Source organism: Musa acuminata, chromosome BXJ3-1, assembly GCF_036884655.1.
Source record: "Musa acuminata AAA Group cultivar baxijiao chromosome BXJ3-1, Cavendish_Baxijiao_AAA, whole genome shotgun sequence".
NCBI lineage: Eukaryota > Viridiplantae > Streptophyta > Magnoliopsida > Zingiberales > Musaceae > Musa > Musa acuminata.
Genome location: NC_088349.1, coordinates 14350693 through 14422781, shown reverse-complemented (window position 1 = coordinate 14422781; position 72089 = coordinate 14350693). Strand labels below are relative to the sequence as shown.

At 36.3% G+C, this 72089-nt stretch overlaps 5 protein-coding genes across 7 annotated transcripts in view; all 5 read left to right on the top strand.

Annotated features, from left to right (window-relative positions):
• The first annotated feature begins 3658 nt into the window (after positions 1–3658).
• On the top strand, positions 3659–10127 carry LOC103995691 (uncharacterized). Its single transcript, XM_009416344.3, has 8 exons — positions 3659–3875; positions 3961–4085; positions 4173–4210; positions 4869–4979; positions 7262–7341; positions 8121–8157; positions 8778–8819; positions 9700–10127. Exons 1-8 carry the CDS (start codon positions 3699–3701, stop codon positions 9768–9770), a joined length of 681 nt encoding a protein of 226 aa, XP_009414619.2. The 5' UTR covers positions 3659–3698; the 3' UTR covers positions 9771–10127.
• A 3157-nt stretch (positions 10128–13284) lies between these two features.
• LOC135628773 (tetraspanin-8-like) lies at positions 13285–16626 on the top strand. Its single transcript, XM_065135678.1, has 2 exons — positions 13285–13977; positions 16071–16626. Exons 1-2 carry the CDS (start codon positions 13477–13479, stop codon positions 16380–16382), a joined length of 813 nt encoding a protein of 270 aa, XP_064991750.1. The 5' UTR covers positions 13285–13476; the 3' UTR covers positions 16383–16626.
• A 7830-nt stretch (positions 16627–24456) lies between these two features.
• On the top strand, positions 24457–29027 carry LOC135629445 (protein SMAX1-like). Its single transcript, XM_065136807.1, has 3 exons — positions 24457–26392; positions 26801–27083; positions 27177–29027. Exons 1-3 carry the CDS (start codon positions 25086–25088, stop codon positions 28791–28793), a joined length of 3207 nt encoding a protein of 1068 aa, XP_064992879.1. The 5' UTR covers positions 24457–25085; the 3' UTR covers positions 28794–29027.
• Positions 29028–33183: 4156 nt separating this feature from the next.
• On the top strand, positions 33184–53003 carry LOC108951256 (diacylglycerol kinase 4-like). Its single transcript, XM_018818385.2, has 13 exons — positions 33184–33732; positions 34091–34213; positions 34505–34642; positions 34725–34810; positions 43124–43211; positions 44289–44364; positions 44829–44911; positions 47634–47704; positions 49683–49760; positions 49966–50053; positions 51360–51476; positions 52093–52273; positions 52708–53003. Exons 1-12 carry the CDS (start codon positions 33241–33243, stop codon positions 52249–52251), a joined length of 1599 nt encoding a protein of 532 aa, XP_018673930.2. The 5' UTR covers positions 33184–33240; the 3' UTR covers positions 52252–52273; positions 52708–53003.
• Positions 53004–59112: 6109 nt separating this feature from the next.
• Positions 59113–72089, top strand: part of LOC135628406 (histidine kinase 5-like) — an 18235-nt gene continuing 5258 nt past the window's right edge. Inside the window, exons 1-10 of one of the 3 annotated variants that reach the window (XM_065135040.1) lie at positions 59113–59151; positions 60124–61046; positions 63114–63170; positions 64188–64415; positions 65804–65897; positions 65990–66196; positions 67966–68096; positions 68685–68734; positions 69965–70299; positions 70471–70574. In XM_065135040.1, coding sequence (XP_064991112.1) covers positions 60339–61046; positions 63114–63170; positions 64188–64415; positions 65804–65897; positions 65990–66196; positions 67966–68096; positions 68685–68734; positions 69965–70299; positions 70471–70574 — 1914 coding nt within the window. In that variant the 5' untranslated portion in view covers positions 59113–59151; positions 60124–60338. The other 2 variants (XM_065135038.1, XM_065135039.1) reach the window with 2 other exon arrangements.

Here is a 72089-nt window from a genome sequence, read left to right as displayed (position 1 = left end):
CTACCTACCATTGATAGGGAAATAACATTATCTCATACTAGTCATGTTTATATCAAGATGAAATATCACATTAAAATATTTTTTAAATATCATTAATATCAAATAATATCAATTAACTCTCAATTGAAATGAACCCTAGTTCAATCGATCTAATTAAACTCGATTTAACTAAAATATGCCTAAACTAATTTCTAATTCTTATTTAACTAATTTAGAATCACTTTAGACTAATATAATTTGGACTAGATTGGGTTTAATTTAGGTTAACCAAACTTAAATAAGAAAGATAATAAAACATACCTCTCCTCATTAGGATGTAACTTCTTATTCCTCTTATTACTGTGCTTGGTTTAGTGAGGAACGGAGTAAGGAATCCCTCTCCTAAAATAGGAGGAAGTAAACCTTCCGTATAAGGAATTTTATAATTTTTATATTTATTTATTATTTAATTTTATTAACAAAAATGATATTGTCCTACTTGAAATGTTAAATATTTATTTTCTAAATTTCCTTAACAAGAAAGAAATAAAAAAATCATGCTTAAATTTGGGATTTGGTTATATTTCTCCAATCCTAAAGGAAATTTGATCCTTAAATATAACTTATCTCAAGAAAATAGGTAAGGATAATACTCTATCTCATCTTTTTCTCTTTCCAAATGGTATTATTGTCAATGGATCTTTACTAAAGGTATAATTTTATTCTTTAAAATATATTTTTTCTTTCCAAGATATTAATTTGTTGCTTAAAAAGGTGACATTGTTTCTTATTTATAAAGGTTGATAAGATATGATATGAGATGAATCCTCGATATATATCCAGAGTATAGAGATATGAATACATCATGGATGCCAACCAAAACAGGGGGTAATGACCATATGTAAGCCACATGTTCAACCTTCTATAAGATTTCAAATGGGTAATGAATCTAGGGGCTAACTTTTCCCGTTGGTCAAATCTCATGGCTCTCATGATTGGTGACACATTCAAGAAGACATAATCACTAACTTTGAACTTCATATCTCTTCATCTTTGTATAATTTTTTTTGGGCTATTAATAATATCTAACATATAGTTCGAATATTATCATCATCTATTTGAATCGATTAAGGTCTCAAAAGCTTACGTTCGCCCACCTTATCCTAGTACATAGGTGATCTACACTTTCTTCCGTAAAGAGCTTCAAAATAGGGCCATTTGTATATTATAGTGATAATTATTATCGTAAGCAAACTCAATTAGGGGCAAGTGTATATCCTAACTTCCACCAAAGTAAGGCATAAGCTCTTAAGAAATCTTTAAGAGTTTGTATTGTTTTCTTAGATTGACCATGGGTGAAAGACTTTATTAAATTTTAATTGTTTGCCTAAAAAGTTTTGTAGGCTTCTTCAAAACTTAGAGATAAACCCTGGATAGATCTGCTAGTCATAGGTGCCATGCAATATAATCACGTGAATAATGACATGTGACATGACATATAGTCTTTTTACTTATTATTATTATTATGATATTTTCTTACTTTATATTGTTTGATGCATAAATATATTATGATGTCTATAGATATGTGGAATGTAAATCAAATCGTGATGAGATCATGATAATGAGAACGATTTACCTTTAAACATAAACCCTAAATAATCCTGGTCATAAGTTACTCGAGAGGGACATCGAGATAATCGAACAGACTGATTGTTGTATACTCGTTCATATGATTGAGACGGCTGGTCTCATAATTGTTCATGTGAGGACACTAGGGCTACAGTGTAGGTGCTTATTGGAGAATGAGTTCACTGATTGATCCGCTTACGAAATGCTGGATGATTGATAATGCCTCATTATCATACAACGATTCCGTCATCCCAGTGATATATCTGGTCCTTAGACTTGAAACACCAAGAATGTCCTGTATGAGTACTCCACTCTTTGATACCAGACTTATATGTTTAAAAGTTCCAAATCTAATACAATAAGTTATTGGGAGCTACAGCCAACCTTATAATGACTATTAAGTGTTGATAGAGAATCATCTGCTCTCAGTGTCATGAGAGGAATACCTCATGTATTCTTGCTTAGACAAATCTCTAGCTAGAGTCATTCGGATTGAAAGAGAAAAGTTCTTCGGGAGAATCCGATTAGAGCAAGGCTCGAGTAAAAACTGTATGGGCCCGACAGCACCATACCCGGTATACAGTCTTTGAGATTTTAGATGGATGAGAGACTATAGATACATGGTAACTGAGGACAAATATGTCCAAAAGATTGGATTCCCTAGTATAATTTGGGGACTGCAGCATAGTGGCATAGTATGTCCGTAGTCGATGAGTCGAATGAATAATTACGAAGATAATAATTCACTAAGCCAGAATGAGTTAAGTTGACAATAAGGAAAGAACCAAATCGTCATGAGCTAGACTTTTTGACTGCTAAAGTTTTGGGCAATGGTTCGAGGAACGTTGAAAGACATTATCATGATGTTAATGTTTTGTTATCAGAGAGATTTAGTAAGAAATTAACTCCATTGAGATTGGTCATTCATCGTATGATGACTTATCAGTTTGCAGTAAGGCTATAGTTAAAGATACTTATTCTTTCTACAAACAGAATAATTGTGTTCTAGATTCCAATGGATACGATTGTCATACTTTATGAAAACTTTTTATTGGTCCTAAAATCTACAACTATTCCACAAACGGTTGCTATAAACCCCATCAATTACAATTGCAACTCATCAAACCTACCTATTATGTCGTAATACTCTTGAAACCATATCACGCTTGTTCTTTTAAGTGTGGGATTGCTTGACTCAAATTCTCCTAACCTAAGACGATGGCTTCGAGTTCATAATTTATGATCAAAATGACATATTGAAAACAAATCACTTATCCATTATGAAGCATTGACACTTAAGCTACCATGCATTTGGACAACGATGAATGACATAAAACCCTTTTTATCTTAACTGACATCATTCATAATTTTATATTATTTTTATCAATGTAATCAGGTAATCCATTTGTAGATAAATCTATCTTTTTATGATTAGATATCTTGAACTAACATGAATTTAGATAAATCACTTTCATGATTAGATAAATCTATCTTTTCTTTTGAATACAAAAAAATGACAAACATGAATTTAGATAAATCACTTTCATGATTAGATAAATCTATCTTTTCTTTTGAATACAAAAAAATGACAAACATGAATTTAGTAAACCGTCAAATGGAGGAATTAAAATTGGTGAATTTAGTAATTATCAAGTAGAAAAATAATGAAAGTGATCCACTAAAAGTTGATCATAGGAGTCACCTTAAGTCTCCACAGTATCGTCCAACCAATCAATTGATCTAATAGGTGCAATCTTTGTAGTGACAGTACCAATAGGCTACATGAGGATACTAAACCTTGTCATTTCGATAATATTAATAAAAATATATTATTTTTATTAGAAAATAGTAACATATATTCTCAATATTAATTTATATATTCTCCCAATAACATATATAAAATCACATCTCAATGATTTAGTAAACCTTAAGGAAAAGACATCAAATAATTAATTGGGGAGGGAAAGAAATATATAGTAAAATGTGAAATGGAAATAAAAATGATAATATAATTGAACTAAAGATAAATGGCGGCTTCCGCGATGCATGCGCGCTTATCTAAAGCCTAAAGAGGGAAGGTTGGAAAGGAAATGGGTGGGAGAGGCGCCGTCTGCGCTAAGTCGCTGCTCCCTGTGCTCTCCACCGGTCTCAGTCCCCTCCGTCGGATCTCCCATCTCGCGGTCCGCATGGCCTCGCCCGATCCCCCCGCCCCTCCCCCCTCCTCCTCCTCCGCCGTCGATTTCCTCTCCCTCTGCCACCGCCTCAAGGTGAGCTCCCCTCTCGGACACTCCTTTCTTTCTTGAACATGGCGTTCGCTTAATGCTTTGGGGGTCTCGGCCCGGTGCTCCTCAGACCACGAAGAGAGCCGGATGGGTGCGGCGCGGCGTGCGAGAGCCGGAGTCGGTGGCCGACCACATGTACCGGATGGGCATCATGTCCCTCGTGTTCCAGGACATTCCCGGGGTCGATCGAGATAGGTTAGGGTTTCCGCGATCCGAGAGCCGCCCGCGGGTCATGTTTCCATGGATTCTCTAACACTTTACGTGGCTCTTCTTGTTGATTAGGTGTGTGAAGATGGCGCTCGTGCATGATATCGCCGAGGGTAAGACGGTAGATCTTTGGTTTTGGATAATCCCTTTCTTGTGTTGTCATTTTTGTGCCATTTGATTTTTATTCGCCTGCTCAGATCCACCAATTAGTAACTTAGGCGAGCCCCAAAAGTCTGCAACTACATTGATTTAAAGATTATGAACTTTTCTTTCTTGTATACTTTCTAAGTGGTGTAATCTAGTATTTGGGACCTTATGATTTGTTATTATTGTTGGTATGCTTAGAATCATGGCACTCTTAAATCATGGCTTGGTTCATTTTCCTTTAGTTATATGTTTGTACTTATTCTATTGGAGGATATGCTATACTATGAACAATCTTACTTGATAAAAGATTTTTAGGTTGGTAGTATTTAAACAATCTGTAAAAAGTGAAAAGGAAACTAGCAAAATATAGACCACAAATACCAAGGTTTTTTTGCTTGATGCTTTTAATGATACAATGTTGCCTTGTATATATATTTATCTTGTCAAATTGGTAGATACTAGTCTTTTAGAGGTCAAATTGATGATTTTGAAAATAACAATGCTAGGATCTTTATTAAGACAGCATTTTGTTTTATTGACCTCCACTGGTCCTACCTTCAAAAACATATTACTTTCTTTTTTGCTTTATTTGATTTCTGTTGTTTTGATCAACTTTTCCATTAGCTATTGTTGGCGACATAACTCCAACTGATGGTGTACCAAAGTTGGAAAAGAGTCGAAGGGAGCGCGAAGCCTTGGACTACATGTGCAAATTACTTGGTGGGGGATCTAGAGGTATATGAAGGTCTTTTCCCTTGTTACATATAGAGATCTAAACTGAAGCTATGTTTCCAAGTCACTATTTTCTTTGTGTCTTCTTTCTCAGTGTTGATTCTAATTGAAAATAAAGTGAAGTCAGCTTTGATAAGCATTGCTCACTGATGTATGCACGCAAAATTTGTTGAAGCAGTATCAGAAAGTGTATTCCAGTTTTATTATCCAATATATACAACCACAAGTTCTTATCATATATGTTCTCAGTACTTTATTTTTTTCCAACTTTGGATGGGGTACCCATGCTTTCTAACAACATCGGTTGATCCATATTCTATGTTTGCTTGTTTGGCAAAAACTACCAAAATATCTGGCCTGCAACAAACTCACTGTCCCCGCTGTTAGCATATAATGTTGAATGTCCAAAATGTTACAAAATGGCAAAACATGGTTCACAAGTATGACCAAAGACCACTGTTTAACCTATGCGAAATAGGTAAATGGTGTGCTTGACCAACTCGAACACACATAAAAGCACTGCATTGCCAACACCAAGAGAAGGAGAAAGATTGATGCATGGACTAGTGATGAACATGAATCATAGGACATGTTAAACAAGTCTGAAGAGGAATATCTCCAAGCAAAGCTCTTGTTGACATTCTCTATAGTGAAAGATCTTTTAGTCCTCTATTGCTTTTGGTTGCATGAAACCATGATGCAAGTCCACCATATGATAAACAAACAATACAGATAGTGACTTTGTAAGAGCAAATTGCATCATCCTCTATCTCATTCTTAGCATGTCAATTGCAGGTAAATGTTGGTTTGATATGAATAACGCAAATTGCCTTGTGGTATACTTTTTCATGCACAATGTTGAATGCCTTTTTTCTGTCAGCTGTACAACATAATAACTAGTCTGCTTTTCATATCCCTCTTATTTATTTTAGCACCCATGACTTGGTATTGAGATCAACATTATATGAACGTGTGAATAAGGTTTGTTGTACTGTAATGTACCACTCGGTATAGGCGGTATATATTGGTCCGATAGGAGACTGGTATAGGCGGTACATCGGTATACTCCCATGTATCGTGTGTCGTTATGCTCGGTATGGCTCAATACAGCTCGGTACATATCGTACCGACAATCGGTCGATACACCGGTATGGATCGGTTAGGCAGACCATGCGTGTGAATGCTCATTCATCCTTATATACTTTCTCATCTTGATATTTTCAAGTATATTGTGGAACATACTGTCACGGCCTTAGCTGGAATTGCCTAAGGCGTGAGGCACCCTTGCGGCCAAGACACGAACTTAGCTTGCGTTGCCTAAGTCGCGAGGCACCCTTGCGGCAAAGACGCGAACTTAGCTTGCATTGCCTAAGTCGTGCTTCGCCCTTGCGATATTGCTTCGCAAAGATCAGCCCACTTGTAACCTCTCGCAGGTCCTGAAGGACCTGTAAAAGAGAAATTTGATTAGTTCGAAAGAACGAGCGACGGACAAGTCCCGATGTCTCGCGAAAAGAGGGGAAGCTTTACAAGCAATTTAGCGAGCACCTTGCGTGCATGAGAGAAAAGAGGGAGAGGGGGGAAACAAGGACTTTAGAGGGTTGAACGAATAGCTGCAAGTCCACAAACAGCTGCTCACCGGGTGTCGGGCGTGACAACAAGTTCCCGTCAAAGGTAACGTGCGAACTTGCAAAAGGTTGTTCAACGCCCGACACTATACCGAAGCCCCATCCAGCCCTGTGCCACTCGGGGGGTTCAAAGGGGCTGAGATGGTTGACGTTTTGGTGAGCGGAGGTGGGCTATAGAAAATAGCCCGCGACACACGAAAATGGAGCTGTTTTGGGGTTGTTTTGCTCGGTTCGGTGAGCGGTCGCTTTGTAGCGCTGCAACTTGTTCGAACTTACATTTTTACAAGCAAAATGACTCAAAACCAAGGCAAAACAGGCTGTCAAGTAGCTGTATATGTAGATGAGAGCGACGAACGGTTCGTTGAACGGAGTTGTTGCGGGTGCGCGACGACCATTCGTGACAATACATTGCTGAAGGTCCAGGATTCATTTTTGCTTGGTCTTACAAACAAGTTGAGTGGTAGATCTAATTCCACAAAGAATGTTTTCATTATTTATTTTTTAAATCTAATTTGTTTCAGTGGTATGAACAATATCGGAACAAGTTCTCCCCAGCATAGTGTTCTAAAGAATGTTATCATATTTTTAAGTATGATTTTAACTTGTTGCTTCAGGTTTGCAGCAAGTTCTTGTGTTTACATATTTTCTTATACTTTGCAGCTAAAGAAATAGATGAGTTGTGGATGGAGTATGAAGATAATTCTTCTCCAGAAGCAAAGTTAGTCAAGGATTTTGACAAGGTACATTTCTACATGTTATTATCAAGAGGAGTGCTGTTGTAGGGAAGAGCTGAACTTTGTGCTTTGCTTAGAATTACCTTTCTAATAGAGATAGTTCCAAGTTCAAGAGCTCTCTAGGTAGATATTGTGATTGAACCAGTATATCCAATCTTCTCTGGTGATATCAGTTGTTTTACCATATTTGATTTTGTTAGGTGTCCTTTGTGTTGATATCAGTTATTGTACTGTTCTTAAGTATGTAATATATTTAACTCTTATATGTCAATTTGGAGTCGCCTCTTTTTCCAATTTCTGACTAGACTACATGCTTAACTTCCACAATATCAAATAGGCAACTAAATATATCACCCTCAACTATCATCTTCTTCAGTCTGAAACATTTTAGAACAGTAGCATTTTTTCTGTGTTTTGAGATAGTGAATCAACATTCAGACATCTGTTTTTTTTCTCACCTACATCATTCATTTGTTTATATGATCCCTTGACCTACAACATTGATATACTTTGCTTGTAAATTTTTTTTATTATGGTGTTTTCTGTTCATTGATCTCACTAGTTATTTTTTAGAGTTTGTGTCATCTAAAAGGTTTCAATTAATTTTGCACTCTTAAATTTTGAATTTTTTCCCCCTCAAGGTGTGTATGGTAGCTCTTAAAATTTTCCCCCTAGATAATGATCAAATTATCACCAAAGTAATCTTTAAGTTCATTCTCTCACTACTTTGTGCACTAGTTTATCTGTCAGGCCCTTTGGAACTCAATAATTGCTTTCTTGTACAGGTTGAGATGATTCTTCAAGCTCTAGAATATGAAGATGGTAAGGTTTTGCACATTTGTTCTGGTAATTGAATGACTGTTTGCACTTTCTTGTGGATCACAATATTCATGTACTGAACAATTGATCTGAGAGGAATATGACATGTTAATTATAAAAATGAGGTGTAAGAGGTTGAGGATTTTTGTTAAGCTTAGAACCGATAGGTATGGGGAAACTGTTTGTGACTACAAATTTAATAGGGACTATCTCCAACAATGTTCATTAAACCAGCCCAGTTTGAACTATATGATATTCATATGTTATTTTATTGCAACAAATCATTTTGGACTGGAATGTTGAACTTTGAAGCTGTCATCTTCAAGTCTCTTTCAACTTCAAGACACGCATAAATTTTGTGCATCATGTGAAATTTCAACGACATTGTCAAAGTGACATAAAGCTTAGAAAGGAATTAGCTCTTTCTCCTTGGCTTGCTCACTGGCAGCTTATATGTTGTGCTGCACTTGCTTTTTGTGCAAGTCTATGCAGCTCTTGTATAACTTCTATTTAGTGAAATCACTTATCCGAGTATGTTTTTTTTCATTATAAATAAACAATATTATCTATCCTCTAAATTTGGTTGAACTTTTCTGATTTGTGTTGGATACTAATCAATGCAGAGCAAGGAATTGATCTGGAAGAATTTTTTGAGTCTACTGCAGGTATGAGCTTTGTGCCCACTAGAGAAATTTTAACAGCTAAATACTTTTGTCAAGACCTGTACCATCCATGTTCTTTTCTGGCATTGGACCAATTTATTTTATAATAAAGGCAAACCTTGCCAAAAGAAACCTTTATTCTTCCAAGCTTTTAAGAACAAATCTCTTAGGAGAACTAATAAAATAGAAAAAAACAATAGCAAACCATAAAGTCTAAATTATATGGGTTGGCTAATGGATGTTTTCTGGTGATTGAAAGTTGTTTAGGGCAATATTACCAATCAAACCGAAAAGCAGCCATATGTTTTTTATGGACTCTTATAGATTTTCTTTGGTGTTCTCCTACTTTCTTTGCACAACAAATCTTAATTTAACTCACTCGCTTCGTCTTAATCCGAGAATCTGCATCTCCTCCTTGCATATATCCATACTGTTTAAAATGATTTCTCTTATTTTTATCGTTACTTTAATAATATTATTTGTTATTAAAATTATGCATGATTCATCCAGTTTCAGTCCTTGATATTTTAAAATTGATAGTTTCTAGTGTTTGTTTCATATCTTAAATTTAAGATTAGTCCCAACTTTTATCAATCAGAACACATATTTTATGCAACTATGAAGGCCAAACGACCAAGTCTTTCCGTACCGAATGCATTAGTTTGATCTTAATGTACAGCGCTCAGTTCTTAGTAGTCTTTATGTATAGAAAAGAATATGGGTTGATCTTTCTTAGACCATGGTGTGTATTTTAACCCTCTCACTCCTTTGGGATTTTACATGAGTCGGTTTTTGGAGCTGCAACTCTCCTAAGTAAAAGATGCTTGTTGAAATTGTCCATCCTAAATTTCTCTTCCACACTAAAATGTCATATGCTTTGCAGGTAAATTTCAGACTGATATAGGCAAAGCCTGGGCATCAGAAATCGCATCAAGAAGGAAAAGAGGAAAATAATGAGGGGGATGATATGGTATCAGCTCGTCTTCCCCTGTTTTCCATTGATATGTGCAATCCTCTGACGTCGTGGTATTCTGGCCGATTAAGCCGCTCCTGTAAAGACAGCTGAACTGAGGAATTTGACGGCAAATCGCATTGGATCCCATCTACTCTATGTACGCTATTTCTTCTGTCTCGTCACATATTCTGAACTCCTACATCACCTAAACCACAAGCAAAAGAAAATGATGACTTATTCTACATCATGGAGCTTAGAGATAACCATCTAAACATCTACATTGAATTCTACATCAGAATTCCCTCTCCTGACTTTAATTGTCTTGAATTATTATCTGTGGAAGTCGCTTTTGTTCATCTTTCAAGTTTTGACTTGTAGAAAATGCAACCAAGTGTACTTGGATGAAGTGGGAGCACATGCCTCTCCATGTGCATTTGAATGGACCTAGTCATCGTGTGTTATGGCGTTTGGGAGAGCCTTTTTTGCTCCTCAAAGTATGTGTTGTTTTTAGGTTTGCAGCGTAGTTGAACAGTATTTGAACACTTTTTATCTTTTGCCAAGTCTCAACTTGATGTTAGGCCTCAAGATTCTTGACTAAAATAATTATTTTTAGTTTATATAAATTAACAAATAGAATAAGATTCTCTACATATGATATTGTGATAAAACAAGCCTATCTATGCTGCATTGTTTTTCTCTGTGTCATCGTGAATATGAAGCATGAGGATCCATGACATTGATGTTATCACCAAACTAAATCATGCTTAATCCTTCATTTAAAGTCGAACATCTCTATCTCTATCTCTATCGCACCAAAGTCAAGACGGTGTTTGTTGCCGGCTGTCAGTTTTCATCAACTTGGATGAAAAGATCATGATATTTATTAAATGAAGCATTGATTAAGTCGTCGCTCTTTTAATTTATTTTTGTAAGTAAACCCATTTCATTAATCTTGAGATACAAGTCTTAACTTGGATACAGACCAAGTCAATTAAATCCAATTACGTCGGCTATACTTTAGCTTAATCATTTTTGTCGGTTTTCCCGTATCATTTCTTCTTTTTTATGGCAATTTACAGACTCTGATATCCTCGTCACCCCTATTTAGTCAACTACTCGTTATAGCGTGAAAGCGGAGAAAGCAACCTACTGACGTCTTCCAAAGCGCGCGGTCAACGCCATCTCATCTGACCCAAATCCATGAATAAACAAATCACTGTACAATAATGGCAAGCCTTCTGACGTAGATAACGGGAGCTTGGTGGAGCTTTACGCATCCGGGTGGATCCAACGGTTGAATTAGCATCCCGTTCTTTACCCTTTAAAAAGTTATATAAGGATTTCTATACTTAAGCAAGTGAAATATTTAATCCATTTTTTTTTCACGTCAACAATTCTATTCTACTAATGCAATATACCGCAAGGAGATTAAAAGGTAATTTTACTATGCTAAAAAGGATATTAAAAGGTAATTTTACTACTAATGCAAGGTAATTCTATTCTACTATGCTAAAAAGGAGATTAAAAGGTAATTTTACGATCGCCATTTCGTCATCCCCTCCCATTTCGCTATCCTCCTGAACTATTTACTGCAAGGAGAAAGCTTCGATTAAATCTCAAAAACTTGTTCATCAGAATAAGATCATTGAGGGTGGTTGTCATCTTGCCGATGCTACTTGGAAGGTAGCCATGGATCTTGTTGCTGCCAATGATGACGATGAAAGCTTTGGAGTTAACGAAGTTGTCAGGTATCTAAAAACTAAAACAGTTATCATTCAAGAATATAGTGTCGAGCTCCTTGTCGAAGAATGCCGACGGCAACGCTCCCTCAAAGTCGTTGAATTGAAAGTCGAGATACTTAAGTGGCGACAAGTGAATGGCAACGTCTCAAAACGGGTTGACAAAACGATTATTGCTAGCGTCAAGGTGATGGAGGAGTTTGAGATGGGAGATATTTTGAAGGATGATATCACAAAAGTAATTAGAGTTGATACAGAGGAGGGTGACATCGGTCGAGAGGCCAAGCTCCATGAGGAGGTACATAGCAATATCGACACTGTTAAGGTCAATGTCAACGATGATGTTTACACAGGGGTCACCAAGCACAACGATGCAAAAGATATCGTGATAATCACACACGTTGGGGCTGACCTAGTTGTCAGTGAAGGTGTGGGGGTCGAACTATATGGCCTTCTTCCATGCCTTCAGAGCAACGTTGGTGGGGATTGCCGATGGTAACGTTGTTCTTGACACTGAACTCAAAATCATCGAAGATATCTCCCTTCTTCGAGATGGCTAAGAGTCGATGGTGCACGATAGAGAGGTAGCCTCAACGTTGAAAGATAAATAAAGAAAAACTCGAGAAAGAAAAGAAGTAGAGTAGGATAACAAAACCAAATGGGAGGACGAAATCAAAGAAAAATAATGAATGATACTCTTAATGTGAAATTAATATCTTTAGACGATAAGAATAGCAAATGTAAAATTATTATTTTTATTTCTTTTAATTTTATTTTCTGTACGTGATAATATGTGATATTTTTTATCAGTAAAATCGATGATACAAGAAAAAATATGATTAAATATTTTATTTTCATAAGTATAGAGATTTCATTATAACTTTTTAAAGTATAATAAGGAATGAGACATTAAACATAATTAACTATACGAGGTAATGTATAATTAACCTGGTAAGATTCCCTAATAATAAGCTGATGTGTGCTTAATTGGATTGGGTAAGACTAATTCTTTGTTCACTTTTTATCTATCATCACCTCAACACTACATTAGCGGTCGTACTAGATACATCCAATCAAAACATTTGGTTAACATTATATCATAACATATTGGAATGCCTCGTCTCATTACATTACAAGGATTGAAATGATAAGAATGTAGAGATATTTAATAATTTATTTTCATTTTCATGGCACTTTCCATCAAGAAGAAAGAAAAAGGAAAGTTCACAGAATAAGAACTCAAATCTTTAATCCAATGATAATAATAATATCATAAATCTCAATTATATATTATATATTTAATATTTATAAAATTATGATTAGAACTCTCAAACTAAGTTGATAGCCTTTTCTTCTATATTTTAGATACCTAACGATTACTCCTTTTCAGATGTGATGGTAATCGAAACATAAATGCGGTCGAATCAATCTCACCAAATCAAATTGATGATCAAATTTGACGAAATCAAAATATTATATAAAATTTATTAATAAAAAAGAACCGAATTTATATACTTAATTTAGATGGATGACTCGATCTCGAGGCACGTGCCTCCCAAGAAAAGTCCGGATGGCGTCGTCAGCCGGGAGAAAGAACAAGAGGGCAGCGGGGTCACGTGACATGACACACTAGGAGGGTCCACACTGGGGCCCGATGGATCGACCAATACGAGCCTCTCTGCTCTCCGCTCCGCGTAAATTTACGACCTCCTCCTCCTCCTCCTTCCACTTTCTTACCTGCACGCACCAACCGTTGCCGCAGCTTTCTTCGCTATCCATCGCACAGTATTCGAACTCTGAAACCTCTCTCTCTCTCTCTCTCTCTCTCTCTCTCTCTCTCACAGTATATATATATATATATAGACTCCCTCTCTTCCAACGCCCCATCCTGAACTGATCGCCTCTCTCTCTCTCTGTCTCTCCGACGCTTCTTCGTCCCCCTTGGTTAGAGTAAGAGAGGGGAGAGATGGTTCGCTTCAGCAACAACCTGATCGGGGTGCTCAACATCATCACGTTCGTCCTGTCGATCCCGATCCTGAGCGCCGGCATATGGCTGGCCCGGCGGGCCACCACCGACTGCGAGAAGTTCCTGCAGTGGCCCGTCATCGCCCTCGGCGTCTTCCTTCTCCTCGTCTCCCTCGCCGGCGTTGTCGGCGCCTGTTGCCGCAACTCCTGCCTCCTCTGGTTCTACCTCCTCGTCATGTTCATCCTCATCATCCTCCTCTTCTGCTTCACCGTCTTCGCCTTCGTCGTCACCAACAAGGGCGCCGGCGAGGCCGTCTCCGGCCGCGGGTTCAAGGAGTACCGCCTCGGCGACTACTCCAACTGGCTCCAGAAGCGGGTCGACAGCGACAAGAACTGGAGGCGGATCAAGAGCTGCCTCCAGGACGGTAAGGTCTGCCGCAGCCTTCAGGAGAAGAACCAGACCTGGGATCAGTTCGTCAACTACAACCTCTCCCCCATTCAGGTCTCCCCCTAAAACTCTCGTCTATGATTTTCTTACGATTAGGAAATCTCGATTCATGCCGATCGCCATGTTCTTACTGTTGTCGATCTCCATTCTTTATACCCTTTTCCCAAGAATCTATGATTCCACCATGAAAACTCACCCTGTTCTCTCTCTTTTTCCTCAGAAAATGGGATCTTCTAATATGCTATCTCTCTTCTTGCTTGCTGATTACATCTCAATATTGCTCTGAGATCACTAACAAACTCTGAAAATTTGCTAAAGAAAGAGCAAAAAAAAAAAGTAGAAAGCATGGAACTCGTCGCTTATTTGATTTTTAGTTCCATTTATTATGGCTTCGATTTCTGTTCATTGAAATTGGCGTTTTCTGAAGACAGGGTTCTGTTTTCTTGCTTCGTTAATTGTTCAGTTACTAGTGTGGTTTAATTTGATTAATTGAATTCGCTTTTTTATGCTGTTTCTTTCCTTGTAATACTATTCTTTTCCATGATATTTTCCTTACCATGTCATTTATTATTTCTGATGCATCCTCATATTCCCCTTTTTTTTTATCCTTTTATATGTATTATTCTTGCTCATTTGTCTATTTTGTAATGAAAATTTCTCTTTTTTCTTTATCTTATATGAGTGGGTACGATTAATTTGGTAAATCTAAATCAATCTACAATATTTAAGTATGTCAAAGCCAAAAGTGCACTTATAAATCAATTCAATTCTCTTTATACTTCTGACATAAATTAAATTGAAGATGTGCTCTTATTCTATGATTATGATACCTAGGATCAAAATTGCAACTTTCAATTGTGTTTTCAACAAAAATGATATGCAGGGCAACTTAGATTAATCTGTCATAAAAGACAGTCTTGCTATTGTATCGTTTAAAGGAAATCTAAAATAATGAAAACCTTATTGCTTCTTCAACTTTGGTACCTAATGTCATTAGCTTTAATTTTTGCGACAATTATTTGGATGCACATGTTAATGTTGTTTCCATGTTATTGTATTCTCGACCTTTACTGTTATAGTTCTCCAAGTATACAAATAATTCGAACATTGCTTTCAATTTTTTGATATGCTTGGCCCTTCTTGTCATAAATGTTTGTAGTACCGAATATAATGTCCTTTACACTCGTTCAGGTCATTTTGGCTCTACCTGCGTGTTGTCATCAAGATTTAGGTCTGGAATAGAGATAGGGTCTTCTCTTTTGACAATGGAGATAGAGGGATTTTTTTTTTTTTTTTTGCATGGAAGTAGTTGCATATTGACTAAAGTATTTTGGATTATTTTCGGGAAGGAGTTACATATTAAGTTAATGTGTTAGTTATTATTGGACTAAACTAAGTTGTGAAAACTTAGTTAGGATGTGAAAATGTGAATGCTACGGTTAATTATATATTACTCTTTATAGTTAGATCTTTCTAATATCTTAGTCTTAGACTTAAAAATATTATATTGAGCTTTTTATATTTATATCTCTTTATATCCCAATATCTAGATTTCAAAAATTTATGTTAAAATTTCTATAGTTATAAAAATGAAACATTTTATCTCATTTATCTAAAAGCCAATGATTTTACCGACGAAAGATATAACACGTGATAACACATAGACAAAAGATGATGAGCAAAAAGATAATTTTAACTCTATTTATATCTTTAATCGCTAAAATTTATGATAAATAAGGTTAAATATTTTATTTTTATAATTATATAATTTTTTTTAAGTCTAGAGATTGAAATACTAAAGAGGTCTAACCATAGGGATTTCAATATAAATTGTTTAAGTCTAAAAACTGTTATACTAAAGAGGTCTAACTATACGAAATAATTTATAATTAGTCGTATATATTATGTTAATATGTTATTAGAGTTGCTCACATGATACCTATCTTGCCAAGTTAATGAGTAAGGAATTTCTTCAAATCTAATTATGACATAATCAGATGTTAGAAATTACGGCAGGAGAAGATAAAATAGACAAAATGAGATGTTAGTCTATACATCAATTGTATCATATTCTTTGCACTAAATGAAATGGGATCTCTTGTCGTAGTCATACTCACATGGTGTGTTGTGTTGTCCTGTTCGAACAGTCTGGGTGCTGCAAGCCTCCTACAGCTTGCAACTTCAGCTACGTGAATGAGACTTCCTGGACCAAGCCCGTAGGCTACAATACATCCGTTCCAGACTGCAACGCATGGCAGAACGATCAATCGGTCCTCTGCTACGACTGCCAGTCCTGCAAGGCCGGCGTCCTCGCCAACATCAAGAGCGACTGGAAGAAGGTCGCCATCGTCAACGTCGTCTTCCTCGTCTTCCTCATCGTCGTCTACTCCATCGGATGCTGCGCCTTCAGGAACAACAGGCGGGACAACGCGTACACGGGATTAAAGACATACCCTTAGAGAATCTAATCTGCCTTTGGACCTCTCCAATTTTCTCTTTTGGATATCATTCCAGGAGAGTGAGTGTTAGGATGATACATTTGCATACTTGGTTGCTTGGTTTTCATGTACATCATTCCAGGAGAGTGTTAGGACACATTCAGATTTGACTTTGCAATGATCTTCTTCTCCTCGCATACTTCAACCATGATCTTTGTAAACTAAAAAATATGTATACAAGATTTATGCAGTTCAGTATTGCCTACTTATGTTCGCGTTGAAAATTAAACTTCTTAACATACAAAAAAAAAAGAAGTAGAGATTAATTTTATTTTATAAAATATATGTTTTTTAATACTTAGATTCCTAATCCTTTGGTAATTATTAGTGACCCATAATAATTATCAAACACATCATAACTTTAGAAATTAATCTCAACATAGGTTGTGTGATTAGGTGATAGCTTCTTATTTGAGGAAGCAAGCGTGAGGTGGTTGGATCAACAAAATATGTGTAAATAAGTTTCTTCCATCACATCGTGTAATAGTACATTTTAGCAATTTAAACCCTATAATTGCTATAGCAATTTATACCTACATCATGCAAATAATCTCTTCAACTGTACATATTGTAACCATTGGCATAGTTACATCAACATGTTTCCTTCAAAAAAAAAAAAAAACCAGATCAAACTTTTGTGTTTTTTTTTTCCTTAATGTTCAAACACTTGCAAGTTTGTGTTGGGTACACCAAAGAATAGATCACTAGTGAGCTGCCAGGCCAGAGTTTGGGCCTCCTTTCCTCATGTCTCCTTTGCACAAGACAGAGGTATAGATTATATCTTTTCTTCTTATTATTATTTCTTCACTCTTAATATTTATTCTTATTATTTCTGATGAGGAATTATCATCCATTTTAGATGTATACATATGATTTTACCTACCTTTCGGGATAAGTCTCTCAAAAATTATCTATCTCTAAAAATAAGAGTAGTACTAAATGTTTATAAGTATTTAGTTCTTCTATTTCTCAATCAATAAAGATTAAATATTTGATCTTATATTATTTGAAAAAAGTAGGAATCACTTTTATCCCTCGTTCGATATATCTTTTGGACTGACTCAAAAAAAAAAAAAACACACACAAAATATTCACTTATCAACAATTATTATAATATTTAGTCTTTACGACGACACTTTAATTATCCATAATACTTGTAAAATGCAGCAGAAGAAGTGTGTTGCCTAGTTTTTCATGCAATGGGTAATGCATAAATACAGGTTATTATTGTCATTCTGTCGGCCACCACAAACATATAATGCACCAATTTCTCTCTTCGTCCGTCTGCCACACACATTAAAAAGAGGAAAAGAACCCTCAATGCTCCATTTAATTTGGTCGGTTACAGTTATCAGCCACTTAAATGACATTATGGTTGGGTTAACTGTTTGGGCTGCTGAAACTTCAATGCGCTGATGATTTTGCTATTAATAATGCAAAGGGATTTCATAGATAATAATTTTATTCGATAAAAACTTATTACATACACTGATATGATATGATAGTATATCAAACATAGACCTCATCTAATTAATTTTATAAAAATTATTAATTAACTTAGTCGATAAAAATATTTACGATTAATAGTAAGAACCTCGTCAAGACAAACATAAAAGATATTCAAGAATATAGAATCGGTATAACATGAGATCAAATCTGATCTTTCTGACATGGCTAAGATGCTGATCAGAGTCAAATAAAATTTTGATCCTTTATTTTCAAAAAATACTTAGATATCCGTAGATATCAGATCGTTAAATGTTTGGTTTTGTCATTTGAACTCAGACTAATAATCTCGATCCTTTCCTCGACCACAGGTTTAGTAATAATTCAAATTATTTTTCAATGAATTTATAATTTTTTAGGTACCAATTCAAAGCATTATAATTTTGTTTCAAAATACAAAAAACAGAACTCCTAATAGTTCAAATCCTAACATACTTAATTATTAACCTTATTATAGATTATAAGGTTTCATAAAATGATTTGTGTGAGTGTTGTGGTCATGGAGAGAGAGAGAGACTGTGTGTGTGTACTATCTATCTATTATTATATTACACATCCAAGAGAGAGAGAGAGTGAGTCCTATCTATCTATTATTATATTACACATCCAATGGGGCATGTCCATCACATCTGCAAGTGAGTGAGTGGATGTCCGGGAACAATGTTCTTCACCTTTGATGTCGGACCAGTACAAGGGATTAAAGGTGGACGGTCACCCTCCCCCATCCCTTGCAGTCACGTTTCCCCCCATGAAACAATGCCCGAAAGGCAGCATTACGAGAGGAGCGGCTCATTGATTCCTCTCCACCACCGTACGAGTGTGTCTCCCCCACCCCCCCCCAAAGCGTTTCACCTTTCTTTCTTTCTTTCTTTCTTTCTTTCACAAGCTAACGCATGGGATAAGATGCATCGAATCCCCTTCTTCTCTTTCTTTCTTTCTTTCTTTCTTTCTTTTGCACCATCCACCATCCACCGCTCTCATTCAATTCGGCATCACCATCACCGTTTGCTTTATTTTGATTTATAGTCTCTTTTATCTATATATTCTTGAGTTATCTCATTCGACATAAATTTTCTTTCGTGTCTCGAAGAATTTACATTTACAGAAAAATCTAAGAGTACCAAAAGTATTTATCACGTTTTACTTTCTCCCATCAAAATTTAAAGATATATATGATATTTATAGAAGAATTAAATCTTGATTAGCAAAGTATTCTTTCGCCAAGATGTCTTCTTTTCGTACTATGATTCTTTATACTATAGGGACACTGGTTATAGAAATTCTAAAATACTTATTAATCCCAACACAATATAATCTTAAATAATATAAGATTGAAAAAATAATTGATTAAAATAATATTTCTTTAACAACTTATTACATGATCAAGAATTTACTAGAATCTCTTTTTCCATATGGGTTTAGAGTTTAAAAGGCTCATACGAAAAATTAAAATATAATATCTCATTTGGACATTGGTTATAGAAATCCCAAAATACTTATTAACACAATATAATCTATCTTCTAATATCAAATAATATAAGATTGAAAAAAATAATTGATTAAAATAAACATGATTTGAGATTTTCTACACGTCTTCTATATTGTGGCAACACCAATATTGGACAACAAAATAACGTGAACACACCTTAATATCGTACGTTGAAAAATAAATGAGAATTTACTATAATCTCTTTTTGCATATGGGTTTAGAGCTTATTATAAGACTCATAAGAAAAACTAAGCAAATAAAAAAAAATAAAAAAAGAAAAGCTAAAGGTTGACCACAACCAAGTAATAAAAATGGATTAATCACCCTTATTAATAAGAGAAAGATGATTAAGACATATATGAAGATAGGGAGATGCTAAATGAAGATTTATGCTAAGAGTATAAATGATGTACATTGACCGATTGGATGCATGTTAATCTTAACTAGTTTGACTTGGATAGATGATCCAAAGGGTGCTCTTCTCGAAGAAAAGGGATCATCTTCTCCTCGAAAGCTTCACTTTACACATGAGGTAGCCATGGTGACGGAGTTGCATCCAAGTAGTCTTCTTCTTGAAGAGGCAGGCAGCTTCGAGCTGCAACATCAGCTGGCATTAAGAGATGACAGTTGGAGTTTTCGATCGATTCGGTCCCCTAAGCTATTGGGGTAGAATGAGTTCTTCCTCCTATTTGGCAGTTCATTTTTCGAGAATATGCTCCATTGTTGACGAGCATCGAAAGAAAGATGCCATCTTGATGGAATCCAGTTGAAGTGGAGCTTCTCACCACTTCAAGTGGGTCTAAATTGATCGATGCGGATGCTGAAGTGTTCTTACTTATTTCTACGTAAATAGATGGAGCTTTTGTGTGGAGTATCGGTAAGGGCGATTATTTCTTAATTATTTCTTAGTTATTTCTTAATTATTTCTACGTAAATAGTTATTTAAGTTGTGCGTATGATTCTCATAATACGAAGGACTTATTTTGGGAATTTTTTTTTAATTTTGATGACACAATGATCTTTTAAGAAGTGGACTCGACTTTGTGATGTGAATCTCGACAATTAATTTTGATATTAATAATTTATGATTTTGACTTCGACAAAAATAAAATCATAAATCTTAACTATTTAGAATCGACACTATGCATTTTTTTATTATTATCATTGAGATCTTTTAACACCAACAATTATTTTAATAAAATTTATAAAATACTTACCTAACATTTGCTGGGACTATATCAATTAATTATTTATGTTAATTTATATTTAATACATCACTCAAAATTATATCAATGGATCATGAAAACAAATTTATTAGCTGATAACTTTTGAAAAAAAAATGCATTGTTCCTTTTATCAGTAATATGTATTCATTATTGAACATTTATATTACCCAAAACATATATTATATTTTTTTTTTCTATTTTCCTTGTTCACCATAAAAAAAAAAAAGGAGAAAGGAAAAAAGCAGTTTTAGAATACCACATACCAAACTATAATATAGTTGGGAATCAATCTACCTTTTAGATTTCTCTTGCAAGATGGTGAAACTTTAGGAGGAAGGAAAAGTTAGCTTTTTGGACAACTTTAGAGCACTTTTGCATTTGCAAGACCTGACTGCAAGAAAGGTGGCATGCTTGGCTTTGAGTTGGACTTCATCCACTCTACTTTTGTTCATTCTGGGCACTGAGAAAGGATGGATAGAAGTTATAGGCAACTTTTGGAAGACTCCAACATGCTTCATGAGGTGCAATTCTTCCATGCATGATTAGGTTTTAAGTTTTTGGTCTCAGTCAGTGGTAGAAAATGATTCCATCTGCACTTTGTAGGATAAGCCTTTTCCTTTGCACTTTCCAGTTGAGAGCTTTCTTTCCCTTTTGTTGCTGACAAGCTTTTAAGGATAAGATTTATATTATTATTATTATTATTATTATTTCAGAGGCTATATGATGAAGACAAGATTTAATCTCAGAGTTTTGCTATAAACAGTTACTTAAGGTGTTTATTATTATCTAAGATAGGTGACATCTTCAAAATTTATAGATATAAAATTCAAAGTTAGGATAATAAATCATCATACTAATTTTTTTTTTTACATATTTTGTATAGGTTCAAACGAAAGAAAAATCAAATTATAAAGGTTTTGAATCAACAAAGTTGGTATAGTTAGCAAAATGTACTTGAAATTTTTGCATGTTTTTATATAAATTAAAGTAGAAAATAAATAAATTGATAACGAATTACAATAAAGGTCAAAATTCAAGCATAGATCCTAATACTTCTCTCCATAAAAAGAAGAAGAGGAAGAGAAGAGTTCATGGTCTTTTCACCAAAATCAATTCGTCTCCGGAGAGAAGGAAGCGAAGCGAAGCTCGCACTGAGACGGGATGAGTTCAATATTCGAAGATCCAAATAACAATCCGAGATACTGTAAAATGTCAGCTTGTGTTGTATATCTTATTGCCTGTCATTACCATATCACATTGTGTTTGTGTGATCACACCACTTCATGTCTTTATCTAAACAATTATTCATCATCGTTGGCTTTCCAATGGTGTACGCTTCCACCGAGGAATGGTCCTCAAAACATGCATAAAGCTCGATGGCATTGACTCTCCATTAAATATTCGATGAGATATGACACCTGTTGATGGCACACAAGGCGGAAATCTCATGCTTTGCTTTGAGGTGTGGATTTGCTAGAGAGAGGATGAGAAAGGAACAACCGACAACACTTTCCTCCTCCACATTGCGAAAACTACAAGAGTGCATTGCATGCACACATACTGGCCACGTTTGTTATGTTTTAATACTGAGTTGTTGTTTTTAGTTCTATGGAAATTGTTTGTGTGATGGACAACAACACACATGGCAAGTCCATTCATTTATTGCTCTTCTCCTCTTTTTGTGACATGAGGAGAAGACACCAACCTTATTTTATTACAGATAAAATTATATATATGTCTTAGTTATTACAGATAAAAATTATTATATATATATGTCTTAGTTACAGATCTACTATCAATTTTTTTTATTACGGATAAAATTATAAATAAGATATTCGATATAATGCTCATATGTTCATATTTTTTTTATTTTGTTCATATTTTACATAATATATAGAGAGTGAGTTTACAGTAAACATTTGATAACTATATTTTATTTTGTTTTTGTGATTGTTTTAGATTTGTAAACATAAATTATAATATAGTCATCATAGAGAGATAAACAAATCATCCAAACAATCATTTTGAGGGTTTTCAAACTCTACATAGTAGTTTGAAGTATTAGTCAGTACAACATTTAAGAGTTACTCGGGTAGTACATAGTTAGATGAGCCTTTAAGATAGTGTTTAGGGTTAGTTCATTGTCTTGTTCTATAGTAGTATCATATGAACATTTATGAAGACTTTTGGTTTCGATGGACCACCTTAAATCTTTTGTTGTGTGATCCTTCAAAGTTTGTAAAGTTTATGTTTGTAATTTATATTGTCTATCAATTATTTACTGAAATGATTATTCGTGGATCTCGAGTTAAATATTTTTTCTAATTGATTTTTTGTTTGATAGATATGCAAGGAAGATGCCGTGTGACTTAGACAAAATCAACAAAGTTCATAATATTTTAGCGAATGATAGTTTTGTTGGTGACTTTAATTTTAAATTGGGCTGCTGTTACTGAAAACAAGACATTTTTGTATATGTATGTTTAAGATCTGTCTACGACACCAACAAGTTAACATCGACATGTTGGTAAAAATGACAATTGGTGTAGTTTTTGATAAGGTCAAACTTCAGGAAAGATGAGTGAGTTTAATCTATATAGATAAAGTCAAAGTAAATACGATGACCGTTACATTAAATTAGATTTTGTTTGCTATCTATTAACTCCTATTTTTAGATCATTGAGGTGGATTAATTATGCTGTCATCTCATCTCATCTCATCTCATCTCTCGTGTTTAAACATCTTATTTCGATAATTTGAGTTGAGATGGTATATTTATTTGTGGCCATCATCAAATAATATTTTGATGATACTTGAGACCATTAATCGATGAAATTTATTTTCACGCACATGACGATTTTTCGAGAAAAGCCTAACATCTTTTTCTTCGATTATCCATAGAGAATTCTATTATTTATCTAATGTTTCGATTTATTATTATTATTATTATTATTTTGTATATATGAGAGTATTCTGATCATTGGAAGAAGATAGAATTCTGTGTGGAAAATAGGCCTTTAAAGAATAATTTTGATGGTTGAAACGAAATATATTGGACTAATCATCCAAATAATCCCTGCTGCTAACGTCATGAAGGAGCACCGGCATGGCCTGCTGTGTTGGTGGAGGGGTGCAGAGTGAGAAGGAGACCCGCACTAATGCAGGTGGCTTTTCCGGGTTTGTGGCCAACGGAGGCGATCTCTGCGCCACAGAGATTTCATCCCAAAAGAGGGCATGCAGATGGGGAGTTGGGAGAGAGAGGGAGAGAAAAGCGAGGGAGTGAGGAAGGAGGAGGAGGAGGAGGAGGCCACTAGACTTGGCCGTGAAAAGCTGAGAAGATGGCAGTCAGTGGGGTAATAAAGACCAAAAGATGTGCACGTAGCCTTTTTACCACCGAGCCACCACTCGATGGAGGCGTAAAGGGGAAGGCGAAAGGAGCGAGTGAGTTGGTGGGTCTGAGGGGAATAATGGCGACGATGAGTTCCTTGTTTTGACCTGCCTTCTAAGCTTCGGAAACGAGTGGACAATGAGGCCAAGAGAGGAGACGAAAGATGATGAAGAGGACACCTAACCACGTTCACAGTCAAATCCTCTGTTCCACTGTTAGCTAATCGCCCTTTGTGGAGAGAGAAGTCATTTACAAGTGTGCATGAGATTTTGCGCTCAGAATGATAAGCTGAAGAACGGAAAGGATGGGAATATGATGTCAACAGTGCTCGAAACATTAACCATATCGCAAGGAGACAACCAAATTGAAAGGCCAAAAGATGGACCAGACCTGATCGAAGAAGTAATGAGGGGGAAAACGATGAGAGAGTTTTACTCTAGCGAGTTGAGGAGGTGAAGTGAAACTCCATTCCCGTCGTAAAAATCCTCCCTTTCTCTTTCTCAATCCCACACACGGACACCCTTTCTTATCTCGCAGTTCACAACGCAAATCCCATTCCCACAGTAGATAGGGGAAATAAAAATGAGCAGCGGAGGAGATGGGAGAAGAAGATTCTATTCGCTTCCGCTCTCGTCGTCCTCGTCTTCTTCCTCCTAACTGCTGTACCATCTCTTGAAAGAAAAGAGAAAAATTAGATCTTTCTCCCATCCCTTGGAGCTTTCTCCAGCTCTCTGTTTCTTCTCTCTGTTCTAGCTGTTGTTCTCTCGGTATCTTGGCATGTTGAGCCATGGGTTCTTCTGGTTAAGATTCTTCACCAGGAGCAATATCTTTCGGTGTCTCTCATCTAACAAAACCTTTCTTCTTTCTGTTTCGCGTTCGTTTTTTGTTTGTAGGAGTGAGAGCAGAGTGAAGAGGAAAAAAAGACTTGTTTTTGGTGGGGTTGTAATGGGTTTGAGCTGGGAAAGGTGAGATTTTTCGGAACTGGAAGTTTCCTCCTATGTGTTGGATTGGGTAGGGGGAGAAAGAAAGAGAGAGAGAGAGAGAAAGGATAAGAGATGAGGGCGGGGCTGAGCACGATCCAGCAGACGCTGACGCCGGAGGCGGCGAGCGTTCTGACCCAATCCATCGCCGAGGCGGCGCGGCGGAGCCACGGGCAGACGACGCCGCTGCACGTGGCGGCCACCCTCCTCGCCGCCCCCTCCGGTCTCCTCCGCCAGGCCTGCATCCGCTCCCACCCGCAGTCTTCCCACCCCCTGCAGTGCCGTGCCCTCGAGCTCTGCTTCTCCGTCGCCCTCGACCGCCTCCCTGCCTCCGATTCCGCGGCCGCTGGAGGCAGAGCCGGGGCCGCTGTGCTCGCCGAGCCTCCCATCTCCAACGCGCTCATGGCGGCCCTGAAGCGCGCCCAGGCCAACCAGCGTCGCGGCTGCCCTGAGCAGCTGCAGCAGCCGCTCCTCGCCGTTAAGGTCGAGCTGGACCAGTTCCTCATGTCGATTCTTGACGATCCTTCCGTTAGCCGCGTGATGCGCGAGGCCAGCTTCTCCTCCACCGCCGTCAAGTCCGCCCTCGAACAATCCGTCTCCTCTTCATCATCTTCGTCTTACGCCGCCTCCTCCGCAACATCCATTGCTTCTCTCCCCACCGTCTCTCCTGCACCCCCCGCCTCTCTGGTTCTCGGTCTAACAAACCGTGCCGCCCCCTGCCGCAACCTCTACATGAACCCCCGCCTCAACCAGCACCAGGAAAACGATGGCGGCAGCGCCCCGGCCGCTGCCGAAGGTGGCAACGATCAGCCCCGGACGGAGGACGTGAAGCGGGTTGTAGATATCCTCTTGCGATCCAAAAAGCGAAACCCCATCCTCGTCGGGGACTGTAATCTTGACGCCGTAATGAGAGAAGTACTACAGAGGATAAAATCCATCGATGCCCCGTCCCCGCTGCGGAATACCCAAGTCGTCCCCTTTGCAAAGGAAATCGCCACCGTCACCCCCGACCATTCCCAGGTCACCGTAAAGATCAAAGAGCTCAGCAGCTCGATCGAGTCCATGATGCGCGGCGGCGAACTTGGTGTGATCCTCGATCTGGGGGACCTTAAATGGCTCGTGGAGAGCCCCAGCTTGTCGACGGGCTCCGGCCCAATTCACCCGCCGAAGCCGGTGGTCTCAGAGGCCGGCCGGGCGGTGGTGGAGGAGATGGGGAGGCTGTTGAAGAAGTTCGAAGATGGCGGTCGCGTGTGGCTCGTCGGGGCGGCAGTTTCCGCGACGTACCTCCGCTGCCAGGTGTACCACCCGACAATGGAGAACGATTGGGATCTGCAGGTGGTACCGATCGCACCAAGGTCATCCCTTACCAATATGTTCCCAAGGTGAGATTTTTCTTGCTCTCTTTCCCCCAAGTTCTTCTGCATCAAATGAATTGTACCATTTTCATTGCATTTAGTCTCATAGTTTCTTTATCTAGTGATCCATTAATGAGCAGTGCCCTGTTCTTCTTTGACTGATAGCCAACTTAACTAGAAGAAATATTTATCTTGCGGGAAGAATTGGACAGTGGCAAGATCTGGTGATTGTTCACCTAATCCAATGTATTTTGAGTCACTGTCATGGATATTTCTGAATGAATTAAGAAGCTCAATGGCAGTAGTTTTTGTAGCCTCTTTTATAGATAAGCTGTTGCTTCTCTTGCCTTTCTTTTCGAGGTCTTGTATGAGGTTTCAGGACCAACGTGCTTTCCTTGAAGCTTGAACTAAATCTCTTCTTTATTCAAATTGTAGGCTTGGGAGCAGTGGTATACCAAGCAGGTCTGTCGAGACTCTAGCACCGATGAAAGGCTTAGGACCCCTGAGACGGCCACCCGAGAATACTGACCCTCCTCGAAGAACGACCCTCTGCCCTGTCTGCACGGAGAGCTATGAGTGTGAATTGGCCAAGCTCGTTGCGAAGGAGTTCGAGAAGTACTCTACGAAACGGGAGGCGAGCCAGGCGTTACCTCAGTGGCTGCAACTAGCTAACCTCAGTAATGGAGGGAGCACTAAATCTTCATCTGCTCCTCTTCAGGTCCTGATTTGAGTGGTTATATACTATGATGCACAATCATATGAATTATTTATTACTTATTAGCTGAACAGTTGAAACGCTGTTTTTATGTAGTCCAAGGAGGAAGAGCTACGCTGGAAGCAGTGCACTGAGGAGCTGCTGAGGACATGGTGCGGGACTTGTTCCCGCCTTCATCCTAGCTTCCATCAATTGCACACCAAGCTGCCTTCAATAACTCCAGCTCTGTCAAAGCCTTTAAGTGTGTTGAGAACACATCCACCATCTGAGCCCAAGTTAAATCTTTCTCGGAGCCTCTCTCCCCTTCGGTTGGAAAGCAACCAGGACACACCTGTGGCTAAACTTCCTACTAGCCCTCCTGGGAGCCCGGTGAAGACTGACCTTGTCCTCGGGAGCTCAAAGGTTCTCAATTCTTCCTCTGATGCTACCCGTAAAGACCGCCTCAAGGATTTCACTGGGTGCATGCCAAACACATTCTCCAGTCAGCAGAAGGCTAAAATTGGTGGCATTTTGGATATCGACGAATACAAAAGACTATTTAAGGGGCTTACAGAGAAAGTCAGTTGGCAACAGGAAGCAGCATCAGCCGTTGCGACTGTTGTACTGCAATGCAAGTCTGGTAATGGAAAGCGGCGGAGTGGTGGTACCAAAGGTGATACTTGGCTTCTTCTTGTTGGGCCCGATAGGGTTGGTAAGAGGAAGATGGCAAGTGCCCTATCTGAGCTAATGTTTGGCATTGGACCTACAGTCATTAATTTTGGTCGCATTTCATGCACCAACGGCAATGATGGAGAGTCCAATTTGACTTTCCGTGGGAGGACATCCATGGACCGAATCGTCGAAGCAGTTTGGCAGAACCCGTTCTCGGTGATTGTGCTTGAAGACATTGATCAAGCAGACATGCTTTTGCAGGGTAAAATTAAGCAGGCGATAGAGAGGGGCCGTCTACCCGACTCATATGGTCGGGAGGTCAGCTTGGGAAGTGTTATCTTTGTCCTTACTGCTGACTGGCTGCCGGAAGAGTTGAAGAACTATTATTCCCTCCTCCAGTCTGAGAGAAAGATACTGGAGTCAGCGTATTGTGGATTGGAATTGGAGCTTACCACCGGGGAGAGGCCTGGGAAACGCCGTCCAACTTGGGTGTGTGACAATGATCAACTAACTAAGCTCAGGAAGGAATCATATGTTAGCACCGAACTGTCCCTTGATCTGAATTTAGCTGTGGGAACTGATGTTGAGGCTGGGGAGGGATCATGGAACTCAAGTGACCTCACCACTGAGCATGAACATGACAAAAGAAGGCTCGCTATGAAGTGTTCGACATCATCGTTGACCTCAGAACTAGTGGAACTCGTGGACGAAGCTGTAACATTCAAGCCGGTGGACTTTGTTCTGCTGAAAAAGAATGCACTCGAGTCCTTATCGGTGAAATTTACAGCCATTATGGGCAAGGGGCAAGCGATAAGGGTTGACGAGGATGCTCTTGATCGAATTGTTGGCGGTGCATGGCTCAGCGGTGCAGCTTTCGATGATTGGGCCGAACGGGTGTTGATTCCTAGCTTGAGGCAACTAAGAGATAACTTCAAAGCTGATGGTGAGGTCTTAGTCCTTCGGCTATCCACGAGAATGGAGAACCGAGCACAGAGAAGCAATGTCAAGGATTGGTTGCCGACAACGGTGGCCATCTATATCGATGGTGGCCACGACATTTGATGGTCTACAGAAACTTGATGGATACATTCTTTGAGCAAATATGTATATATTACATGGGGATCTTTTTTCTCTAAACTTCTTTTGGGAAGCTAAGACCATGCCGAGAGGAACTTAACTACCGATAGGTATAGGTTGGAGAAGTTAACACCCATATAATTCACAATGCTAAGAATACTTGTAATATGTTCCTCAGTATTCTTTTAGTTTATTTTGTTCAGAACATACATTCTTTAACTTTTCTTTCTTATCCAAATTGCTAATCTGAATACGTAAATACACCACTCGGACTATGCAGTCATCTGTTTGATCGGTTCCAATAAATGATGAGCACCGGTTTTGTGCACAGTAGTACTATGTTCAGGACTTCAAAGCTTTGATGGTCCCAGGGAAGTGCTACTGTTTCACAGTATGGATCAAAAGTGCTGCTATGTCTCTCAGCTAATAGTCCTATTGTTTGTGACATTCTAACCACAGGCATGGTTAGGCTTGTATCAAGAAGATCTCTTGGTTAACTTTCTTATATACTACAATTACAGTAGAAAATGCTCTTGTAATTTGCTGTGATTTGTTTATGTCAAAGGTCTCTTTGTTCTTTCAGAAGTATCATACTCTTGCATCATGTGGGTCCAAATCTGGTTCCTAGTGTATGTCTGAGATTACAATGAAACCAAGTCAAACAGGACATGAGATGCTGCCATGCTATGCTGAAAAGAGGTGCACCTGCAGGTGCATGTCTGCATTAATGGTGTTGCTCAACAGGGATGTGGTTGGATTGTACATCTTGAAGCAGCAGATGAATATGTGGAGATCGATTCAAAGATTACTGGATCAAAGAAGAATGATATACATGAAAATATCTTTTTTTCTCATTTGAAGAACTGTATCATAGATCAGAATATCTTTTTTTCTCATTTGAAGAAGAGTATCATAGATCAGAATTATGTGATCTTAGCAAGGAAAATACAGAGCATCCCCTGAGCTGAGACATATTTACACCGACTCCAAGAGGAAGAGAGTCTCATAAGATATTCTTGCCTTTTAGCACATCAAGAGCATTAAATAAGCTGAGGAGAAGCCACCCTCAATCATTCAACCATCCCCCACGCAATTAAAGAGGGGAAAGAGATGACACCAGACTTCTCAGAAGGAGATTTTTTTTCTTGTGTTGGGACAATTCGACTCACCTTCATCACCCACCGAAGTTAAAAGTTGCACAAGCTTCTCGAAGATGTCAAAACCTAATAATGCAGAAGAGAACTGCATCTTCAATTCCAGAAACGAAGAGCAAGAAACTTAAGCAAACAAGCTCAAAGTCCCAAGACATCCTCATATCCTGGTGACTGATGTCTCTTTCCATCTCCATGGTAGGTCACACAGCAGTGGTGTGATGGATTAGGCAGGCACAGAGGTAGACTTGTGACCACACATCAATAAATAAGCAGTTTGAAAGGCCAGCTGAACCACCATAGTCTCAGACAGCTGATTCCTTCCGAACAAGACAAAGTCCTTTAGACATTTCAATCTGTGATGCATGTGCTTCCATTCATTGCCTTTTTGCCTCCTCTCCACAGTGCAAAGGTAGCAATATCTTAGCCGAGAATGTGTTATGGGGAAAAGTTCATGGGTTGACTTTCATGCTTACTTCTCTCACCCAAGATTAAGCTATTTGTTGATGACCAAGTCTGAGACAAATATTGTCTATATTACATGCAATGTCTATATTATCCTTGAACATTCATTCCCACTAGAATTTGAATTCCTAAAAAGAAAGAGATCAAACACAAATAACTCCCAACATCATATGCACAACCAATTGAACTCTCAGCCCATCCCGAGTCATCAATAATGTGAGGCTTGAATTCCAGTGGTCATTGTCATCAGAAGCATGAGATCACATGCACACACTGTGGAAGTCATTGAATAATGCGTGTGATGCACGTGACGGGGCTTACTTGGAACTCGCTATCTTGTAAGCATACGGCCGTCCCACGTGATGGTTGCCTCCTTGGATTGGGACTCTGTGTTAGTATTGCCACTGAAAGCCATGAGGGTGAGCTTGGAAAGGGATGAAACAGTTCATACCTATTCTCCTTCCTACCTAATCTCTGTGAGAAAAAGGATTGAAATAGATCACATTAAATGTATATCGGTTGAGATTATCACAATTTTATCATAATTAAATTATTGATATTATTATAATATCCCATTAGTTCTACATCGGAAGTGGATAATATGTATGATTGACTTATACGAGCCTGATGAGTATATTATATTTACTTTCGCTTAAGCATTTTGCTCCATGATTAAAAGATCAAAATAAAGTTATTAGCCAGTTGACTCATCAAACTCGGGTCATTCTTCGAAATCAATGGGTTAGGATTAGGGTTAACATAGATGGTGAGAAAAAAAAATTCTATTCTCTTAATTCTTATTTTTAATCTTTCGATAAATTAAATTACTGTTTGGATCTATTTTGTTCATTTGGTTAGAAATCGATGCGTTTGAGTCGAGGAGGTTGACATACCTAAGTTCGACACAAAAAAAATCAAGTCTATTAGGTTATGGATCAAACCCAATATATATCATCTTTTCGATCTCTATGTACACAAATATTTGCTAATAAATCTCGTATCAAATAAAATCAATTGATTTGACTATTGTTGTAATAAAATATGAGTTGGATGCTTATAAAAATAATAATAACCATATAACTTTATAATGGATAATGACATGTGTATATATTATAAATTAATCCTCTATTATCTCCTTTGTTGGTTTAAATAACTTGACTAATTAATTAATTAATTAGATCAATATCTTGATAAAATAAGAGGACTATAATCAAACAATTGAAACAAAATTGTTTAACTAAATTATCAGAATATTGCCTATGGTGATATTCTACAGAGATTAAAAAAAATAAGCTTCTTGCTTTTTGCTTTTCCTTTGATCTAAAAGTTCTTATGTGCAAGAAATATGTGATAGTTATGGGTTTGTGAAGTAGATCAATGAGTATGTTTGAGTGTCACTTTGCTTGAATTCTTTATGAAGTAGAACAATAAATAGAGACTGCTCGTAGCCAATTCTTCTCACAACTATGATTGTAGAACTCAAATGTGTGGTGATTTGAAAGGAAATCTCATTTATATTTGCACATCTCAATATTCCTTTTATTTTGTTCTTCCTTAATCACCAATCATCTCAACTTAGCCATCCAAATATACAAATCCAATTCATTCTTCTCTAAGTTTCCAACTTTACCATCATATAGCCTAACTCGAAATCCAACCCAAGCTAATAGCAAAGCCCAATTGCAGGACTCAACATGAAATATTTCTTGGTCACCAAATATTACATGCCTTCTTGCGTCCAATGAATACTTTATGATACTAAGGTCCATCTTATATACTAACGTCACAAATTAATCAAGAATAATATCATCGACAAATGATATTTATCGGATCAACAAGAATAATATCATCGCCTAGTAAAAGATATGTGTTGATCATTTTTTAATATTTTTCTAGTCTTCTTTCGTGATGATTTTAAGACTATGTATATACTATCGTATCTACACTAAATGCATTACTATAAATCAATACCATGTCGATTTGAGCCTTAATCAATATATAAAATTTTAAACCCTAAATATAATTTTTTTATCTTAATATTGCCTCTATCCAATTCTCATTCGATTTAGATAACATGTTATTGATTTATAAAATACCAAACCTTGAATACATAAGTAGATCCTGATAAATTGGGCAATACCCTCGATACAAGGTGGTCTGTATGGTCGATAAGCTACACCGACATGTATCATTAGGTATAAGACATTTGCTAAGTAATTTTTTTTAATTTTTTAGATTTTAAAGATTTTTTTAAACCTTGATACTTATGAATATACCAACACTAAGATACAAAAGTTATTTAGTATTAGCCTAAGCCATGACCGATAGAGACTCTACAAAATTACTATAAACCTTGAATATAATATTTTATCATAATATTATTTCCATCCAATCTCATACTACATACATATATATATATATATATATACGTAAAATTGAGAATCTTGAATATAGTATTTTATCTTAATATTGCCTAAAGAAAAATTGGATGGAGTTTTTTTCTTTACACAAGAAAGCTTCATTGATATCATTCAAAGGCGAGTGACATTTCATGAAGCATTCATGAAGGCCACAACGGGCGATTGAATTCTTCTTCGGCCGTATAGAACTCGTGATTTAGAGTCGTTATATGGCCTCCTCCGACTTCGTGGCAATCCTTCGTAATTTAAGTCAAATTAGGAGGGCGTATGCGCTTCCGTTATGTTCGTCGCGGGAACTGCTCGTCTTCGCTCTCTCCACAAACCTTCCAAATATACACACAGACACACAGAGAGAGAGAGAGAGAGAGACGGGAACGAAAGACGGAAGCTACGAGAATGTCGGGGATGAAACCGGCTCCGTTCTGGAAACAAGTTCGTCTCTCGTTCTTGAATTCCTCCGATCGAGGAGCCGATCGATTGAGGGAGGCGTCGCCGCTGAGGGCTGCCGAGGAGGAGGAGGATGACGAGGAAGATACCGCGCTGGTGGCGGAGGTCGAGTCGGTGGCGTCATCCTCGACGCCGTCGAGGACGGCCTCGTCCAGTTCCTCGATCGTGGAGTCGATCCGTGGGTGCGGGCTCCCGGGTCTGAGGGTCGGTAGAGGGGACCTCCGGCGGCGGGTCTTGATACCGGACCGGTTATTGGCGGGCATGGTGGAGGCCGTCAGGTCGAGGAACCTCTGCGCCGCGGAGGTGGCGGCGTTGGAAGGCGGGCATGGGGAGGAGGATGCGCCGGAGGCGCCTCTGGTGGTGTTCGTCAACTCGCGGAGCGGGAAGCGCCATGGCCCCGTCCTCAAGAGCCGGCTCCAGGAGTTGATCGGCGAGGACCAGGTCAGAGCATCCAGACTAACGATCTTTCTCTTCCTTCTATTCGTCGCTCCTGTTTTAATGATCTGAAAGATTTACAAACAATGAACAGTAAACAAATACATACGAATTATTCTGCACGGATCGGATACCACCAGGTATATTGTGGAATTCGAACGAGGGAATGCCAGTGTTGAAGCTTTATTCCAGTGGATAACGAATTTGGTGTTGGGCTTTTGTGATTGCTACTTTTACTTGACTAATTACTGAGAAATTGTATTCTTCATTAGGCCTGCTTATTGAATTGTAATGTTCTGATGCTTCCGTTGCAATTATGATGTTCATACCCTAGGAATCCGTAACAAGAGACTTGTGAATGCAGGTCTTTGATCTTTCGGTCACGAAGCCTTCGGATTTTGTTCAGTATGGTTTAGCTTTCTTGGAGAGGTTGGCTGACCTAGGCGATTATTGTGCAAAGGCTACTCGTGAAAATTTGAGAGTCATGGTATGTCGTTTCAAATTAATGAGGGATTACGCAAGCTACATTTCTTCTTTTAGTGCTGGTCTATTGCAGTGTCACAATGATAATCAAATTTTTTTGTTTTATTTATCTTTGCTAGGGTATAGTAATTGTTTTTGCATTTTTTTTAGCTAATTTTACATAATTCTGAGAGAAGCATGCCATGATCAGCTGAAAGTTTTTTTGGTTAGGATGCCAATGATCTTTACAAGGATTAATTAATGCCGGTGTTGTGGGAGTATGTGTAACCGTGAGAATCATCTTTCTTCTTGGTAGGTTGCAGGAGGGGATGGTACAGTAGGCTGGGTGTTGGAAAGCCTCGGAGAACTTTATGTGCAAAACAGAGAGCCGGTTCCTCCAATTGGTATCATTCCACTTGGGACAGGAAATGATCTATCTAGGAGCTTTGGTTGGGTATGGAGCTACCTTCTCTTTTCGCTTTGCCTACAAAATATGCGAGGTTACATTCTAACTTGTTTGAAACATTTATACTTAGGGCGGTTCATTTCCTTTTTCATGGAAGTCAGCTGTGAAAAGGTCATTATATAAGGTTATTACTGGCCCAATTTGTCGGCTTGATAGGTAAAATTCTCCTCGTATGTGCGATTGTACCATTTTAAATATGATGGATAAAAAAATCCATACGTAGGATTATTGTTATGGTTATGCATTCCCTATTCAAATCTATATATCTTCTTTAGAATCTTGATCTTGCTTCTTGGTTCTTTAAACCTTCATTTAGCAAACACTACCATAGTATTGTACAAAGATGATCTTTGTTTTCTTAATATTATGACTTATTAGATCCTTATGTATTTGCTAGATTTGCCATTGTCATGTCAATCTACGAACCATTCAAAGATCATAAACGGATATACTAAAAGCATAACTAACTGATCAGTATTGATCATACTGTGGAAAATTGTTTGTCCAAACATATAACATGATGCACCCTTCAACTCACTAATATCTGCAAAAATAGATTAATAAATGTCATGGCGTTTTCGACAATTTTCTAAAAGGTGGGACATAAAAAAAGGTTTTCCATAGGTCTCAATATGTATAGTCTGAATTGTTCCTTGTTTTTAAAAGATGTTCTAGATACTATTTAGGAATTCAAAAGCAAGGTAAGGAATATGATAGCTTTATCTGTTTTTGGTAGCATTAGATATTCTATGAATGATATCTTAACTAGGGTTTGTCTTATCGATCCGAATTGGTGTATTGACCAATTGACAATACAGTATATATTACCCTGTACTAATGTACCATGTGTCGGTACGATCGAGTGTATCAATGGCACAAGAAAATAGCAAAAAATAGCTTTAATTTTTTTAAAACAATAAAAAAGGTTAGATTAGAGGTTTTAAGTTGGGAATAAATATAAATTTAGTAAAAATAATCTAAATTAGGAAAGAATAATGGTATATATGTTTTTTGGGCTTTAAGAAGTAGTTTTGTGGTATGTTCCAAACCATTCCTTAATTGATATTGAATTATTAGATTATGAGTTAAACAACTTAAAATTTAGAATTTAAATAAATCAAGTAATTGATCAATGACTATACTTGATTTTACTACAAGAAAAAAAAAAGAGAACTCCATGGGCAATGGATCAAGGTCATCGATCTTATGTATTTATATATAAATTTGATATGTTTGTCGGATCTAATCCTGAAATTGATCCCATGATATAATATACTGATACACTATATATCACTAGTGTATTAATATGATGATGGTCGTAGTCTGATCGTCGTGAACCACACGTGTTTGTGGCGGCTTCTGAGGCAAGTACAATTATGGCAAGTATTGATATAGAGGTTGGAGAATGCTAGAACTTATACTTTTGCCATTGATTTGCTACTTCGTATCATAAGATTGATTATCATATTGCTACTCGGAGAAGAATGACCAACTATCAGTGTATTTCTAATGGCCATAAGATTCTCCATAATATGTTAGCTCTGAATACGAGCTTCGCTCTATGTCTATGTCATGTAGGCTCTATCATATCTACTTAAAATCATCCACTACCTTCCCCTTTCTCTTCCACGTATAAAATTGATCAGTACCTCATCGAGCTCCATGATCTGAATTTTAAGTAGCATGCATAAAATACTGCTCCTTGGTCTACGTACGACCATCAAACTATGCAGACAGGACCATCGAATCCCCAATATCATTGCTATCATCGATCGCGGCACTACTACCCATGTTGTTGTCATGTCTCTGAACCGAGTGGGTTCCTGAATACGATTGAGAAGGCATCTCGTTATTCTACTTGATTCTTTCCAATAGTGCAACTAAAGCTACTGCCTTCCCCTTTGCCTTTACCTTTGTACATTGGGCAAACGACTTTGACGGTTGAGTGTCTCTAGTTTCTCGAATAGTCTGACTCGATATTGTTTGGTTCCTTCCATCACATTCCGATCGAGGGGGATCTTCCCCCGCTAGGGATGTGCTTCCTCTTCTTCTATTGCCTTAGTGATAAAATGTGAAGGACGTGGAGGATCTCCTGTCTCATCAAGTAGAGGATCCTCTTAGTTCTCCACTGCTTTGACCCACACTAACATCAACTATGAATATTCGTTGTAGTATTTAATGTTGATAGGATCAATCTCTGGTTTCTCTAGCTCCTTGTGTAGCTCGGCACACCATAACTATAGCCACATGTTGTAGTAGATATATACTAGTTTTTTTAATCGTTTATACGATAATCTGTTGCAGACTTTTGTGTGAATCAATATGAACGTTGACCAATTATGTTCACAACCACTCGATGTCGTCGTCTGTTTATGTACACAGACAACAACCTTCCTTAAATTTGGTGTGTCCCTTTCAAATTATAGCTACCACTCAACTGCAAAAAGATATAAGTAAGATTTTATTAACATAACAAATAATTAATATGAAATATAGTTTATAATCAATATGTGTGTAATTTTCTCTTACTAGGAACCATATTGTAATGATACAATACCACTACATCGTCGAAGAATGAACCGATTGTTTCCTAGAATAATTGATGCTACATAATAACATCGACTACATTAGTAGTGTTTGGCAAGAGTCGATATATAACATTTCTTAATGTCGACAATAAATTTGATCGAGTTCCAAAACTATACCAAAATTAAATGGTCGAAATTTAGATACTACGTTGCAAGACAAATAATTTTATTAGTAAAATAATTAAATATTAAAAATTATGAATTATATTATATTAAATATGAATTTACTGACATTATAGATATCTTGGTCCATATAAACTTTGATCCTGCGATCAGTGATATGTAAGTATTGCTCAGTCTTAAAATTATTTGTGAATGCTTTCTTGACATCCTCTTTTGTTGTAATCGACATATGTTTAAGATAAAGCATTGAAGGATGCTTATCTATATCAACCTTCTGAAAGACAATATAAAGTGGTTCCACTCCAATTATAATTTTATTCACGACATCTCAAAGTCTAGAAGAAAGAGTGGTATTTTCTATCTTTTTTCTATCGCTTGATCTCGAATACCTGGAATCGGATCATTCCTATGAGATAACCATTGTCTTGGGGCCTTGCCTCTTTTGTTGTATTGACCTTAAAGCAATGAAATTTGTAGCAAGCCGAGTGATTCCAAGTCAGAGTATCTCACCATTTGTATACTTTTGCATCAAAAAGTAGACTCAATAATAATTATATATAAATTTTGTGATCGATTATATTCGAGTTATACATTTGCTGATTGATGATAGTTTGCCAAGATCCTTCAATATTAGATTCATGCAATGAGCTACACATAGAGTTTAAAACAATATTTTTCTTTTTTCATCAATTATAAACCGACCTTCTTGAAATTAACTCTATAATCGGTGACTATTTGGACAATGTACTGTGGTCCAATCTCCTCTGTCACGATGTCCATCAGGTTTGCAATATAGTTTACATCTTAAATCTTGTTGGAAGCATTAAGTGACTTATAAAAAATTACAAATTTGTTGTTGATGATACTCATTCTTGTTGGCCCTGTTCAGTTGTCGCATATCATTGTCACCTCATATTCGTCCTGCTATCTCTCGAAGGATTTGATCCAATCATTCAATTCTGCCACCTCTTCATCTAAATACATGTCGTGGATCTCCTTCAGTGTTGGAGGTTGGAACCTCATGCTACCCTTTTAGATAAAGTAGACAATGCTTTGATTGATAATATGGACCTTGGGTTATGTTCGTTAGAATTTTATAAAATTTGAACCATTTAGCTATTGTCTTCCCAGTATCCCACTTCTTTTCTTTTGTATATACATTGTCAATTCATGTTTGATTCGCTGTTTGTGGAGGATAGGCTTGCGGATCAATATCAATAATATTTGGTGCTGATCGCCTATCAAGCCCTCTAATAAAATCACGGATTCTATCCCGCCTTATACTACCAATCCAGCTCAACCGAGGAGGGGCCGTTGGTTGCCTCATGCTGGTTGACCTCTAGAGTCGATGTGGTGCAGACCCACTGCCATCGCCATGCTCCTATTATGAGTCAGGCCATCAATGCCTCATTTCTTCCTAGTACATGTACTGATACTCCAATAATGTATGAAAACCAGCTCTATGACTCAGATCGATATCATCGTCGTGACCCTCATATTCATCATAAATCAAAGTAGCCCTATAATATTCTTCCTTAGCTCTTTCTTCTTTTAATTGTATCGTCCCTTGCCTGTAGTAACTTGTTTTGAAATGATTTACAGACCTCCGTTGGAACCTTCTTGCATTTTATAATATCGCGATACCTGTTGGCCAAATGCATATTCACCCTGGTGATTCTTCCACTCTTGTCGATGTAGTCGTAATAAATGCACTACCAATGATGACAGTTCCCGTATATCTTTCGGGTATGTTCTCAAGCATTATCATGTGTCTATTCCTTTGGTTGCATATTCCTACCAAAATTAAATCAAATAAGCAAGCTGTGATTAACCCTAGTTTGGAATAACAAGATACAGATGAACCCTATTTTACCACTATAAATATGTTAATCAACATATTTGACATTAAATATATAGAATTGACTCAATATAGGTTAAATTACGATGAATTCATAATTAAATACACTAATCACAATATTAAAAATACTAATTACTCTATAATTAGCCCTCTTTTATCATAATAAACATATCAAACACTCTAATAAGTAATAACTATTAAACACATAAAATTGACCTAATAAAGGATCAAATAACGATAAATTTATCATTAAAGACACTAATTACAATATTAAAAAAACTTAATTAAACCCTAATTAGCCCTATTTTACAACTATAAATATGTCGAACACATTAAAAGGTATTAGATACATAAATTTGATCAAATATAGATCAAATTATAATGAAATCATTATTAAATACACTAATCACACCATTAACATGGTTAATTATTCGCTAATTATTCCTCTTTCACCACTATAGACATGTCAAACACTTTAATAGGCATTAAAGATATTTAGTTGACCTAATGTGGATTAAATTTTAATTAAATTAGCATTAAATACACTAATCACAATACTAGCGTAGTTAATTAATATCTAATTAGTCCTTTTTCACCACTATAAATATGTCAAACACTTAACAGGTATTAAAGACATCAAATTAACCCAATATAGATTAAATTTTGATTAAATCATCATTAGAAATACTAATCATAGTGTTAAAATTTTTAATTAAACTTATTATACCATCACAAACATATAAATCACCTTAATATGCATGAAATACAAAAATTTAATCCATTAAATAATTTGACCTATTAAGTGTCTGATTTTAAAAAAATCAACATTAAATACACTGATTATAACATTAAAGACCTTAATTACTCCCTAATTAATTCTAAAAGACCATCATAAAGACTTCATATAATATATTAGACATTGAGAATATATAATAGGCTTAATTACCTCATAAATCATCAAAAATCGAGAAAAAAATATATATCTTTGATTAGAGAGTTTTTCCTCTAACTTAGGTGTTAATCCTCTCTAATTAGCCTTCCAAGCTTGATCTAAACCATAAATTATAGCTTTATAAAATTTTAAGATAGTGCAAATGTAAAAATGAGAGAAAGAAGTAAGCAATAAAGAGACCAAGAGAGTAGAAGAGTTTGAGAGAGTGAAAGAGGGTGAGAGAGGGGGAGGGAAGGGTTTAAAAACCCTTTTAAATAGATTTAATCATTGGAACTGGTCAGATCTGAGCCGTCCATCGGTAGCGATTTAAATTTGATTGTTACTAATCGGTATAGGTCAATAACGCTCGGATTTCAATCGTTTCAACTAGCACAGACCCTTATCGAGCGATATAGGGCCATTTAGCATATACCACCTGGTACAGGGTGGTCCATGTACCAATCCCCTATTGGACCGATATGCACAACTTATATCAGGCAGCAAAGATTGAAATTTTATACTGTATCGGTGTACCGAGCCTTGCTCGTTACGATACGGTACGGTGTACCAAGTGGTGCGCCTAATTTAGGCGTAAAATCCTCCGAAAATACTTGAAAAATAGAAAAAAAAAAGTTACGATATCGTTTTTAAGTTAGAAATAAATATACATTTAGTATAGGTTTAGAAAAACCAATATAAATTAGGTAAGAATAGTGTCACATATTTTTTTCGAGCTTTAAGGAATAGCCTTATGTAAGGTTCGTAACTTCAGTCCGTTACGGATTACCCTTCTATTAATATTGAATTATCTACAGAAAAATTATTTGAATTGTTAGATTATTTTATTACAACATAAACTTTAAGGTTCAAATGAATTAAGTAATCACATATGTAGATATACCTGATTGCTAATTCTACCACCAAAACGAACGATGGGCTTCCACGGGTGGTGGATCGGGGTCTTCAATCCTATATATCTGTATATTAATATGATATGCTTGTTGGAATCAATCCTGAAATTAATCCCACGATATAGTGTATTGATACACTATATGCCATTGGTGCATCAATATAGTGATGATCGTAGGTTGATCATCATGAATCATACGTGTCTGAGGTGGCTCCTAAGGTATGTATTGGTGAATGTCAGAGCTTCTACTTTCACTACTGATCTACTGCTCTGTATTATACTATTGCTTGAAGAAGTATGATCAACTATCACCGTACTACTGTTGGCCATAAGATTCTCCTTAATACGACGATTGTGAATACAATAAGCTTCGTTCTATGTCTACATCATATAGGCTCTATCGTATCTGCTCAAATACACTAATTATGTAATTAGTATATTTTAATGATGATTTAATCATATCTGTCGATTAAATCATCATTAAAATCACTAATCGTAGCATTCAATAACTTTAATAAAACCTAATTAAATGTATTTTACCATCATAAATATGTGAAACATATAAAAGAAACATTAAATACGTAATTTTGATCCAATATAGATCAAATTATGATGAAATCATTATTAAATACACTAATCACATAATTAACATAGTTAATTACCCATTAATTACTTCTCTTTCAATACTATAAATATGTCAAACACCCTAATAGGTATTCAAGATATTGAATTGACCCAAATTCGATCAAATTTCTATTAAATCATCATTAAGATCACTAATCACAGCATTAAATAACTTTAATAAAATCTAATTAAACCTACTTTACCATCATAAATTTCTTTCAATATTTAATATGCATGAAATATAAACATTTGACCTATTAAATGTCTAATTTCGAATAAATTAATATTAAGCACACTAATCATAATTAATTACTCTCTATTTAAATAAAAAGAATACATACCTCTTGATTAAAAAGTTTTTCCTCTTAATCCTCTCAAATTAACCTCGATTTAATTCACAAATCGTTAGTTTGTAGAGTTTAGGAGAGTGCAAATGTGAGAATAAGAAAGAGAATATGAGAAAAAAATGAGTTTGAGATAGTTTAAGAGAGTGTGAGAGTGAAATGGAGTGAAATAGGGGGGAGGATGAATTTAAAAACCTGTGAGAAAGGGCTCTAACGATCAAATTGACCGTTGGAACACAGTTATAGGTTGGTAACGATCAAAATTTCGACCGTTACCGACTGTACCAAGCGGCAACGGTCGAAATTTCGATCTTTACCACCCAATACAGCCCCGTATCGTCCGATACTGGGCTATATCAAACGTATCGCCCAGTAATGGGCAGTTCGCGTATCGATCTGCTGGCGGACTAGTATTGGGCAGTACAATTCGAAATTTAAATCCATGTTGGGCAGTATGCCGCGACATGGCAAACCTTGATCTTAACAAATTAACATGAAAAAGTTGACTTGTTTTGATGTAGACAAAAATAAGTTTGATTATGTTCGAATTTCTAACCTATTTGTATCATACCATTGAATAAATATAAAAGTTGAAGGACCATGTTCTTCTTCTGTTTGTGGGCCAAATAATTCAACATGACACTGGTAATCAACTGTAAGTGTGATGCTAAGGTTCCCATAAAATATTAAATGGACATGTAGAATATATGCCTTGGCAATTATGAGGTGGGTAGTTCCAGTGTCATTCTTTAGCTACAATTTAATTCATTTATATCCTAATATGCATCACCATTTTTTTTAATCTTACAGCACAAACGTGTCTGATCTTGCAACTTTATCATAATGTTGAAAAGCAACACTTTTTTGTTGATGTGTTTTTTGTTTGACTGAACCTGTTGACAATATTGAATAATATGCTTCATCTAAAGGGAGTTGCTTTTGTATTTTGAGGATTATAGGTTTCTCTTTCTGTAATGTCAAGCATATTTATAAGAGCTTTGCACATACTTTATTTTGGAGTATCAAACATTAATAATATTATTTTGTTAAACTTCTTAGTGCATATCAAAATCTTAATGGTCTAAATGCAGCTGGCACATCACTGTCTCAGTTCCTGTAGAAGACATGATAGAACTGCCACACTCTCTCAGGCATCTGGGTGAAAGCACTTTTTTTCCAGTATGTTTCTTCTGCTGCAATCTTAGCTGCAGCTTTTGCCAAATTCTTTTAATTAATTTTTTAATCAATATTTTATTTTGTTGTGATAATATTTAAGAGTGATCCTTTGTAGCCAAATGTTTCAAGTTGCATGCGTCAATTCAAAATAGAGACAACCAATTCCATTAATTCTTTGACCTGAACATATAGCAAAAAATTCTACTAATTCTATTTCTGACCCCTCTAGCCAATGTTTCAAGTTGCATGCGTCAATTCAAAATAGAGACAACCAATTCCATTAATTCTTTGACCTGAACATATAGCAAAAAATTCTACTAATTCTATTTCTGACCCCTCTAGCCAATGTTTCAAGGTGCATGCCTAGTGAATGAGAAGAGCTGTAATTACAGGACTTATCTTGTATATCTTCTGTTTTCTAGGATCAATTATCAGCATCTCTTATTTATTCGTTTTTGACAAAGACAAATAATACACGATAGAAATAAATATCTTGTAGGGTTTGAAAAAACTGTTGATCTCTCTTTGTATTCATTCTCTCTTGGATGTCTTTTTTTTTTGGCTTTGCATTTCTTGTTTGCTCAACACCATTATTCTTTTACTTTTACCTAATGCTTAATAACAGTCAACGCATCTGAAAGCATGCACACGCTAACACTGAACTCCATTTACAGAAATGAAAATTTTCCTTACCCCTCATTTTCCTTTTGCAACTGAAGGAATTATTGGCTTTGGGGTTCATTAATTTGATAGTCAACAATTTAGAAAATTTTTTAGGGTTTCTTGAGGTGCTTGATTTTTTTTGGATCTTTATGGGATCTTCGTTATCATAACAAGCTTATCCTAGCATTTTGCCTTTTGATTTATTCTGTGTGAACTTTTTGATGAATTGTAAACTAAGTTTAGCCTCTCCAGCAAATGTAGGAAAAGAACTCATTTCCCCAACTTCTATGAAAATACTTGTGCATAGAAAGTTGATTCATCGTAAATAATCAATCTTCAATTGACAACATCATTAAGTGTTATTTCTTTCTGCTGCAAGTTTTCTGTCCCACAATGTGTTGCTTTTGTTTCTTATAGGATGGGGATATCGAGGGGGTGCTACCTGAAATGATTTCTTGCTTTGATGGGGTCTTCTACAATTATTTTAGCATAGGTATTGATTTTTTATCCCATGCGTAAACATTTATAAACTTCTATCAGTGATGCCTATAATGAAAATATTGAACTTTTCCCTGAGTGTTAATCATGACATAATATAATTCCAGACTTAATTCATCCTTTGATGATGATAAAGAGTAAAGACTCTGGTTCTGGCACTAGTTCAACAAGATATTTCATCTTTGCTGGGAAAACCAAACTATCTAGATACCTTTTTTATTTTATGTGAAGGCTGAGTATCATATACAACTTGTTTTTCCATTTTTAACTTTATCTGGCTTATGTATGAATATGTGTTCCTTTCTGTAGTCATGTATGCATTGTTACATAGATTATGATTTCCTGTATTTAATAAACTGTTGCTTGCAAAGTTACCATATGTTTCCTTATCTTTTAGTTTCTGTGCTGTAATGATCAGTTTCTTTTCTGAAAGACACTACTTTTGTTCTCATATTCTAGGAATGGATGCTCAAGTTGCTTATAGTTTCCATCATTTACGTGATGAAAAACCATACCTTGCACATGGACCATTAGCAAATAAGGTATGGTTTTTATACTTCTGTTCCATTTAACATGTAAACAGTTTAAATAGTAATTTTTTTGGATCAACCTCAACATTGACATGGTTTATGCATAACTTCCTAATAATTGTACCTCTGAATAACTTAGAATATAGTGATCGTCATGAAGATTGTAGTTTGCAATTTTGCCCCCATACTACCAAGGTTTTTAATCTCGTACCATACCGGTGTATTGAGCTCTGCTTGGTATGGTATGGTATGGTATGGCTACCGAGCGCCGAGCGATACACCTAAATTAAGCATAAAACCCTCCGAAAATACATGAAAAATTGAACAAAAAAATTTATGATAGGATTTTTAAGTTAGAAATAAATATGCATTTAGTATAGTTTTAGAAAAACTATTATAAATTAGGTAAGGATAGTACCGTATATTTTTTTTGGGTTTTGAGGAATAACCTTATGCAAGGTTCGCAATTTTGGTTTGTTCCGGATCATTCTTCCGTTAATATTGAATTGTTTATAGAAAAATTATTTGAATTATTAAATTATTTTGTATACAACTTAAACTTTAAGATTCAAGTGAATTAAGTAATCACATGTGTAGATATACTTGATTCTACCAACAAAACGAACGATTGGTCTCCACGGGTAGTGGATCGGGATTCTCGATCCTATATATCTGTATATCAATATGATATGTTTGTCGGACCTAATCCTGAAATTGATCCCACGATATAGTGTATTGATATACCGTATGCTGTTGGTGAATCAATATGATGATGGACGTAGGTCGATTGTTGTGAATCACATGTGTCCGAGGCAACTCCTGAGCCATGTATTGGTGAATGTCAGAATTTCTACTTTCACTACTGATATGTTGCTCCGTATCATACGTCATGATTAAAATGTTCTTCCTCTTAATCTTCTCAAATTAGTCTCCTAAATTTGATCTGGTCCATAAATCGTTGTTTTGTTGAGTTTAGGAAAATGAAAATATGAGAATAAGAGAGAGATTGTGAGTAAGAATGATTTTGAAAGAGTTTAAAAAAGTGTGAGAGTGAAATAGATTGAAAGATGAGAGAGGAAAGGGTATAAAAACCCTTTAGAATGCCTCCAACGATCAAATTGACCATTTGAAAACCAATATAAATCGGTAACGGTCGAAATTTTGACCATTGCCGCCTGGTAGCGGGTGGTCTGTGTGCCGATTTGCTAGTAGACCGATACATACCGCCGATATCGGGTGGTACAATATGGTATTCAAATCCTTGCATGTTACCATTAGCAAGAACTTGTTTCAGGTGCTTATCATAAGGAATTTGAACTACTGCTTCAAATGCAGCATCAGACTGCTTGCAAATCTTCAATATCCATGGTTTTATTAGCTAAATGACAATTGGCATATAAAATTCGTCCCATTGCTTGTTGTGGGTTTTCATGACCCTGCTGCACAAAAATGGGATATCGTAAGAAATGCAGGTACAAATAAGTATCTGCAGCCTCAACAAACTGTTAGGACTGCACTAGTTCTGGCTTTCTAATCAACATCAGGGATTCAAATAACTGCTTCAAATACAATATCAGGTAGCACAGCTTGCCAAACTTCAATATCTACAGGTTTATTAGCTAAATGGCAAAGGACACATGCATTTCATCTCATTGCTTCTGGTGAGTTTTTGTAACCCTGCTGTGCAAAAATAGGATACGTCAAGAATGCAGACACAAATAAGTATCTGCAGCCTCAACAAACTGTCAGGACGCCAATAGTTCTGACTCTGTTATCACCATTAAAGGATAATTATGCGCTGCTTTTTTTTTAAATAAGGAAATGACCGCCTATACTTTAGCACATTAGTAATGTATTAATACACTATCATGTGGGCAAGCATAAGAATGTTAATTGAAATCATAATGAATCACATTTATAGTATGCAAAATTGATAAGTGCATATTCTTTTCAGTAGATTGGCAATGGTAGTGAGTTAACTGTGATATATGGTTAGCATAGTCAGACACAACCAAGAAGTTATGGAAAATCCAAGTGAGGAAAGGGTAATAATTGAAACATAGACCATCTTTAAAACTTGACCAAAGAATTACAGATACATAGGAAGTATGACTACTAGACGCTAGACTGTTTTATGCATACTGCCATAAGAATTTGCTTTATTAGGATTTAGGAGCCCAAGTGATCAATCCGATTTTGGTGACTTGTGGGCAAAAACTGCATAAATATGTCTAGTTACTCAACATTCTTTGAGAAAAATAATACAGACCGTATTGGTGATGGTACCAAGAAATGGGTGAGTGACATATGTAACTTGTCTCTAGCATAGTACTTTAAGTGATTATCAAAAGCTGCTGGCAAATTAACTAGCTTTTTTGCATAATTTACAAGGTCTTTGGCTGAAGCTTAATAGTAATTTTTATTTCTGAATTCACATAACTCACTTTTGGACCAGTCATGCTTTACCTTTATGTTTGGTATTGATTTTAATGTTAAATGAGATTTTCCTAAAGAATTGTGGAAACCTTACCTTAAATGCCAAAAGTTGCTTTCTTCATCCTTTTCATGGGAAAACCAATGTGATGACACTTTGGTTTACCATCTTTTGCATATTATAGTGCCACTAATTCTTTATGTATTCTGTTTGAATTTCTAAATTATAATAGTTACATCTTAACTTGATTTCCATAAGACTATTCAGCATGCTAGATTTCCTTTGATGTTTGTTTGACAGTTGATTTACACTGGATATAGCTGCAAGCAAGGATGGTTTTTTACACCTTGCATGAGTGATCCAAGTTTAAGGTTTGTGTCTGCCTTGTTACCAGCAATAACGATGCTTTCTTTTGGAAATATTGCTTCCACTAGATAATTTATTATGAAACTTTAAGTTGAATTATATCAACCATTAGCTACAGTCATCGTGTATTATGCAAACTTGTCACAAAACAGCCATTCTTAAGTATGATCTATGCAGGCCACTTTGCTTCATATTTTGACATTCAACACAAGTACATAAACATTTTATTTTGAATAATTGGAATTGGGTTTAGGATTGTTCATAGGATTTAGGATCAGATCAGCTTGTATCAATTAGATTGCTTGGGAATTGTCTCATCTAATAGGATTAATGAGATCAATAAGAAATCATTTTGGCTGGAACAGGCAGGACTTGGCCTGATTAATCGGTTGAATGGTCAGAAACTGATTTGTAGGAAGTCGGTTAAGTTCAGCAGAATAAAAAGATATTGGTGATTTATCTGACAATCTTCAAAAATATTCAAGGGCTCCTATTTGGTTGATACGAATACCAGATCAGAACAAGGTTGTCCAATCATGAATTATGGTCTTATTTGGATTAACAGTGAAATGCTTAACTATTTGATCACTCAGCTGCCCCAAGCTTCCCTGGATATCTCCTCACTCCACTGAGGATGATCTGTGTATTTTGCTTGTTCTTTATGCTTCTTTTCCCTTGTTCAAGTAACCAAAAAGAGGCTTTTCCCTTGTTTAAGTAGGCAAAAAGTGGTGAGTAGGGAATACATACAGTGTTGATCATGAAAATAAGCACAATTTGTGACATTTTGACCTAATTAGTTTACTGATTTACCTGAAAAAATTAACATTTACTGTGTGAGCTGGGTCAAGCACTTTAAAGTTAGCCTTGAATCAGTTTCAACTGAACCACCAAGTGAATGGTTCCATTTGGGTTCAGACACGATAAGTTAACTGATACAATATCTATGTTAAGTTGGACTGGTGGCCCCAAAGCTCTCAAATACAGAGTTTTCTGAGGAATATTTAAATATTGTCAGCAAGATAGTATGAGATTCTCATAATTTTGGCAATTTAGGCTAATACCACCATCAGCAACAATGACTTGAGGAACATCATGTTAGTCTTCCCTGCATATTGAAGATTTTAGAGATGGTAAGTCAGTAACCATATTTTTAACTTTCATCATAGTGTAAAGTTGTTTGTTTTGAAGTTTAGAAAGAGAATTAGCTGAACTGTTACCTAGATAGTTAATTTTTTTTCTCCAAGGGTCATATCGCTGTGGTTTTTAGTAATTTGGAATCCTTTAGCATGAGAGGCCATCTAATAGTGGATTTCGGTGGATGTATATGAGAATAACTACAAAATATAAGATTCAGATGTTGGAAGATGTTTAAGGGAACATCATTTTTTAAAAATTATATTCCTTGAGTGAGGAACATTCCAGTCAAATTCGACATGCATTCAAGGCTTGTTTGCAAAGGATTGCTTTTTGTTCATCCTCCTTTTGAATGGATTGTTCATCCTCCTTTTAGTGGAGAGCTTCCTTTGTTCTCACCTCTTCTCCATTCTTATGTTGCCTGTGATGCTACATCTCAATGCCCCCATATGTTATTTATATTTTTATGTGACCTGAGAGTGATGGTACTAAAAGCAACACCTTGTGCTCTTGTTGGCAAGTATACTAAAAACTGTTTTATAGAAAGGAAATCATACAAATTAGTCTAGGTTGCACACATACTTGTCCTTTCCTATATTTCCTTTTCTGAGCAGGTCAAATTATTTAGGTAATTAAGAGTTTATGAAGTAAGGGGAGTTGTATAAAGGTTATGTATATTGTATACCAAGCTGATTTGCAACAGTATTTTTGAATTTAGATGGCTTAAAAACTTTTTTTTTTCCTTCTGTATCTTTAGATAAATGTCACTTAGATCTTTTTTATAGCTTCAAAATTGAATGTTGAAAGTTGGTGTTGTATGCCATTTCAGTTCTGCTTAAAATTTTGCAGAGGGCTCAAGAACATTCTTCACTTATCCATTAAAAAGGTTAACTGCTCAGAATGGGAACAGATTCTTGTTCCATCAAGGCAAGTTCTTCATCTTATATCCGAATCTCTTTCATCGATCAAAGTTTACTTTAAAAATTGATATACATCTGTTTTATTCATACTTGTAGGCTGTAGCATGATTTCTTTTTTCTTTTCTTTTGGTATCTACTGCACAAATGTTTCTGTAAAGGCATTGCAATTTACCCTTAGTTGGAAATTAATTCAGACTAAGTAATGGATGCAGTGTTCGGGCCATTGTTGCTTTAAATCTTCACAGCTATGGAAGTGGGAGGAACCCTTGGGGTAATCTAAAACCAGAATATCTGGAAAAGGTGAGTAGACACTTGAGCCTCATAGAATGACGTCATATCTTTGATGTTGCTTCTGTGAGCTTTGTTTATAAAGTCAGATAATAGCTAGATGTTCCAATGCTTTGAAGTTCTTGGATTTTGTCAAATAATGTATCTTTATAAGTTATTCCAGTGTGTCTGATGTTTGTGCTTGATCATTTATTAAAATAATCTTACAACAAATATTCTCTTTTCCATATGTCTTGTCCTGTCATCACACAATTCAGTAATAAGCTTAATTAGTGATGAAACAGAACTTCCATGCAAAAACATACTGCTAAAATTTTCAAGTCTATGACCTCTTTCCTATGCTAGCTTTCTTTGTTGTTTCCAATAATGTATTATCATTGTTTTTCTGAGTAATGCAAAATTTTGGAAACTGAACAAAAGGTTTACTTTCTTTTCTGTTTTTCCCTGCAATTTGGTATGGTTTCAGCTTCTGTTTGATTTAATTTGAAATTTTTCCTAAAACAGAACTTAACCATCATGCCATCATGTGTACCTACTCATCAATGGCTGAAGAAAATGTTAGGGGTATTTCATGCCCCTGATCTTTGGAGAAAGAAAGGATAACTTGCACATAATTCTTTAGCCTGTCAGCACCCACTTGCTAAGTTTCATAATCAAATGGTTTCACCAGGCAAGGAAGAGAAATACTGGGTGCTTGGCTGATCATAAATGCTCACTTTATTCATCTCCTTTTATCTATTCACTATATTTGGTTTTACATATACCAAATATATGTAAATGTCTATTATCCCACTTTTGTCGAGACAGGTGCTTGGCACTTGTCGAGAGGATCTGTTAAATGTCTATTATCCCACTTTTGTGTTGCTTCCTGTTGAAATTTTTTGTGGTGTTGTAACTAGTGTTCAACATATAGAATTTGTTTTTTGGAACTATTTATGCTGTGTTTAATATAGGTCTATTAGACAATTTACAGGTACTTTTTTTGCTGCATGGAAGGTAAATCAACTTCTATATGTTTTACATAATTAGGAGTTAGGAGTATCTACAAACACTTTGGCACTTTATGAATTAATTACTGTATGAATTAATGAGCAGGTTTGGTGTCATTTGTCACAACTAATAGGCCATGGATCTCAATTTTTATCATTATCCTCATTGTCATCCATTATTCATGTCAATCATTCTTTATTTTTGTTACTGTAATTTTTGTTATGTTTAGAGGCTTTGGAGGTAGAGCTTATAGTTCCAATTTTTCTGCATAGTCGCATGAAATTATGACTACATTTTGTACTATCCATCTCTTGCATTTCCTTTCCAGAGAGGCTTTGTTGAGGCCCACATGGATGATGGCCTGCTCGAGATATTTGGCCTAAAGCAAGGGTGGCATGCATCACTTGTTATGGTTGAACTTATATCTGCAAAGCACATCGCACAGGTATCTACGATATCTTGCCATTGTTCCTTGCATGTCATTTTCACCTATATTTTTTTGATAAAGTAATTACACAATGCAAAAAAGAAAAACCATCCACTAGCATTCTGCTTCAGTGACTATTTTTCTTTTTCTGAAATATGCCTTCATGTGTCTCATCCTGCCGGTAAAAATCATTCATAGGATTTTTATTAATGAAACATGAGACCCAGAATTATCTTTCTTTTATAAAGAAAAATAATACACCAAGAACTGTCTTAGAGTCTTTTTTGTCCTTATTTAGTTTATTATAAAAATGAGCTGAGAGTTTGTATAGAGCAATATAAACTCACAATTAACTAAATCTAGCAAACCAAAATCTTTGGAGGATGTTCTATGCATATACAAATGATTAATGTCTTAAAGTTGCATTTAGTTTGTCATCTGTAGATATTATAATTACCGTTGACATATCAACTTTTATATGAGATGCACTTTAGACTTTGATGTTTGTAGTTTGTACTCTATAGTCCATGCAGTTAATATATGATCACAAGTAATTCAACTCCAACTATCTAAAGAAACCTTTGGTTTGATTAAGTAGAAATTATACTTTAATTAATCTATTATTATTTTTCAGGCTGCAGCAATTAGATTAGAGATCAGAGGCGGTGAGTGGAAAGATGCATATATGCAAATGGATGGGGAACCATGGAAACAGCCACTGAACAATGAGTATTCATCATTTGTGGAGATAGAGAGAGTGCCTTGGCGGTCACTTATTATAAATGGGGAATGAGCATTTTGATATATTGGGCCAGGTAAGTAAATGCACCAAAGAAGTGCTGGGAAAGAAATTTTTTAAGCATTGCAGATTTTCTTTTTACTTTATCAAGCTTCAGATTGCTCTTTGCTCGAGCAGATTAGTAAATATTACAAATTGTACGTTTGGTGCCATAAATAAAACAATAAATAAATTCTGAAAGATCATTGCTTTTTGTGCAAATCTTGTCTCATTGTGAATTCTTCAAAAGAAGCTAAATATAGAAATTCGATATGTTATTGTGGATAAACATTTTTTCTGCTTTACCTTTGCAGATGCATAATAAAGTTAGCTGTGGACTTACTAAAGATTGGATCCTGATCCTCTCTGTCTTTTATCTCAACTATCTGAAGTTTTTTCATCAAAAAGTGAAAAAGAGTGACCCATTAAATTCCTATTAACTGTTACTGCATAATTGTTTCTGCTTCTCAGGGGCCTTCAGCAACATAAATGGCATCTTTCTAAAAGAAAGCATGTTGGTTGAACGATCACTCTGTGTCCAGTTGTGCAGTTCAGTCGGCCAGGTCCGACTCATGATTGAATAAGTGGGTGCCTGCTTGTAATTTATATTTTTTTCTGTTCATAAATCTAATATATTCAGTGCTAGTGTAAAAACTGGAATGTTGATTCCAAAGGGGCTTCAATTCTCCATTCCAAAAGGAAGCTGTAAGAAATTTAGTAACAGTTGGCATCAATGAATGCCAAATCAAATGTTTGGTTGGAAGGAAGTTGTACTATGTAGGATTGTCCTCAAAATTCCATTCACAGCAAAGTAAAACAATCAGTGCTATCCTGCTCCTGTGTAGGCCATATCACGAGCTTCTCGAATCTTGTTCCGGCCATATGCTAATCTTTCAGCTGCTCTGTTAATTGTATAAATGTGGTTTTTTGCATTTGAATTATTATGTAGAAGTAGCATTCTTTTAGCGTGCAGAATGTTACACATGGCTATACTTGGGGTAATGACAATGTCTGCCCCCAAGTGCGTGTATCAGTGACTAATAAATCCTGAAGCCTTTAATGGTCACCGTGTAAAGTTGAGAATGATTTATTGTGTTATGAATGTTTCTTTCCCTCTGTAGTCAACTATTTTTTTTCTGAGTCGATCAACTGGAATGTTTTAGTGTGAAATGAAAATATTGAGCTCAAAAACCCCTTTTCTTGCGCAGATCAGCTCTCACGAAGCCACAGATTAGGATGATCAAAGAATTCAACCTTGCAGGTACTTTGTGACATTAAACAGTCCTCATCTTTCTGATGTAAACATTTAAGTTTGGCTATGGAAACACTTATGGGCATTGATTGATCTAGTACACTCTGTCTGGTACTGAATTTTTGGTCTCGGTTGCCCTTTCTAAACTGTTGTCTTTTAATCCCAGTTACCATATTTTTCTATTTGCCAAGCTTGGGTTAGGCTGGTGGTGATACAGATTAAAATTTAGTGCCTAAGAGAAGAATTCAGTGAAGAAACTGTTTGAACTTCAAATAGCTCTGTTTTGTTTTAGATAATGAACTTAAAGGTTTATACTAGTCATTTTGGACTAATTGATCTACAACTGTGATCTCACAAGACAGCACCAGAGCTTCCTGCTTTTAGAATTGTTTATCTATGAGTGTTCATTCCCTTGGCAATCTATCACTTCCATGACGAAATCTGTCTCAGGATCTGAGATCAGGTGAGATGCATTCTAATTCAGTTTCGCACTACAGATGTCTCCATTTGTTAATGCAATGCAATCTCAAGTATCTGCAGCCTGGTCTTGGCAGAGGCAGGCGTGGAGCATCTGGCTACATGTGGCTCAGATGTTGCAAACAAGTCCAAAGAGAGGAGCAGGATCAGGATCAGGTACACACCACCTTTCACCACCGAATCAAACTTTCCGGGTCATGCAAGTCCGTTTCCCTTTGCCTCCCATGCTTATAATATTTGAACTCGGGACACGTAGAATTCGAGAGCGATCTGAAACGATGCCAAAGTTTTTGGCTCTTTCTCTTTTAGATCATGTCGAATTCATGAACCGAGTGCCCGTCAACTATGGTGCCATGGTAGTGGCAGAGTAGTTGGCGGACGAGCCACCCATCTTTGTTTCTAATCGCTCCATCCACTTAACAAGAAACAAGAGCTGTACGAAAAGATGTTGGCATCATAGTTTCGTCGTCCCTTACCGCATCAAGAATTAGAGCTATGTTGCAATTGTAAACTGCCTTTGCCTAGAAAATGTGATGAGATGGATATAAGAACCGACTTCTGAATGGATAGACATGGTGAAATTTTAAGAAGATCATTTCGGATTTGTTTGACTCGATTAAATTGACTGCATCGTTCAAAGGGATTAGAGTAGAAGAATGTATACTGATCTTTCTTAGTGTGGGAGGATGATAGCGAGTAGACTTAGTAATTTGCATGATGGCTCAACTGGTCCTCCGCAAACTGCGGTGTTCTGAGCCCATGGAATTATCGTGGGTTATATGACTACTTCCTTTTTCTCCTCGGGAAACTTGTTATGATGCCGATCATGATAGCTTAGCTTCTTATTTTTATGGCATTATCAAGGTGCACGCACCCACCCTGCACCAATTCCCCTTCACTGAAGGAACAGAAACTTATTGTTTATCGTTTAGTGCTCGCTCTACTTGGCGTAAGGTTGAGGAAGACACTCCACTCTTCCAACACAAGGAAGTTTCCAGGCACCATCACCCTTAGTTTTACTCCAGGAATAATTGCATGCATATATAAATCATTGAGCTCAAAGAGGCGACAATGCTCCTTGATATGAGAAATTTAGAGTCTATGAAGGAGAACCGGCCTTGGGTATGATTGTCAGATTGCCCTCTTGCGATTTAAGATTAAGAGTTTAAGTTTCGGAAATAGAATATTCATCTTGATCATCCCTAACCTCTTCCTTACATTGGTGTAGCAATTTCTCGGTTCGTGCAGGCAATGACCTTCCTTGGATTAGTTAATTATATGCATTGTTGCAAGGACTTAGTGCAGTCACAACTGGGATAGAGGACGGACAGCTTGACGTTAACAATGGAATAGGTTTCTTAGTGAGTTCGTGAGCTGGGAGACCCCAAATGAGCATAGACTACTACTAGCTTATTAATTTAAGCATATCCAAGCTAAGATATAACAATTGATAGAGATACATCAAGTTGACAGCAGCAGCAGATGAAGTTTGGGTTGATGCAGATAGATTGCACATAGGTGTTATATTATATACTCTTTTACGTTGTCAATATTTCTTTAAAATATTATCCATGTATGACATACATACATGTAGGGATGTCAATGGAAAAAAGATGGGGAGTGTCTCTCCCATTTTCGTTCCTATCTCATCTTTCACCCCTAATCCTCTCTTATAAATATTATCCATTCGTCCTATAAACAAGTCATGAGAGGGGGTGTTACTATTGAATATTGATATTATTTTATCTGGTTCAACTAAACCCAATAGCTCATAATTGACTTACAATCGACTTAACTCAATTTGATTTAAATTAGGTGGGCTAAGTGTCTAAGGCCTATTTCTAGGCTCACAAATTGATAGGATATTAATATATTAGGAAGTGCTCTATGTGTCCTCATCCTATATCTATATGGGTAATAAAAAATACTTCCATCCCTGCTTTTATCTTCATTTATTTCTCTTATCTTCATCCGAGTTTCTACGGGTACTCATAACTAAAGACATATTTGATAACATAAAGAAAATAAGTATTAATGCTTTTAAGAATCAAATATTGATACCTTTGGTATCATTATGACATTCTTTATGAAGATCGAAGAGTTATTTTTAGGTGTCCATCAATATTTGATCCGGTCCATCAACCTAGTTATTTTGGAGTTTCATCTAAGAATCAAATAATAGTTCATCGATGGAGATTAAAGAGTGGTACGTATGTATCTTTTTAGTGTTTTGATGCCAAAGAATCGCGATGACAACCCATCTCATAAACATCATAATAGATGTATTTGGTCTTAAAAGAAACATTAATAAAGTCACTAGTTGAGCAATCCTTGTCTTCGAATCACGTACATCATAATATATATATATATATATATATAAGTCGTACGTGCCAACAATTAACTCTTAAACATGTGGTGATCAATGGTCCACCACTCTCGAAGAGGACATGCATTCCTCACCACCATAAAAGGAGAACATATTTCGATGCACGTCATATTTCCTTGGGAAAAAGCATCTGTTACTTTAAATCATCGTAGAAATTACCTATAATTATAAAGACTGTAATTATATTTTTGCTCGAAGACACCAATCGTCATCGCTTGCCGCAGTTAAAATCACAGTGATCCATACATAAAAATGATAGCTACAAATACAAATTCTTGTAGTGAGTAAGGGTTATTGAGCGTCTTTATTGGGACAGTATATATGGTTGTGGGCATGTGAAATATTGACGAGAAGATTAATTTTGGTCAACCATTGCCCTTACAACTTAATGTTGGGCACCAACTCTCAATCTATATTATATGGATGTGATAAGGTCTAAATATATCATAATCTATAAAAAAAAATTAAGACTATGTGATAAAGATGAGATTTGATTCCGTAATCTTTTTATCAATAGTCAAAATCTTTATCAACTAAGCTATATAATATCTTCACATTCTTATCAGATGAGCTAACTAATTATTGGATTATATTTCTAACCTCAACTTCAGATATATAGTTCTAATATATTACTATCCTACTAATGTTTTATGTTTCCTTGAGGAACTATTATTGTATTATGAAACTTACCATTAAAATGAATCAGATTGATTCAATCAATCACTTCCGATGGACAACTTACAAATCACTTCGAACCTTCTACATAAATTAATTAGTTAATTATTTTTGTGTCTTAATCTTTATCACTCTAACGATAGTTGTCCCACATAAAATTCTTAATCAAGAGAAGTTATATATACATACTATTCATCCATCAAGTGGTAATTGATAGGATATATTATGAATTATTCTACGAAGACACGATCCCCGTCACGTCAACCCGAGTGCGGGACCTCGAGAGGAAGATGCAGCACCACGTCAAGCAGTCGACCTCCTGACTCGAGCTTTGGAGGGGCCTAAGTCAGGATCCCCCTCTCATCTCGACCTAGTTCTGTGCACAGGAATTCAATAACGACAAAGGCGGACGGGCTCACGGAAGAGACGCATCCCTACCAAAACCGAGGTCGATCCGATCAGGCGAAACCTTCGTTCCTAAGATGATCCTGGACATCACTAGTCGGACAAGCCATATTGACTACACCGCCATGGCCTCAGGTTCGCAGAACAGTAACCTTGACAAAGATAGAATCCAGCTTCATTTTGTATTTACAACTTCAGCACATAGTGGCCAATAACTACAACATGGTGTTCTCATGGCAACATGATGTGTTCATGAAGATGCAAGGTTGGCTTGAACCTTATATTAAACACCAATTAGGTTGTCTCACATAAACTAAGCATTCCAACCCAATATTTAAACCTTGTGGCTCCACAGAGGGGCAGCTGAGGCAACTCTAAATGTGCTGGAACCTACTTGCACTCAAGTGTAAAGACTTGGGAGTATATTAAAATGCATGCAACAGCCAGCCAGTGTGATTTGAGGGCACTCCATTCCATGGAAGATTGGTGGGGCTCAGAGGAGGTCACATTGATTGGATCAATTAAAGTGTTGGTGATCTATCAGATTCTTCAGCTAATCCTTCTCCTACACAACTAACTATCTATCTATCTTTGATGCTCCTATGATCACCTATTAAAAGCTACTGCTCTGCACAACCCTATTGTTTGATGAAATGATGCAAATTAATATTCTATGATATTGTGGCATGTGTTCTCTAGTTTCTTCATTGGAGTATTATTATAAATGGGTGGACAACAACATGGTGGCAATGACTGATAGTTGAATGGCTTTGTAGTAGTAGTAGTAGTGAGGAGTAGAGCATTAAACACACAGCCAATGTGTGTTCATCAGAATGTATTGACCTATATATCAAAGTGGGTGGTGGCAGGCAGATCAGCTTGTCAGTCATGCACTGCCCTGAATCAGCCTCCTCCAAGTTGTATTCACCATAAGATTAAAAAGCCATTCTATCTAGAAGATGATTATATAATTTTATCTTTCTAAATAGACAGAAATAGAGAATTGATTTTTGATACATCTTCCATCAAATGTAATCATTAAAAATAAAAATAATTTAAAATTACTCTTTATATTATCATCACATGTCAGCTTTTTTAAGAGTATTAATATCAGTTAATTAAAACATAATTTTCACTATAGTACTAATCAGGCAACAACAGACTACAGTGATTTATATTTGTTAATGTTAACATTAATTGTCAACCCAATGTTGATCTGATTAGGACATACCTTTTAAAATATAAAGATGTCTTTGATTTACAAATTCAGACAAAAATCCCAAACAATGTTGATCTCCCATCTTTAAACTTTATCTAGATGGAGGATCTTGAATTGAATTTCTTTTTTCTTTTATATAGTTGATCCAAACACATAAGGTTCTTACAAGCCTAATACAGGTAGCACACTCAATAAGATCCTTTTGACATAATTAAAATATATAAAAATTACATTATATATATATATATATATAAGAGTGTCAAATATTAACCACTTTATTTTATTTTTTTATTTTTAAAAGGATATAAACTTAGAAATGGTAAGGCTAAGCTTTCGGATATATATATATATATATATAAGTCAAAAAAATGCTAAAGAATCATAATCTCTGGCGGGTTCGGATCCTTTTGGATACAACATACATACCATCATCGACAACGACGGAGATCGCAGCGGCGCACTCGCCTCCCAGAATGCCGACCGTGCGCCCGTCGCTTTCAAGTAAAAGCTCCCCTCTCTCTCTCTCTCTCTCTCTCTCTCGCCTCTCTCCCTTCCTTGTTCTTTCCTGTGGTTGTACTCCGTGAGATAAACGACCGAGAGGATTAATCTATAGCAGCTGATCGGGAGCTCCAACACCGCGGCCCTCTCCCCCCTTCCATCACCTCACATGGCCGCGTTCTTTGGTCCTCCTCAAACCCGTTTTACCTCCCGGTTTTTTTATTAGTTCCCTCACATGCTTGCCTCCTCCTCCTCCTCCTCCTCCCGCCCCCACTTCTCAGATCCCTCCTCGTTCCCCTCCCTCCACCACCCCCCGCCCCCCCTCGCCAAGACCCCAAACCTTCGCAAGAAAGAAAGGGGAGAAACAACATAAAGGAGCAGCCATCTTTCCGGTCTCGAGAACCCATCAACCCCACGGTGTTCTCTTCGCTTCGATTCTGGTTTTCTCTTTTGCTTGCTTTCGATCGGTCTTGATCTTCATGTTTAGGGGCCTAGAAAAGGAAAAGGTGGTTCTTGATCGGACTTCCCCATGCATTCCCGTTTCCTGTTGTCGTCGCGTTGAAAAGCTCTGGTCTTGTGGGTAGCCCGTCAAGAAATCGCCTGATGGATTGTGAATTTATTGTTCTTGAAACCCGTGTTCCTTGGATTTTTCTCGGTTGTTTGTCCATCAACATTCAGTGCTATCCCGCTGAATTTCTTGTTTTGCATGCATAATATGTTCCTCGGTGACGTAAATCTCTGTGATCCTAATTTGTGTAGCTTTTCTGTGCCACCTCTGTTTGGTACTGTAGTAATCGGATGTTCTTTTAGAGACTGTCAGGGGACCCAGCAACAACGTTCGTCCTCATGTACAATTGAAGTCTTGTATCAATAGGAACATCCAATTTCTTAATATGCCACCATCGCTTAATGCTTGTCATTTCTTCCCATGACTGATTAATATGTCATAACATCCTAATATTTGTCTTGATTTAGGTTACTGCTCTGTCTTCCTGCTCATTGTATGGCACCAGATTGCACTTGGAAGTGTGCCAAGAAGAAAGTCCACCTCTTGAACAATCAAAGTAGTTGTTACTTTATTCTATGATATGATAATGGGATGAGGCTCAGAGCTGCTGATTGTTCCAAGCTGCACTTTAGAAGCAAAAAATCTGATGTAGCATTCTTGTTATCGTTGTACTGAATACAATATGGGGGGCGAGATGATTGAAGATGCAGATGCTGAAGTATTGTCTTCCATGTGGCCTGTTGATATTGGAAATGAAGCTAGAAAGCAGTTTAACATTGAGAATCCTGGGATGGGAAGAGATATGCTGAAGGATGTTACCATCAAGGAAGATCCTTCTGTGGTAGATTTTAAGCGCCTCTTGGAACTGACAAATTATAGTGAGAAAGGATCCTCCCAGCTGGCATACCTTGTAAAACACTGGCAATATAAGCATGTAAATACTGCTCGTCTTATCAATGAGGAGCTCGACATTTTAAACAAACAAAGGCAGGAAGTTGAACTCAAGAAACAAGAGATCCTCGAGGAGCATCAATTTGAGGAAGAAAGATATACTGGTTCTAGACGTCAGCTTTCTGTTTTAGATGAAGTATGCGACATATGGGGAAGGGTTCCAAAGAGAAGGAATGATGTTCTTGCTTATAACAAAAAGCTTGACATTGATGCAGAGTATGGTACTGTTATTTACTGGAAGGAACGTGCCATTCAACTTGACAAAATGCTCGAGGCAAGCATCCATAGGGAGCAGACTCTCATGCAAAAGTTGCAGGAAACTATCAAGAATCTTGAAACAAAATCTTCACCAGTCGAGGAGTTGTCTCAGATATTAAAAAGAGCTGATAATTTCTTACACTTTATTCTTCAGACTGCACCTGTTGTTATTGGTCATCAGGTAATTTTTGCACTTATGCCAGATTACTCTCCAAGTGATATCTTAGTTCCTGTTACGATTTATCTGTTTGTCAGAGTTGAGGTATAACTTTCATGCTTGCAAATTGGATCACAACTTTTCTGGTATTTGCTGTTATCTCTTTTTTGATATGATCTTAAAGGTTTACGGTGTTGGTTTATTGTCTTAGGCAAGAAATTAGAAAAATCTGACGACATAAGATCCTTGGTTTGATATCGGCATAGTTCCCTCAATCCGTCGTGTACTGAAAATTTTGTTATATCAAGCAAACAAATCTGAGTCCAGTAAAAATAACAAGTTGTTTTTTGATGGAACACCAACAAACTTATTAATTCTTTTGAATTTAGTGCTGGTGGTGATTCAAAAAATCTGGCATATATGCTCTCAAAAGTTCCTTTTCTTTGTGTTATCCCTGTAAAACACATATTCCTCAACACACCACTCCAAATACATGTCTATGCATACACACTTATTGGATTGTTTATACATGATGATGTTTCTATTTATCAAATTTCAGGAATGACTTCAAAAGTGCATATGCTTATAAACGAAAACCAAATATAAAAAAATAAGGACATGCTACAAACATCAGAGCACAGGGGATATAGACACAATTGTGGGAGTTTAAAGGGGTGCCAATGCAAAATCAATCTTAGCTTAATTTATACTTTTTTTTGTTGGATTCCACCCTTGCAGATGATAAAAGTTAAGGGAGACGGTTGGTGGGCAGCATATTGTTTAGGATCATGGAGCTAGATGAATTTTCAAGTACCATTAATTTGAATATCACTCCAAACTTTGTTGTGTGGCTGCGGTAATAGACAGGATAATGTCTGGTAAAAAATGAATACTTCTTCTGCTTGTTAAACACCTCCACAGTTCTAACAATGCACCAATCATGCAATGAGACATTGGAGTTGCAACTGGATCTTAGTTTATGGACTAGCTTCTTTTAGTTGACTCATTGTTCTTAAATTATACACGCTGTGTTTAGTATCTCCATATAGCATGATTAATTTATAGAATTGCTGATGGCTCATTTTTTTGGCTTCTGCTCATCCTATATTTTAGGTTGAACTGTATTACCCAAATTTTTTTGCCAATCTTGTATGTACTTCATCTCTAGCTCTTGACTCTTGATTTTTTTGCATTCTATGCTACTTGGCTAAACTTAATATTGTATTTCACACTGTTACTATTCTTGAGGTCGGTGGGTCATATTTCAAAAGCTGAATCAAGGCCATTTGATGCACTTCTACCAAGTCACCTTCATCACCTTGTTTTTGCACTTCTTGATACGTTAATTCACATATGGCCTTCTGAAACCTTTTTAGTCACCCCAAGATCTCTTTCCTCACCAGCTTTTCATTTTTTTTTTAATTTATAATAGAAGTTTGTACAATATTTTGTTGCCAAAATATTGCAGATCATCTCCTTGAATTAGTTTTTTGGATCGTCTCCTTGAATTAGTTTTTTGGCCTATTGTTCATGTTCAAAACTTTTTACTTGACACCTCTCTCATCTTGCTAAATTCTTAGCTTACAATCTGTTTCAATTTTAATGGCCAGTTTGGATGGGGTTAACAGAACAGCTTGTAATTTTATAGACACATGGGAACAGAGTTGTTTATTGTGTTATGTGCATATAATTTAAGCTTATGTATGAGCAGGATCCTGTCAATCACATTGTTGGTAAGCCATGTAATCATGATTGCTAGATATATTCAATGTTTTGTAGTTAATTGGGAAAGAAGAAGATACTCTTGATTGGATATCTCAGGCAGATGTTTCATGTTCTAATTTGTAGCATTTCGGTAGTTTGAATATTTGTCATGACATCATGATCTATACTAAATTATGTCATTTGCTAAAATGTCTAGTGTTCATCTCGCGCATTCTCTTACCATTGATAATGATACAGTCAACACAATGTGTTTCATGATAGAACTGTGTCAATGTTGCTGATAGTGTAGTCTTGCTTTCTAAATGTCATAACATTGTTTCTTTTGATAATTCTTGCAAGTAATTTGTAACTGTCAGTTAATTTCAGGACAAGGAGCTGCGATACCGTTTCATCTACAACCATTTTCCAAGTCTTGAAGGGGAGGTAATTTCATTTCCTGTAATTACAGCATTTTCTTTTTTTCTAATAGATTGTAAATGATTTCTTTTTATTGTATCATGCTTTTGGGCTAATGAAACGGTGACTACAAGCTGTCAGTGGAGTAGCAACAATTTATATGCTACCAATATTTGCTTTCTATTATTTGCTTTCAATGAAAATGAATTTTTTACTTAATTTCCTAGGAGTTTTTTTATCCAAATCAATCGAGTGTTTGCTAATCAAATATTAGGTATCTTCAAATAGGAAGACTATTCTTCCATGAGGTCACAAAAAACAGTGGAGGAGAAATTAAATTTCAATTTGAGGGAACATTTATCATTGTGTAATGAGAAACATATCATATATGATACAATGGATAATTTTGAGTTTTCACTGTGCTGAGCAATCAGTAAGTGTGATTGCATCATTAAGATCAACAAGAAGAAAAGAGCAAGATAATCCCAATAAGCTTGCATAATGATGTGAACCTAAATAACAGGGAATTATTCTTTTCCTTATGATTCAAAAAGTTTCATCCCAAAGATCACTATGAGATTGGATGATGATTCTCAGAGGACCTACAACTTAAATGACAGAATCTTGTATACAACTCTGTGGCAAATTTTGTTGGTACTTCTTTCGCCTCATTGAACTTGCTGAAGGTTGGAGGCAATTAATTGGTTATTGTTATTCAGTGTTCATTCCATTTGCACACTCCAACTCCAGACCACTTTGGTTGTAGCTGTGTGTAGTATAAATGAACATTTTAATTACTTTTCTCCAGTCATGTGTTATCCTTTTTTACTGCAGTAAAATTTGAGCTTCTCTTTTGGACACACAATTTTGCTTGACCAAATGAACCTTTTGAAGAAGTAATTGAACAAACAGAGTCTGAGAAAGTTAGCCATACTCCACAAGATGTTGAGTTCCTAGCTATAATTTGTTTAAAATTTAACTATGCTTTAATCATTTTTTTATAACTATTTTATGCTTTACTATGAAGGAAAATCATTTTTTCAGGAGATTATAGGTAAAACTGATGTGGAGATTTTTGATGGAGATGGTGTAAAAGAAATACAGGATTTCAAGAGGGAAGTCCTGGAACGAGGATTGCCTGCTAAGCGAGAGATGACATTTGATACTCCATTATTTGGTGCAAAAACTTTCCTTATTTATGTGGAACCCGTTTTTAGCAAGGAGGGAGAAAAAATTGGTGTAAACTATATGGGAATGGATGTAACTGATCAGGTACTACACTCTTAAACTGAGTACTATTCGTAGACACTGCAACTTCACATAAAATATCACTAAAACACCTAATTATATGCTTTTGGAAAAATTAAATGAAAGTGATGTATTACTTTTCATTGGTAATTGATACAATTTCAAAGCATGTCTATTATGGTTTATAATCAGTGATAAGTGCTCTATTCATCAAAATATGTCTATCCTGTCATGTCATTCATTCTTTGTACAGATAATTGGAAATATTTAACCAATATATTGTTTGATTGCGCTTAGACAACTGTATTACTGTAAGTTAGCAAGAGCCAAGGATTGCATGTGCTCTCTGCTGGTCGATGCTTGCATGAAACTGGTGCAAGTCTCTATATGTGACCCTTGGTTAACTGACCCCATACGTTAATCTACATGATACAAAATTACTGGCATTCCCATTCTGACGAAAATGGAATTCCTGGAAAACTAGTTAAACTATCAACTCCTTGACAAAATAAATGAGAACAGATTTTGCTCTTCCAACAATCTCGTATGTAAGTTCAGATGGAGTTTTATGATGATAGAAGTGGTGGAAGAAGTGTTGCAACCTTAGAAAAACTTAGCAATTTCAGAAATTGTGCTCTGCTGCTGCAATTGCTGCAAGGTTGATGGTAGGACCTAATTGATGCCTTTCCGAGGGAAGGTACCCTTTTTGGATCATGTTCATTTGGTTTTAAACTTGTAAGCCGAGAATTTAATATCTGAACCTAATAAGTGCAATAAATGTGGTCGCTACCAAACTTGTGTCAAACAATCGCTCAAACCCATAGATTCAGGTTATTTAAGTCGAGAAGGCTAGCCCAAAATGTGCATTGGATTCTAATCAAATTTTTTTTCCATATAATTTCTTATGCAACATATTACAATCTAAGTGTGGTTTTCCATCACTACTCTAGTTTTTCCTCTCCCAAATGATGCTTCTTTCTTTCATTATCGGATACAACTTTGGGAAGATAGTTTTCTGCCTGTATTAATTGTGATATTGCACTATGGAAGTTGGATACGTATGTTACTTGAGCATATCATCTTGTACGGCCATGATTAAACAGTTTATATTTCCTAGCTTGTGGGATTTAAATGTCTTAAAAAGGTATAAGATTTAGCTTCAACGTTGACATACCTCTGATTGTGTGTGCATCTGAGTTAAAACTGGATTTTAATGCCAAAGGAATTTTGGTACTTTCAAGTTTCATCACACATTCTTCAATAGCCACATGTTATATGGAATTAAGCATAACATGTTTTGAAAAGATTATTAGTTGTCCAGACTCCAAAAATACTATTATTTTTTCCCTTCCAATCTTTATGCTAATCTTAACTTATCAAATTATGAAGGCTATTGATTTTCTTATATACAGGTGGCGAAAAGGGAGAAAATGGTAAAGTTGCGGGAGGAGATGGCTGTTCAAAAAGCAAAAGAGACAGAACTTAATAGAACAATTCACATTACAGGTTACTTTAATCTACTCGTATATGCACCTTGTGACTTCATTTTATAATGTTCCTTGGAGTCTTATAGAAACCACTTGTTTTTTATCTCTCAGAGGAAACAATGCGTGCCAAACAAATGCTGGCCACCATGTCACACGAGATCAGATCTCCTCTTACTGGTGTTGTAAGTATGGCTGAGATCCTTTCAACAACAAAATTGGATAAAGAACAAAGACACCTGCTGGATGTCATGTTATCCTCTGGAGATCTGGTTTTGCAATTAATAAATGACATACTTGACCTATCCAAGGTTGAATCAGGTGTGCTTTTGAACTTATTGGTTTTCTATGGAACTTGTGCTTATAGAATGTAGGACGATAATTATATTTTCTAGTGCCTACTATTGATTAATGCTCAGATGTCCATAATTTATATTCTTATGTAACATTTTGATGTGCTGAAAATATTTATTTATGGGAACTAAAAGAGCTTAAAAACATTAACCAATTGTGCTAGTGATGCATGCACACTACTGGTGCAAACCTCCATGCCAAAGGAGTTGCCAACACACTGTTGTGTGCTTAGCTTGTGCCATCCTATGTCAGTATGTCACTTGCATGGAGCCAACTGACAAACTTGAAATTCTTGCTTAAGACCATGTTTCTGAAGAGACAGCTAATCAGAGATAGGAACTTGTCAACTACCGTCATAAATGAGTGAAAGTTCGTTTATATGCATTAATTCACTTAAAATTAAACTTTGTATGACATTTTGATCCAGAACATTTTCCTAAAAGCTGGTGTCAAGTTTTAATGTGCCAAGTGGATATGCAGTTAGGACAACGGAGTGGTCTAGCAATGCATTAGGAAGCTAGGTAGCTACTGTAAAGGCCTAATTTCTAGGCACTTCAACATAGTTGGATAGGGACTTGCCAAGAAACCTAGAAGGTTAATTATGATCAAGGTATGTCGTACCGAAGCGTACCGCCCGTATCGGGCGGTACATACCGGTCTGACACGTTACCGGTACGCGGACCGCCCGGTACCACAATAGTGCTACAATATTTTTACTGTAGCACTGCTAAAGTTACCGGTATGCGGACCTCCTGGTACCGCTATATTTTACTGTAGCACTGTAGTAGTGCTACAGTACTATACTATAGCACTACTACAGTATAAAAATATATAAAATTGTTCGGTACACCAGGATGTACCGTTCGGTATGCCCTGATGTACCGTCCGATACACCGGTACCGTACCATACCGAGCTCGGGTCGAAACGCTGGTACGGTACGACACGGCGAACCTTGATTATGATAATTGGAACATTTACCTTTTGATCATAGATTTTATGCAACGAAGGTGTAACTATGAAATATTTATATTCCCAGATTAATCCTCTCTGTTAGAAAGTGTAAAAGTAATAGAACTTATGACAAAGCCAAAACTGTTGGCAAGTGAGATTAGGAAGATATGACAACTTTTCTAAGGGTGCTAAACAAATGATAGACCCACAAAGAAGTAAATTTCTCTTTTGGTGAATAATGCTGTAAACTGATAACAGCTTATTTCAAGAATCCATCATGTTCTTTACTGGATAAAAGCACCTCCGTACAATCATTGCCTACACGGACCAGTTTGAGTTAAATATATTCTGGGCAGAAAAGATATCTCAAATTCTACCTAAATGAATTTGGTATCAATGAAAAAAATTCAACTTTTACCTTTCAGAACTGTCTTCATGTTGAGATTGGAATGAAGATTGCTGTTTAGAGGGCAAGTAATGACACTATACTTAGGTTGTTCCTTTGCTTTATTGGTGTTAAGGGTTTGATTCACTGAAATAGCCTCGTTGCTTGGAACTGTAAGATTGCATATACTGATATTTAATAGACCCCATATCGGCAGGGACTCATGTATAGCACAGCCCTTAGCAAAGACTGCCATTACTGAATATTAGAATTTGTAGAGGTTCTGAGGAGCATATTTGGCCAACTTAGAAATGTCAGAATAATTGCTTCAAATTGTTTTTTTGCCCTCACTTTTTTTCTTTTTTATATTTTGAGAAAGTTATCACATGTTTCCTTCAGGAGCTATGAAGCTGGAGGCTACCAAATTTAGGCCAAGAGAGGTAGTTAGGCATGTCCTCCAGACTGCTGCTGCATCTTTGAAGAAGAATTTGACATTGGAAGGGCATGTAGGAGATGAAGTTCCTGTTGAGGCAAGGGTTTAAATTGTTTAATCAGTATATATGGACAATGTTGATCAATTTGTATTGTCATTTTAGTTGTTTGGTATGCAATAAAACCAAGAAATAAGTCACACATTTACAACTTACAACAACAACTACTCTTTGAAAGCTCTTGTACAGACGAAAATTTTAAAGAGTGATAGTCATAACAGTACTTCAGTCGCAAATTCAGTTAGAAGCAAGTGTGCTGGACAGAAGAGTGGTGTTACCTCTGACCATATAAGGATATATTCCAAAAAGAATCTGTTGATACTAAAATAAGTTGGTTGGGCAGACCACTATTGTTTCTGACCATATAAATATTTATTTTGAGGAACTTGGCGTTATAGTAAATTGGGCAGACAAGTTTGAATTGTTTAAAATAAGCTTGATTATTTTACCTATATTTGACTATTAGTCGTAAGTCAACATCTGAAAGGTTCATGCATTCTGAATGTTAACTTCAACTGGTTATTATCTGTTGTGCTGTGCTGTACAATGTGTAACTCCAGCCTCTTTAGAGTTGCTTTGGTGCACTATATAGCAATATTTTGATTAAATTATTTTGATGATCTTTAGGTTATTGGCGATGTGCTAAGGATTCGGCAAATACTGACCAACTTGATTAGGTAAGAACTTAACAAAGCATGAATTCTTTTGTTTGTTTTCTTTTTTTACTTAACCCAGTTACAAGTCTTGCTTTAAAATTCAACAAACAATTTGAAACAGGAATTATCTTCAGGATATGCCTAATTGCCTATAAGAGATAATTTATTATGCAATTTGAATAGCACATTGATGCATGATATTTCAATGATTTGTTTTCCAAGGATACATTTTATTACTTATTAGGCTTTCACCCTTTGCTCATGGATATACTTATTACATAAAACTCATTGGCATGTCTATGATGTTGAAAGCTAGATCTTGGTTTTCGAGAATCATTCAATATTAATCAATAGTCACCTCTACTTATGAAGTGCAAGAATCATTATTGAAAGTTTGAAACCACCAAAAATTTTAGAATACTTCTCTTATTGTTCAACCATTTTTATGATTCACACTACAATATAATTTCTAATTATCTATTGAAGTATTTTGGATATAAATTCCAACAGGAACTTTTGAATGAGAAGAAAAGCAATTTACCACATCTGTCAAGTTTCATAGGCTTAGATTATTAAAAATAAACAGAGATTTTAATCCATCCAAAATGGGATAGTTGCAAACACCACAAAAGCTTAACTTAGTACAGCTTAAAGATATTATACAAAGGATTTTAAGACAAAAAGCACTACCTGAAATACAGATAAGGATCAAGCTAAAGAAAACCATTGAAAGGATACACTGATAAGAAATTAAAGATATGGTATGAGGAACTAAAGAAATTAAGATTTGATAAAACTTGGGAAAATTAATGACAAATATAGTAGACTGAAGAAAACTCTTCATGGAACAAATGTGAAGGGCTCAAGGACCAGTTAACAAATACTCCTGTATTTGTTTTTGTTTTTCAGCAAAGAAATAAGTTATTTTTTCTACATTGGTAGATCCTGGTTTAAGGCTTGCATGGATTCTTTTTGGCATTTATCCCAATTTAGTGCAGCTTTTCAGATTATTCTTGGTCCACTGTGTCCTTTACTTGTAGCTCTATTTTGAGTTGACTTGCCATATCTTCACACACTGAATTATTGATTAGTTTCCTTGGCATATCACCCATTGGTGCTACTTGCAGTTACTGTTGCCATTCATTATAAATATTGGTAGCAGTTATGGTTATTCTTTTACTTATCGATTGGATGTTGTTCTTTTGAAAACTAACAAACAACATGAATATGCATGCAAAACTAATTTTGCAGCAATGCAATCAAGTTTACACATGAAGGAAAAGTTGGGATAAATCTTGATGTGGTATCTGAAAAGTATCCTGGATTTCGAGAAGAACAGCTGAAGGTTAGATCTGGTGCTTCTGTTTCTCCATTAACAAGACAATCGGCAGATAGTTCGTCAGAAAGACAAAGTTGTAATGATAGAGAAACTTCACATTGTCCTTCATCCCAAGAAAATATTGATGAAAATGGTATCATACTTCAGAGGGCATCACTGATAGACGATGAACAAGATAACCATTCACAGCATGAAAATATTGTTTGGCTACGATGTGATGTATATGACACTGGAATAGGAATACCAGGTGGTTCTCAGTTCTTCAACTCTTGCAGAAAATCACTATGCATGAAATTCATCTTTCAGTGTTTTCTTGTCAACTTCTTTCTGTTTTTAAGCAAATGACACTCTAATCCTTTCTCCTTGGTTTTTTGGTTCTTATTGATCATGACTACCTGTCTGAATTTCTTTTTAACAGAGAAGGCATTACCGTCATTATTCAGAAAGTATATGCAAGCGAGTGCTGATCATGCACGAAAATATGGTGGAACAGGTCTTGGCCTTGCAATCTGCAAACAATTGGTAAGATGTGGTAGATTTTTCTGGTCCTCATAATCATTATGATTCATCATCTTAAGTTATACGTTCCATGAGGAAAAGCATGATAATACTTCAAATATGCGCATCCCTGTGTTGTCTCATGGTGTTGAAGAATTGATCACGATTTATATGTTATTTAAAATTTAAAACTATTTTTGTTCAAGTCTCCTTGTGCTTTTATGCTTATGCATTATCAATCAACATTTTTGAGTAACAACATTTTCATTTATGTGAAATTTTGCCTTAGATTATTTTTTATAAAAAAATTAGAAGATGTTTTCATTACATTAAATTGCGTATATAAAGCTCACACATGGACTCAAACCTGAGACCTATCATTTGTACAACAAACGCACTAACCAACTTAAATGTCTCAACAGAGACGCCTTAGATTATTTTATGTGAGATGTGATAAATAAAGCAGTAATTGCTTATACATTTAGGACCAGAGTCTGCAGCACTGATTCATCTCCCTTAATCAAAATGGCACTACTCTTGACAGCATTTGTTTTCTCTTGATCAATTACAATGATTCAGGATTATAGATCTTGCAGAATTCTTGAAAGTTGAAATTTCACATACTGATGATTAGGTAATATATGGTTTCAGTCAGAAACAAAAATGTTCATGTTGCTCAGTGGTTTGCATTCTGGAAATGTGAGATAAATTTTAAGGTAGATTGATAATTTAGCTAAAAGAATGAATTTATCTAATGTATTTTTTCCTAGCATTTGAGTCATGGCTGTCCTGATCAAAATGATTCTCTTAAAACTGGCACCAATGATTTTGCGTAATGTGTTGAATTCTAAACTGAGACTTTGACAATCACTAGTGGCATTCCAGCGTATCATCTTCCAGAATAGTACATGCTGATGTGTTCCAATGAAGCAAAAACAGCCAAAAGAAATTCTCTGGAAATAGATTCAGGAGGGTGAAACAACAACAACAATCCATGGTATCACAACTGTTTGGGGTTAGCCACATAGATTTGTTCTTATGATCGAGGACAATCATTAGTCAAAACAAAAGCAGACAATTTTTTTAATTTGTTTCTAAGAAAGTGTTTTTAGTTTTCTTCCGGATATTAAGCAATAGCCTCCTTTCCTTGCTCATTTATTTCCCTTAATTTTTTATCTGTAGAAGAAATGCTCAACAACGAATTATTAAATGATTCTGAAGTATACAGATTCATGCTTCCTGGAAGTTTTCCTGGAAAGCCTGTGGCTGACACCTCAGGCCCAACTGGTACCATGAAGCCTTCACTGCTGCTGATTAATATAGTGAAAAAAGTATGCTTTCTTGTCTGTGTGGATTTAGAGTGTAATTTCTCATTCTTGGGAACCATCAGACAAAGACTTTCAAGCTGTTTGTGTATGGAATACATCTGGGAACCATTTACATGTATGAATATTAGGTTGTTCCATATTTTTTTTACTTTTAGCTTATATCCATTTCTGAAGGATATATTAGCCACAGTAGATTGAATTATACGTTAGC

What these genes read in the sequence shown, in the direction of transcription:
- LOC108951256 (XM_018818385.2), top strand. Translation starts at nt 33,241, where the DNA reads ATGTCGGGGATGAAACCGGCTCCGTTCTGGAAACAAGTTCGTCTCTCG. An exon ending in AGTTGATCGGCGAGGACCAG is followed by an intron (nt 33,733 to 34,090) that starts GTCAGAGCATCC and finishes TTGTGAATGCAG; the next exon opens with GTCTTTGATCTTTCGGTCAC. An exon ending in CAGATTCTTGTTCCATCAAG is followed by an intron (nt 49,761 to 49,965) that starts GCAAGTTCTTCA and finishes TAATGGATGCAG; the next exon opens with TGTTCGGGCCATTGTTGCTT.
- LOC135628773 (XM_065135678.1), top strand. Translation starts at nt 13,477, where the DNA reads ATGGTTCGCTTCAGCAACAACCTGATCGGGGTGCTCAACATCATCACG. An exon ending in ACAACCTCTCCCCCATTCAG is followed by an intron (nt 13,978 to 16,070) that starts GTCTCCCCCTAA and finishes CTGTTCGAACAG; the next exon opens with TCTGGGTGCTGCAAGCCTCC.
- LOC135629445 (XM_065136807.1), top strand. Translation starts at nt 25,086, where the DNA reads ATGAGGGCGGGGCTGAGCACGATCCAGCAGACGCTGACGCCGGAGGCG. An exon ending in CTTACCAATATGTTCCCAAG is followed by an intron (nt 26,393 to 26,800) that starts GTGAGATTTTTC and finishes TTCAAATTGTAG; the next exon opens with GCTTGGGAGCAGTGGTATAC. An exon ending in CTTCATCTGCTCCTCTTCAG is followed by an intron (nt 27,084 to 27,176) that starts GTCCTGATTTGA and finishes GTTTTTATGTAG; the next exon opens with TCCAAGGAGGAAGAGCTACG.
- LOC103995691 (XM_009416344.3), top strand. Translation starts at nt 3,699, where the DNA reads ATGGGTGGGAGAGGCGCCGTCTGCGCTAAGTCGCTGCTCCCTGTGCTC. An exon ending in CCCTCTGCCACCGCCTCAAG is followed by an intron (nt 3,876 to 3,960) that starts GTGAGCTCCCCT and finishes GGTGCTCCTCAG; the next exon opens with ACCACGAAGAGAGCCGGATG. An exon ending in AGCTCTAGAATATGAAGATG is followed by an intron (nt 8,158 to 8,777) that starts GTAAGGTTTTGC and finishes TAATCAATGCAG; the next exon opens with AGCAAGGAATTGATCTGGAA.